This window comes from Macaca fascicularis, chromosome 10, assembly GCF_037993035.2.
Source record: "Macaca fascicularis isolate 582-1 chromosome 10, T2T-MFA8v1.1".
Taxonomy (NCBI): Eukaryota; Metazoa; Chordata; class Mammalia; order Primates; family Cercopithecidae; genus Macaca; species Macaca fascicularis.
Window position 1 is genome coordinate 118,600,414 of NC_088384.1, and position 69,235 is coordinate 118,669,648.

General features: G+C 59.1%; 4 long non-coding RNA genes across 4 annotated transcripts; 3 read left to right on the forward strand and 1 right to left on the reverse strand.

The window, feature by feature from the left end:
- Nucleotides 1–5,189: 5,189 nt before the first annotated feature.
- Nucleotides 5,190–9,275, reverse strand: LOC107126581 (uncharacterized). The gene is made up of 4 exons (XR_001483151.4): nt 9,131–9,275; nt 8,843–9,000; nt 8,284–8,562; nt 5,190–7,385 (listed from the first exon to the last, which is right to left on the reverse strand). It is a non-coding gene; the product is annotated as an uncharacterized lncRNA (long non-coding RNA).
- A 553-nt stretch (nt 9,276–9,828) lies between these two features.
- LOC102130730 (uncharacterized) lies at nt 9,829–30,549 on the forward strand. The gene is made up of 5 exons (XR_006689962.2): nt 9,829–9,849; nt 10,002–10,412; nt 12,965–13,053; nt 24,418–24,529; nt 30,246–30,549. It is a non-coding gene; the product is annotated as an uncharacterized lncRNA (long non-coding RNA).
- Nucleotides 18,428–19,799, forward strand: LOC141407801 (uncharacterized). Its single transcript, XR_012418436.1, has 2 exons — nt 18,428–18,548; nt 18,609–19,799. It is a non-coding gene; the product is annotated as an uncharacterized lncRNA (long non-coding RNA).
- A 6,317-nt stretch (nt 30,550–36,866) lies between the features above and the next one.
- LOC141407802 (uncharacterized) lies at nt 36,867–39,209 on the forward strand. Its single transcript, XR_012418437.1, has 2 exons — nt 36,867–37,002; nt 37,350–39,209. It is a non-coding gene; the product is annotated as an uncharacterized lncRNA (long non-coding RNA).
- The last annotated feature ends 30,026 nt before the right edge of the window (nt 39,210–69,235 follow it).

Sequence of the window (69,235 nt, forward strand, 5' to 3'; positions counted from 1 at the left end):
TCAGAAGCTCTGAGCTCTCCCCCAGCCACCTCCTTCTGTGGAGGCCCTGGGATAGGGATAGGGAATAGGTGCCCAGAGTGGGGAGAGGGGCAGGGTATAGGCACGCAGGGTGGGGAGAGGGGCAGGGAATAGGTGCCCAGGGTGGGGAGAGGGGCAGGGAATAGGTGCCCAGGGTGGGGAGAGGGGCAGGGAATAGGTGCCCAGAGTGGGGCCAGGTGTTGTTTGGTTCTGGAGCTGGAGGCAGCTGTGAGAGACGCTGGTGAAATCTGCAGGGATGAGGTCCCCTCTGAGCCGTGGGGCTTTGCTGACAGCATCGCTGTGGCCCAGGACACAGGGAACAGAAGTGGGTGGCTAGGATCAGGCCCTCCTTTCTCCCTGGAAATGGAAATCTGTCTCAACCCAGAAAAATACCTCTGCAAGAGCCAGTGGACTTCCTGGGGTGAGGGACCCGCCAGCTCCCTTCCCTGCCTGTGGTCCTTGTCCCCTGCAGGACCGGCCCTGAGTGGCTGGGGGCTGGGCACCATTCCTGACTGTCCAGCAGTGCTGGGCTGGGGAGGGTCCCCACCATGGGTATGTCCATGGAGGGGGCTCCTCTCTCAGCCCCAGCACTGCTCCCCAACCCTGACCTTGCTCTTCCACTCACCCCCTGCAAAGATGAACAAAGTTGCAGCTCCAAGGGGCTTGGGTGGGCAGCTCAGAGGAGCCCAGGCTGCCCACTTCTGTTGACTTGAAATGACATTTATTTGCTTCTAGGATGGGTCAGTGTGAATCCTCCACAGAGGAGAAGCAGGCAGACAGAGAGAAACCCTTATCACCCCCACCCAACACCCACGCCCACACTGAGCTGAGGCAGAGAGCAGAGGGATGCCGCAGGAGGAGCCAGCCTTCGGAGTCCTGGCGGGGGTGCCCAGAGAACTCAGAGGTCAGCCTGGGCCCCCAGGGCCCTGTTTTACGTCCTTTGCCCCTTGGGGTCCTCCCCGTATCCCGGGGGTTCTGGGTTGGTTGGACTCATGGATGGTGTAGGTGTACCGGAGGCCACTCAGCGCTGACCCAGAGCCTTTGAGTGACCCGTGCTGGAGGCTCCAAGCAGTGCCACGTGGGCCTCAAGAAGTGTCCTGAGTCCGAGATGGCAAAGCTGTCGCCATTCTGAACGGGATGTCTATGGCTGGAAGCAAATTGCTCTCCCCTAACATCATGACAATGAAATAGAACTTTCTTCATGAGCTGTCAGAGAGGTTTTGCCCACTGCCACTCAGGTAGTGCGTGCACATTTGTTTGGTTCCGTGTGCACCTGTGTACCCTGAGGTTGGGCAGGAGGCGGCCTCCCAGGCACGATGCGGGAGGATGGTGAGGTCCTGTTCCTTTCGCAGTGTTGTGGGACATGCCGGGTGCCCACGGGCACTTCACACACAGCTCTGCTCTGTGGGGCACACAGGTGTGCACAGCCTCCTGGGAGCTCCGCAGGACACCTCATGCTTGTGTGAGCTGCGTGCTGGGGTGTGGGGCAGGCAGAGGGGACGGTGGCAGAGCACTGCAGGCCACGTCTCCTGCTGGGAGCTTGGACGAGTCCACGGGGACCTCTTAAAGGCTCTGAGAAGTCCTGCAGGCTGGACGCACTCTCCATCTGATGGACACAGAAGCCACTGTCGACATCACTCTTAGGAGTGCCCTCGGGCCCCTGATGTGCCTCAGTGAAAGGCCAGGCAGGGAGGAGCTGCCCATCGGTAGGAGCCTGGACACTCCCTGGGCACTTTCCGTCTCCGTGGAGCTGCCCACTCTGTGCATTTCCTGTAAGTGGAATCCTGCAGCCTGCGGTCTCCGTGTCTGCTTCTCTCACTCAGGCCCTTCCGTGTTGCCGCATGTGAGCAGTGCTGAGCAGAGCTCCAGATGCTTTAGTGAGGCCTTGGCAGAGGGGGGTCAGGGCCAGCCTAGGGACCACAGTCTGCAGCCTCACCCTGCGCTCCCTGTCCCTGGACAGGTCCCGCCCGCCCAGCCCTGCCTGACTGTGGATCCAGCCCCGCCTGCCTGTGGATCCAGCCCCCAATGGCCAGACAGGCCAGCAGAGGGGCCGGTCCTTGGGCACAGCCCCTGGAGGCTGGGCAGCGGCATCCTCCAGTTGCCCGGACTCCCCTGAGAGCTGCACTGAGCCCCCTTCCACGTCTGCCCCTTCATTCTGGCCAATGTCTCCCCATAGCAGTCTTCCTTGGCCCGGAGCAGCCCTGCACAGCTCTCGGGGGCACAGTGATGGTGCCTGCTGGACAGGAGCTGGCCAGGAATTGCAGAGCACAGGGAGCAGGGGCCTCCGGAGGCCATGAGGAGGCCCCTCCTCCACGCCAGCGACAGGGAGTCTCCCAGGGGAGCTCTGCTCGCCCCCCGCCCCACCACCGATGCTCGTCTGGGCTGGGAGGGTCTCCCGGAAAGATGTGTGAGGGACAGGCGAGGTCATGAGTCTCCCATGGCTGCTGTAACGAAAGCCACAGTTTATTGTCTTGCAGCTCCGAAAGGGAAAGAAATCTAAAGTCCAGGTGTTGGCAGGGCTGGCTGCTGGAGGCCCTGGGGAGAATTCGGGTACTGCTCCCTCCGGGACCTGGAGGCTCCTGTGCCCCTTCACCCGTGGCCCCTCCTCCACCTTAAATCCAGCTGTGCTGTGCCTTCCAGGCTCCCCCTGACTCTGACCCTCCCACCCCCTCTCCTAAGGACCCTGTGAGGACACTGGGCCCACACACAGCATCCGGCTCCGTCCCTCCTGCAGAGTCCCTGCTGCCACATAAGGTGGTATGGCCACGGATTCTTGGACATCCTTAGGGGTAGTGGGCATTCCTCTGTCCCCACACAGGGAATATGCCAGCAGCAGACGGGCTTGGGCGGTGCTAACGCTGAGGCCTATTACGGCCCTCCCTGGCAAACCTGTGACTGGCCCTGGGACGGTGTCTTTGGCCAGAAGGGCAGCCACCCCCCACCCTTCCTCTCTCCCAAGTGTGGCTGGGGCATCAGGAGAGGCAAGGTCAGACCTCAGCAGTAGCTGCCCCTCCTCGGTGGGCAGCCCGAGGGGGCCCAAGCTCACGGTCTGGGTGGCCCTGTGTCCCAGGGCAGAGGTCACTGAGAGAGGGTTGGGGCTGGACTCTGAACTGGTTTTTTTTTTTTTTTTTTTTTTTTTTTTTTTTTTTTTAAAAGAAAACAGGTGAAATGCACATGACATAAAATGATCACTTTAACGAGTGTGGTTCAGTGGCATTTAGTGCATTTGCCACACTGTGCAGCCACCACCTCTGTCTACTCCCCAGACACTTTTGTCACCCCCTGAGGAGCTCTGGAGCCCATTAGGCAGTCACTCCTATTCCTCTCCCCACCCCCGCACCGCGGAATCTGCTTTCTGTCTCCATGGAGCTGCCGCTCTGTGCATCTCCTATCAGCGGAATTGTGCCACCGGCGGTCTCTGAGTCTGCTTCTCCCACCGAGCAGGGTTTTCAGGCACTTCATGTTACCGCCCGTGTCCCCACATCATCCCTTTTTAGGGCTGAATGCTATTCCCCTGCATGGATATGCCGCACTTCATTTATTTATTCATTTGTTTAGAGACAGAGTCTCACTCTGTTACCCAGGCTGCAGTGCAATGGCATGATCTCAGCTCACTGCAACCTCTGTCTCCCGGGTTCAAGCAATTCTCCTGCCTCAGCCTCCCGAGTAGCTGGTACTACAGGCACTCATCACCACACCTGGCTAAGTTTTATATTTTTAGTGGAGACAGGGTTTCGCCATGTTGGCCAGGCTGGTCTTGAACTCCTGACCTCAGGTGATCCGCCTGCCTCGGCCTCCTAAAATGCTGGGATGACAGGCCATGCTTTCTTTATCTATCATCAGCTGACAGGCCTGTGGCTACTGCCACCTTTTGTCTGCTGTGAATAGTGCCACTGGGAAGACTCCTGTGTGCCTATTTGTTTGAATATTTCTTTTTATTTTGGGGAGCATGTGTTGTAATAGTCAGGTCTTGCATTGCTATAAAGATAAATCTGAAGCTGAGTAATTCATGAGAAGAGGTTTAGTTGGCTTGCAGTTCTGCAGGCTGTATAGGAAGCATGGTGCTGGCATCTGCTGGGCTTCTGGTCAGCCCTCAGGAAGCTTACAGTCATGGCAGAAGGTGAAAGAGGAGCAGGCTTGTTGCATGGCCAGAGCCGGAACAAAAGACAGAGAATTGTGGGGAAGGTACAACACACTTTTCAACAACAAGATCTCGTGAGAACTCACTGTGGTGAGTGGGTGCACGGCACCCAGCCATGAGGGATCCGCCCCCAGGACCCAAACACACCAGGCTCCACCTCCAGCACTGGGGCTCACATCTAAACATGAGCTTTGGAGGGGACGTGCAAGCTCTGTCATAGGCCCAGGAGTGGAATTGCTGGGGTTGATGACTTCATTTTTCGAGGGACTGCCAGACTGTTTCCACAGTGGCTTCCCTGCATAAGGTGGTCAGGGGTGGGTGAAGGGGCCCCATGTGTGGCTGGGCAGCAGTGACAGGGCTTGGTCAGGAGCCAACACCCTGCTCCCTGCAGTGAACAAGAAGTGCACAGCCTGAGAAAGCCCTAAGTGTTCACGGCCACCCTGTACCTACACAGCTGTGGAGTCAGCTCCAGGGAAGTGGCCTGCTCACCCTCAGTCTCTGCGGGAGCCCAGTGTTCGTGGATTTCCAAAAAGAGGGGTGCCAGGTGCACGTTCGACTCACCGAGTGGGCCGCTGGTCCGGGCACAGTGGTGGGCCTCTGCTGGGACGTAAGATACCATGGAAAATACTAGCTTCGAGAAACCCGCCCCACGGAGCACCTTGGCTGCAGGGGGCTTCGTCCGGCCGTGCTGGGTGACTAGGGACAGCTCATGTGTGGGGCAGCTGCGGCTGGAATCGTGTGGACAAAGTGGGAACAGCTCTCATCACAGCCACTGCCGAGTGGGACCATGGCTGCCACCGCCTCTGGGGTTGGGCATCCTGGCAGGTGTCCCCGCCCTCTGGGGCCTGACCCTCCAAAGGCACTGGCCCTGCCGTGCACCTCCCCCACTGAATAAGCCCTCAGCCTCGCCCCACTCACAAAGCTGAACACAAATGAATGCTGCTTCAGCGAGAGTCCCCCATCCTGCCCGCTGCCCAGCTGTCCGACTGTCCAGAGATCCATAGACTGATGGATCAGTTGATTGACTGAGTCATTCATTCATTCACTTGGTCCTCTGCGCTCATGTCCAAAGGCTGAAGGAAGGTGAGGAGGCAGCCCTGCCCAGGGCTCTCCCTGAGCTCCCCCTTCCTCATCACCCCAAGCAGGTGCTGTGGCTCCCCTTCCCAGTTGAGGAAGCTGAGGTCAGAGAGATGAGAAACCTGCCCTCATTCACATCCAGGCCCAGGCTCGGAAGGGCCTCCCCCTCCACCGGGGCACAGTGATGCTGGGCACTGACACCGGCGAGGCGCCCCGGGGCCGCCTCCTCCAGCCCGTCCTGCTGGTGCAGGAATGCCAAGGAGTTGTGGGCGGCGGGGCCCTCCCCTGGACGAGGGTCCATCTCAGGTTGTCTGCCCCGTCGGTTAAGGGTCCCCCTCTCCCTGGCAGCCAGGGCCTGGTCACAGGTGCTCCTGGGACCCTCACCTTGACTGTGTGAATCTCTGCCCACAATAGAGACCCTGAACCCACGGCTGTGGCGGGTGCAGGGGAGGAGGATGTCCCTGCCGGGGCGTGTCTGCCACACTCTGAGCACAGACATCCCAAGGGGGTTGGGACGCCGCCCGGCCCTGGGGGATAAGGGGCCACTTGGGACACTCAGCGGTGACCCAGGGTGAGGCTGGAATCCAGGATCAGGTGGGTCCCTCCCAGCAATGCAGCCCCCTCCACAGACCGGATGGTGTGTCCCTGTAGGAAGCGCTGTGGCGTGGGTCTCCATGACCACCCTTGGCTTCTGGGACACCGCTGCTCTCCTGCGCCCGCCCTCCGCTCAAATTGTGTGGTGAACTCCCCTCGTGTGCAAGGTGCCCTGTGGCCAGAGTCTGCATGTGCCTCCACTTACCCAAATCCCAGGGGCCTCTCGCTGGGAGCTGCCCCCGCCCAGCCAACCCCAGGACCCTCTGGGCTGTGCCGCAGCCTCTGCGTGGGGGAGCCTTTCTCCCGTTCGCTCTGGCACCATCCAGGCCACAGTCTCTGTGCTCCCCACTCTCCAGCCTGGCTCCCCTCTGGATGCACTTAAGAGTCCTGGGGCTGGGGCAGGTTCAGATCTGGGACGGACAGGGATGTAGGGGCAGGAAGATAGGCTCTGGGTCTTTGCATGCTGGGCAACTGGATTTTCCTCCTGAGTCTCAGTTTCATCACCTGCAAAATGGTCTCGGAAGGCGCCCTGGTGACAGGCCGTCCCCCTCCCAGGGGATGCACCCTGTTTCCCCAGGGCCCAGACCATCTGACATCCCCCTTGCTCTTGTGACCACATCTGCTCCAACAGTGGATCTTTCGGGAAAACTTTCAAGGCACAGCCAGGACTGGGCAGCCCTCCCCAGGGCACCGTGGCTGGGCAGGGCCTCCTGATGCTCCAACCTCTGCCCTCCACCCTCACCCTCAGCAGAGCAGCCACAGGGGCCCTGCCACAGACGTGCCAGACTGTCCAGGCCTGTGCCCCTCAGCAGGACACCTGCAGCCCTGGCACTGGTGTACAAGGCCTGGCGTGGTCTGACCCTGTCCGCAGCTCAGCCCCAGGCCACCCATCCACCGCCACTGCCCCGGCAGCAGCCATGCTGGCCTCCTGTTTCCAGCGGCTCTGCCCGCTGGACACACCAGGCCCCCCTTCCTGCCTCCGGGCCTCTGTCTCCCTGTGCACACTCCCCGGGATGCTCTTCCGGGACCCTTCCCCGCTGCCCCTCCAATATCACTGGGGGACCTGTTCATTCACCCCCACTCAGGCCTTCCCTGACCTCTGACCTGCAAGGCCGCCCCAGGCCCTGCTCGCTGCTCCCCAGTTGCTCCTTCCGGCCCCCGTGCCCAGGGCTGGGCCTGTCTCCACATTCCCTGGGCTGTGCATTTTCTCTCCCCCCTGCTGACTGATACAGCCCCAGCTACATGAGCCTTCTGAAGCTGACACAAATCAAAGCTGCACTGAGTAAAACATCCAGGTCTGCAGGGCACCAGCCCCGTTTCTGAGAGCTTGGCAGCCACTCATGGCCAGCGGGAGCCGCGTGGGATGGGGCAGGGCATTCGCTGTCATGGCGCGTTCCACCGGATGGGGCATCATGGTCAGCCTGGCGAGGGGGCGGTAAGCCTACTCGTCCCCTGCTTGGGTCCTTGCTCGGGCGTCTCAGTCGGGTGAGGGCTGTGGTGGCCTTGTTGTCGGGGTTTACTGCTTGCTCCTTCATTCATTCACGCCTTAAACCGCCTGTGGACACCAAGGGGAAAGTCTCAGGGGCCCAGGCCTCTCTCCCCTCTCTTCCCCTTCTGCCCCCTCTACCCCATCTCCCCCTTCTCTCCCCTCTCCCCTCCCTCCTGTCTCTCCCACCCACTGCGGTCTCCCTTTCAAACCATGGTGGAGTGGGCCTCGGGCAGCATGGCCCTGGACCTTGGCAAGGGCAGCTCTGGGACAAGGTGGGGACCAGATTGGCCGTAACACACCCAGCTCCAATCGATGCTGGGTGTGGGACCTTGGGCTAGTGAGCACCCACCCCAAGCCCCAGTTCCTTCTTGGTAAAGTGGGGACAGCAAAATGCCCTCCTCTTATGGGTGCCTTGAGCTCAGCATAGTCCCCGCATAGCCACTGCAGAAGCTTCTGGAACACCAGGCAGCCTAAGTGCTGTGTGCCGGCTGTTACTGTGAGGCTGGTGCTGTGGGTAAACGAAGGAACTGCTCTGTCTTCTGACTCTGTCCTACGGACCCTAAGGACCGTCGGGGTCTGGCCACCAACACCAGCCCTTCTACTGGGAAGAGATGGCCCTGTGCCCATGCCCTGCTCCTTGGGTGTGGGGCTGCTGTGAGGAGGGTGATTTATGGCCACGTCCGCTGCACACCCTCTCTCTCACCACCACGGAGCACCCGAATCCTTTACAGAGCCTCCTGCACAGGCTACAGACTGCTCCCCACCTCCCCCGCTGTGGCTGTCTATAACCCTGACCCCAGCTGCAGGCCTGGCCTGCCCCCCTCAACTCTGCCTGGAGATGGCAGGCCGGAGGAAGTGGGGTGCAGGGGAGGGGCCTTGCAGGGGGAGTTCGGACACCGCCCCTCACACCACGCACTCCGGCTGCCAGTGGGAAGCTATTTAGTTTCCAGAAAAGTGCTTGGACCTGGTAGAAGCTTAAAACCTCCTGGCCTCCTTTATGGTGAGACGTGGGGTCTTTAGTGGGGTGTGCAGGGCCGGGAGCAGGGCCTGTCATCACCCAAGAAGCCTCCGGACTGGGCAGGTGCAGGGAGCGCCGCTCTGTCCCTCGCTGTCGCTGGCCGGAGGACACCAGAGTGGGCGTTGGTGTGTGTGGCGAGTGTGGCTGGGGCTCTGGCTTCTCCCCATAACTCTGCAGAGCTGGCCTTGGGATATGGGGAAGGGGCCATGAGCCCAGGAGGTAAACCTGGAGGAGAGACCCACCTCAGCTCCTGTGGGCCAGCCTGGAGGGTATGTAGGTTCCTCACAGGGTCCCCTGGGATTAGATGCAGCTGAACCTGTTCTAAGCGGCATGGGATCCCCGGCCCTGTGTCCCTGACTGGCTGGAACCGCAAGGGGATGCCTTCCTAAGTCGGGGAGGTATTGGGGACATTAATGAGGTGGCTTCTGAACAGGAGGATCTATGCTCTGGACAGGACTTGCAAATAGCAAAGCTCATTGTCCCCACCACACGGGCCTGCACCTGCCTCCAACAGGCGGGTCCCCCGACCACTGTGGTCCACTGTCCTTCCGTGTCCCGGTCCCTGGTCCTGTGGGGCCCTGGAGAGATGGGACGACCAGCCAGCATCACACAGCCTGTGAGGACAGTCTGCCAGTTCCGGCCTCTGGTCTCTGAGTCCAGGCCCTGCAAGGACAGATCCCCGTCAGGCCCCGTCCCAGGCTCTCGTCTGTTACATAATTCAGGCGTGAAATCCCGGAAGGGGGAGCTCCTGAGCCCGACCAGCACCGGGGAGTGGGGTCTCCCCATCACACACCCTTGGTGGCAGGGCCCGGCTGGGGGCGGCAAGCAGGTTGGCCTCGCCTCTGTCCAAGGTGACTGGCATTTGTCATGACTTGGGTTAGCTTAAGAGTCTCCGGAAAACCAGGTGGCTCCATCACCACCTGATCCTGGCCCCGATTCTAGGCGAAAGGGCAGAGCTGACGGGACTGTGGAGGGGGCCACCCCCTCCTGGATGGCCTGGGTGGTGGGCTCAGCCCACTGGAGGCTCAAAACTGTGAAGGAGGCTGTAGCCTCCTGCCCTCCCAACCCCCGGCCCTGCACCCTGGGAGATGCCCGGGTCTCCCCAGGGCACCCTAGGAGCCGGCTGGCATGGTATGGAGGCTGCTGCCCGGCTACTGAGGAGGCGCCTCTGTACTGGCTGGGCTAAAAATAGCGGGGGGATCTCGGGCAGGGACAGCCGGTGGGAGGCCTGTCAGGGAGGGGCCGGGAGGGGCAGAACAGCAGCCTGGGCCCAGGACCCGCCGTCAATGGCGTGGGTGCTCCCACCCTGTTCCCGGTGGCCGGGCCAGCCGCGGCCCAGCTGACAGGCTATTTTTTCCCGTGCTTGACTAAATATGGTCAGGGAGCGCAGCCCGAGGGGGCCACTTGGCCAGGGCCGCGTGTTTGGGATGCTTGGCCGGGTATATAAGAACTGCAAAGGTGAGGCCGGCTCCTGACCCGACGGGGGCCCCCATGCCCGCTCTGGCCTCTCAGGTCAGGCCCTCCCCTCCCCTCCCCTCCCCCGCCCCTGTGTCTACGCGAGCCGGCTGTGTGCCTGCGAGAGCGTGCACACCCGCGGGACCTTCCCTTTTGTTCCACCCTGACCTCTACCTTCTCTACCTTGTGCTGACCCCGCTGGGGTGCAGGGGCTCCCTGCGGAGGAGGCCAGGACTCAAGGTGTGCAGCTCGGCCGCCTCTCCCTAACTCTGCACCAGCGCCTCCTCTCTCTCTCTCTCTCTCTCTCTCTCTCTCTCTCTCTCTCTCTCTTTCTCTCTCTCAAGATCTCCCTCCCGCTAAGTCTGCTCTGCTGCAGGAGGGCTGGGGGAAGGGCAGGGGTGTGGAGAGGGGGTGCCTGGTGTCTTCTTTCTCTCTCTGCCCCCCCACCCCCAAGTGCGGACGCATCGAGCTCCGGCCCCCACCCCTGCATTCGGGATTGGCTCCCGGAGGAGGTGGCTGGTGCTGCCGCCGCTGCAGCATCTCCTAGGGAGCCGCGACCCTGCGCCGGCCGCCGCTGCCGCTGTCACCAGCCCGGCCCCAGGGGTGCCCTGGGCTCCGCGGTGAGTCCTGCTCAGCCCATCACCACCGCTGGGCCGCCGGGACGGCCCCTGAAAACTTGCCGGGCACCGCGGTGGGGGTGTGCCTGCCGGCGCGGTGGGTGCTGCGGGTGCCGGCGCCGTGTGGGTGCCAGCGCCGTGCGGCTCCGGCGGGGGTGCCGTGGAGTTTTCTCTTGGCTCGCGGCAGCATCCACATTTGGAAAACTGCAGAGCCAGCAGCCGGCAGGGCCGGGAGGGCGCGTCCAGCTGGGAGGCAGGAACTTTGACTTGCGGGCATTTTGCAAGAAAGCAGCCACCCCCCACGCGGGCAGCGGATGGCACGGGGGCTTCGGGGCTGGGTGGGGGGCGCGATTCACCTGCCGCTTTGCAACAAAGCCCCGGCAGCCGGGCATGGGGCTAAACTTACCTTGAACTTGCGGTACCCCCCACTGAGGTGCTGGTGGGGGGCGGGGATTCCCGAGCTGAGCGGCGGGCGAGGCTGCCCCTGGTCGGACTCGGCACTTCTGCAGCTCGCCCAGCCACGTCAGGGTCAGGAGGCGTTTACAGGGGCAGGGCGCGGGGGGAGGGGGGCACACGTGGGCGGAGACTAGGGGGGCTTTGGGGAGAGCAGCCCTGGTGGTCTGCGTCTGTGCGGGTCCCTGCTGAGGAGCTTGACTTCCGCGTGGCCTCCCGCGGGGCTGATGCTGGGGGCCGGGTGGCATTCACCTCTGAAGAGCCCCGGGACGAAGCCCCGGGCACCAGGAGCCAGCTCGGTTCACGGTGGGGTCTGCCTGGAGGTGGCTGGGTGCTCTTTTTCTATCCAGATGGGAAACTTTTTGAAAAGTGACTACAATTCATTTGTGGGTGGGCAGAAGTCCTTGGGCTCTGGCTGGGTCTGGGGTGACTCTCCTGCCCTTTGGGACTCCCAACTTTCCCCTTGACCCCCAGACCCCATCCAAATGAATGCCTCAGCGGTGGGGAGGGCTTGAGCCAGGCTGCAGGAGTGTCCCAGGCTCTGAGGGCTCGTGTGCCAGGGAGCCGGGGACGTTGAGGAGGCCTCTTCCCTGGACTCCGAACCCAGTTATTGCGGAGGCCTTGGGAGGGCACAGATGAGCGGTGGAACCCGGGTGCCCCCGAAGTTGAAGCTCAGGCTGCCCTTTTTGTATCCTTGGCTATGTGAAAATGATAAATCACAGCAGCTACATGGAAATGGGACATCAGCTTCTGCTTCTTTCTGCCATTTGCTCTTTCCTCTGTAGAGGGGATGCCAGAGCCTTAAGCACAACCCCCATCCCCCACCCCCACGTGAAACTCCAACCCAGCCATGCCTGGCTGCAGACCCACAGCCACACAGCCACAGCATGCTCAGTGGCCTCTGCACACTGCAGGCTCTGCGGAGACATTGCCCTGCCCTGGGTGGTAGAAGAGAACCAATTCGCTCAGGGCTGTCCCCTCGCAGGGACGGGCTGCCTGGAGGAGCAACAGTCATGCTGGACCTCTCTTCCTGACGAGGACAATGGGAGGTCCTTTCATGTCCCGGAGCTGCTGTCCCAACCCACGCCAGGGTCAGTGCCAGGACAGGGGCCAGGGCCCAGCTGGGCCCTGCCACTCAGCAAGTCCCCTGTGTCTGTGCCCGGCCTGCACCCCCCACTGGCGCCTCCCTGGCCCCCATCCCCACCAGGCACCTGCAAAGCCTTCTTTCCACCTCTCACCACCTCATGTGCCAGGCTCACCCTGGGACACTGTGAGGCCTGGAAACCCTGCAGGCCTCTTCCTCCTCCTCCTCCTCCTCCTCTTCCTTTTCCTCCTCCTCTCCCTGCTCCCAGCAGGTTAGGGATGGCTTTCCTTCCTGCTGGTGAGGGCCTAACCTTGAGGTCCCATTGGTCTCCTTCAGGTTCTTCCTCCACATTTTTCAGACTCTGGCTTCACAGCTGGTCATAGAAGTTGGCAGGGAAGGAGGGATCCTCTGCTTCCCACTCAGAGACATTTTTAAACGCAATGAAAAACATATCGATACAATTAAGTATTCCAAAGTGCTTAGTTTGCCACTTGCTAAGTTTACTTAAACCCTCTTTAACAGGCTCATTAGGAGCTGGTGAGCACCGGGAAATTCATTAACAGGAAGGCGGCCCCCCGCATTTGACTGTAAATTGGTATTGATCAGGGGCTGGTAGGGGCTGGTGGAGGCTGGGCGGCCGGCCACAAAGAGCCAGGTGTGGGACCAGCCTCCCGGGGGTGCCACAGCAGTGGTGCTGGGCAGGTGACGGTAGCTGCTGACCCCCGGTGCCCGTGTGAGCTGCTGGCTCTGCGCAGCTGCCGCTTCAGGTGGGCCGCACTGCGCGGCGGTTTGGGGTGGTGACGCTGCGAGGCGGGGGCAGGGGAGAGGGTGAAGAAGAGCAAGAGAAGGAGGGAGAGAACCGGGGGAGAGACGCTCCCTCGCCCACTGGGAGCCTGCTGAGGCCAGGCTGAGGCACCTAGGGAGTTGCACCCCTAGTGGACGGCCTCTCAGGAGATCCCAGCCACTCTCTGGGAACCTGGAATCCTCCAAGCATCGTCTTTCTCGCTCACATCTTCAGAGAGAGGTACTGAACCCTCTCTCAGGGACACAGCATCCCGGGAGGCAGCCTTCACCAGGGACCTGCCCAGGAAACCGCCAGCTGCCCAGGTAAGGCCCCAGGGCACCTCTCGGGTCTCTGGTTCGTAGTCCCTCGTCTGGCCTTGGGAGCAAGGAGTTGTCCAGCTCCCAGAGAAAGAGGAGGCTGGTCCTGTGAGTGGGGTGCTGGGCGGGGTGCCCCCTCTCTGGGCCTGGCTGGGACAAGGGGGCAGGAAAGTGCTGGCTCTGAAAGTTCGGGACATGGATGGTGCCTCCCTGCTCTGGGGTGAGGGTGGAGGGGCAGCCGGTTTCTTCCATGGATGCAAAACCGAGCTACTGCTGGGGCCAGGGACAGGCGCTCGAGACTTTCTGGGGCTCACTGTCCACTTCTGCATTTCTGGATCGTGCGAGTGTGTGAGACAGACAGAGAGAGAGGTGGATTCAGGGATGGAGGGGCGCCGAGGTCAGAAGGGAGCAGGAAGCCCCGGGCCCCTGGGGGTGGCTGGACACCAGGCAGCAGTGGCAGGAAGGCTGTCCTGCTCACAGAGAGGGCGCCAGCAGTGGATGCCAGGGAAGAAGTTCCACTGCCTCTGAGCTGCCTTCTCTACATCGCAGTGGGGTCAGCTTCTACCCGGGCGGCGTCCCGAGGTCTTGGAACTACATACTGACTGCCTGCTTGGGAAACATACTTCTTTATATGCCCATATGGACCTGCTAAGCTATGGAATGTAAAGAAGTATGTATCTCAGGCCGGGAACTCTCTCGCCGCACTGAGGGGCACTCCACGCCACGGGGGCCGCTGGGGCCGACAGCCAGCCAGGCGGCTGTGGCGGGGGTGAGCCCGGGGCGGCAGGCTGCCTGGGCGTTGGTGGACGGTCATGTCCCCGCCAGCATTGTTCTGTCACTTTGCCTATGTCAGCAGGTGGAAGTGCTCACCAGACATTAAATATTCAGCTTGCTGACTGCGGCAGAGGGGAGGCGGCCTCCAGCAGGCATGGGGTCCGACGCGGGGCTGGTGAGGGCTGGGGGGTCGGGGCCTTGGCTGGAGAGCACAGAGTGATGGCGGCGGCTCTGGGGGCTCCACTGATGGCCGCCCTGGAAGAGGCCATCGGCCAGCAGAAAGGGCCGCTTGTGGCCAGGGCAGAAACTGCTCAGAGGCACAAGACAAGAGCAAGTTTGAAAAGGGGCAGGTGGCTGGATGCAGGAAGGAGGGAGGGGCTGGGCAGCACGTGGGAGAGGCTGTGGAGGGAAGACATGTCTTGTGCCTGGGTCCAGCCCTCCCGGTCGCAGGGCAAGGCAGAGGAACTCGGAGGCATGTAGCCTCCAAGGAGGGCACAGCCTGCACGAGGAGATGCTGGGGACGCGGGCAGGGTCAGGGCCACCGCTGCCCTTAGGCCCCACTCCTCTGCTGAGGGCACCTGGACAGGGCCAGAGGAGCTGAGTCTGTGTAGCTCTGAACCCACAGCCCATCCCAGGGGCCTGGGAGCCATTCGATTTTGCCAAATGTCTCCGGCTCATGCCGCCCCCACCTTACCCCCGCCAAAGCCCCGGTTCAGCTCTCTGTTCCGCCGAATCCAAGCTGAGGCATGTTTTGCTGTGAATGCAGGTGAGGCTTTGGCAGAAAGCGGTGTGTGGCCCAGGGCACCTCGCACCGCCCGTCGGGGGCCTGAGAGCCACCTGCTCTGCCGCCATCCCAGTCCCGACCCGAGAAAGGACTGGGAGGATGTCCTGGGGCCCAGGGGATGAGGACAGGTCAGGATCCGTCCGTGAAACCCTTTTCCCCCCAGTGCTGGTCCTTCAAGGAGAGGATGGGTAGCGGGTTCCCATCCTCTCCTTGGTAGCGGGGTCGTAGGCAGGGGCTAGGCCACTGTGTGAGGGGCGTTTGCCTGGCTTCGTTTCTGAGTCTCAGATTGGAGGCGTTTGCCACCTGGGATGAGGCCAGGTCCCTGCCTGGGCACCCCCACCCCCCCACAGGCCTCAGGATTAATTTCCGGAGTGTATGTCCTCCTGCCTTGGCACTGCTCCGGCCACAGCAGGTGCCCCTGCGCCCTATCTCCCGCACCCTGGCCTCCAGCAGGAATGGGGCGGGAAGGGACAGGCAGTCAGCCCCCTCCTGCAGCAGCTCAAGGCCTTGGGTCTGGGGGCAGCCAGATCACCTGAGCAGCTGGGGCCAGCACAGGGAGTGCTGAGTAAAGGGATCAGGCCGTTCTGAGCTTTCAGGAGGCTCCCACCCCTCAGAGAGCCTCCAGGTGATTGGAGGGGAGGGCCTGGCAGTCAGGGCTCCTGGCCTTCAAGTCTTCCTTCTGGAAGCTTCGTTCTCCCAGCCTCGGCCCCATCTGGTGTAGCAACAAGGGAGCGGGTGTTGACCTTGGGCACAGCCTCCTCTCAGCCTCTGGACCCAGAGGGTCAGTGCCCAGCATCCGCTGACGTCATCTCTTCCCTGCCTGCTTCCAGCTCCGGCCACAGGGAGGGAAGTAGCCGGGTGTGTGGCCACCGAGGTTGCCGGTGGCCACAGACACACCGTTCTCTTCCCCTAGATGCGGCTGTCGTGCATTAAAGCTTTATTGTAGGATGTGGTGTTTAAATAAAAGCATTAGTGTTTTGGAATTAGGTTTGACTGAGCAGTAAAACTAGAGAGTTCACAGGGAGAGAGCTGCGGCCTGCTCGGCTGTAAATCACCCCCAGTCTCGGATCCGCTGAATTAAAAATGAGCATCGCACGGGCACCGCCCCTGGCAGCCCGAACCCCGCTCCCCGGCACATGTGGCCTGACGGTGCTCCCCAGGGATCCTGCTGCTTTCCTAGAGACACTGGGACCCGGGGCTGGAGTCTCCCACGCATGAATCTCCGAAGCTTGGCTCCTGGGCAGCAGCCAGGAAGGGAGCCCCAAACTGGCATGGAGCATGGACATGCTGGCACTTTCGTCCGTGGGGGTCTTTGTGCATGTCCATTTGAGGGAGGGGAGAGCGGGCAGGGTAGGGGCACGGACCCTCACTGGCATGTCTTGCCCACAGGGACTCTCCTGAGACCACTTAGGTACGCTGCCATGGGGGCCGGGACTCTCAGAGGGAAAGGAGCCTGGACTGGGCTGAGGGGGCTGGACACGGACGCCCACCCCCTTGGGACTTGCCTGCCAGCTTGGGAATCCAGGTGGGAATCCAGGTGGGAATCCAGGGGGCCATGAGGAGGCGGACAGTGCCCGTGTCTCTCACTCCCTGGAGCAGGTAGCACCAGGTGTAGGCTCCCGGGTTTCCCAGAACACTCTGGAAACTGCCCCACGGTGATTAGAGGGTGGGCCAGGCTCCTGCTGGTGGAAACAGTCGCTGCAGAGATTGTGGAGCCCATAAATTCAGCGAACCAAATTAGTTACATTTTTCTATCCTACGGCTCAAAAGCTAGCCACGCTCCAGGTGCTGTTTCCACCCGTGAGTGGGACCAGCTCTGGGTCCTGGAGCTTGTGTGAAGGAGAAGGGTGGCCTTTGGGAAGGGACAGCCCCGCCGCTGCCTGCACGCGTGTGTCGCGATGAGTGGTCTTCCATTTCTGCAGCCAGGTGGCCAAGGACATGGTGGCACCCCCTTCTAAAGAGGGAGTCACCGGTGATTCTGGTACTAGTGCATTCATCAAGTGCGATAAAGCATTTTATTGCACAAGCATTCAAAGCAGGCACAGGGGCTGGTGAGAGCATTTGCGAGAGGTGCGTCGGCACTCTCTGTGAAACTGTCGGGCTCACATGAGAAACATTGCATCGAGGAATAAACTGCTATTAAGCATGATTAGATTGACCCACAGGACAGATATTTTAGCTGCTGCAGCCGGAGTCAATCAAAATGAACATCGCTTGAATTGCAAATTTTACCCCAAAAATGCTCTAAAGTAAAACTGAGGGAACCTGAGTGGCCCGAGCCATCTTCAGGACCAGGGTGTGGCTGAGCAGTGCTGGCCTGGAGGGTTTCCAGGCTGGGATGGCCGGAGGTGGACGGGGCAGTGCGATCGCGTGAGTTGCTGCCACCTTCACATAAAGGGTAACCCGGCAATCTGAGAGGCTTTGTGCTGACTCAGCCCCGCCATGCACGTCCGATTGCAGAGGCCTCCCGCGCTCTCTGCAGTCCTGCTCCCGCTTTTGATGCCTCTGGGCAGGACACTGACCTCGGGGTGACTGGGCTTGGGCCCCGGCAAGGGAGGCTCTTGGACAGGAGCACAGGGCTTTGTGAGGGGCCCTGGCCTTGCCCACTGTCCTTGACCAACCAGCAGCCTCTGTCCCTGTGAACTGGAGGCATCGCACCCAGGAAGAGGTGGGCATGGCTTTTGGGAAGGGAAGGCACCCGTGACAGCATTAGCAGCTCCCAGAGCCTCGTGCTGTCCGCTCCTTCCTGAGGTCCAAGGCCCAGCTGGCCAGAGCTTGGAGCTGGGAGGGCCCTCTCCGGAGGCCCCCGGGTGCCCAGGGAGGACTCTGCCTTTGGGGAGGACTCTGCTTTTAGTGTTCAGAGTCCCCAGCCAGCTCTGACCCTGGAAGCCCGTCCTGCTGATGGGGAGGGGCGGTGACTGCAGCAGAGGAGCAGGGCAAGCTGCTGCAGAGCTGCCGCCCAGGACGCTGCAGAGCACCGCAGGCAGCATGCAGGGCTGCGCGTCTCAAGGGCAGGGATCAGAGGGCCACCTCTGACAGCTCCACCGCCGGTCCCTTAGATAGAGGGACACGGGGCTGAGGTTCCCACACAGTGGTCACCGCAAAGGCGCTGTGAGCTCCACCGATTCACCCGGGTTTCAGAGGCACCACTAAGCCTCAGGCCAGGTCTGCTCCCTGCACCAGGCGGGCTGCCCCTGTGGGGTGCAAGTGTGTGATCTGAGGGACAGAGATGCTGGGGGCACACTGGGCCTCTCAGGCCTCCTGTGTCCACCCCAGGGAGAGAACATGGGGGAGAGAGAGAGCTCTGTTTCAGGAGTGCTGGGTGCAGAGGTCACTGGCTGCTCCCTGGCCAGGAGGGGGTCACCCAGAAGCCCTGGCGGTGGGAGGCTGGGGTCCACTCCTCACAGGGTCGACTCCTTGGCTGGGACTGGAGGCAGGGGTGTGTGTGTGTGTGTGTGTGCGCGCGTGTGTGTGCTCGTGTGTGTGTGTGTGCGTGTGTGTGTGCGTGTGTGTGTGCTCGTGTGTGTGTGTGTGCGCGCGCTTGCATGGGCGTGCATGGAGGGCGATTTCTGGGATGATTGGGACAATGACCCAGAATATTTTTAACAGAGGCAGGAGAGGGGGTAGAAGGCAGCTGTCCCTGGAACCCGTCCCGGGGGGCCCCGTGAGGACGTTTTGAGGTTGAAGGACGCCCAGGACAGTTGCACCGTGTGGCCCTTGTCATCCTGGCAAGCCGATGCCCTCTGTCATGCCCAGATATGGCTCCGGGGCTGCATGTGTCTCCCCAGCTGCCCGCCTGCCCACCACGCCAGTATAAATAGCCCGCGTTCTCAGCTGTCCCGTGGAGAGGCTGAACTCGGATGACTCTGCCCGAGCTGTAGGAGTGCCCCCGACCCCGCCCACCGCCGAAGTGCCCGAGGCCAGCAGCTGTAGCGGGACAGAGGCCGGGTGAGCGGGACAGAGGCCGGGCGAGCGGGACAGAGGCCGGGCGAGCGGGACAGAGGCCGGGTGAGGCTCTGGGCTCTTGGGCTCTGCCTCCGTCTCCCCCTCCTCGCCTGCCCCCTTGGAGGGCGTCAAGTCCAGGAGGGACCCAGCTGCCTTCTGTTGTCCCTTCCCCAGGGCGTGGTGGGGCCTTTGCCCATCAAGAGTGAAGAGGGACAAGCATCCCCACCCTAGGAGTGGGTGCAGGGAGCCGCTTGGTTCCTTGGCCTCGGGCTCAGGCCTGCAGCAGGCGAGGCTATGGCTGGGGTCCCTGCTGCCCCTCCCTCGGGTACCTCCTCACCTCTCCCGGCCCTCCTCCCACATCAGCTGTAGCAACACACTCCAGAGGCCTTGCAGCCCCGAGCACCAGCTTGCCAAGCCCCTTCCCTGGGGAGCCTGCTTTCCCTCCGCCCTTAACTCAAGAAGTGACTCTCTAATGGTGGAATTTCAAACACCTCCAAGGCCTGTGGAGCTGATGCCCTTGAGCGCGAGCAGGAAAGGCCCATCCTGTGTTCCTCAGACATGGGGTGCTGCGCCCCGCCTGAGGACAGATGGGGACACTTTTCACAATGTCTCTGCATGCTGGGTGGCCTCACTGAGCCAGAGGGAGGGCAGAGAACACGTCGGCAGAATTGAGAGCCCGACACGCACTTGTACGTGGAGCTGGGTGTCCCCTGGTGTCCCGAGGCCTGCGGTGGCCGCACGGATGCCATCGTCATTTCATCCGTGGCCATCCCTGAGCTCCTGGCTTAGGGATCTGTTTCTGCAGGTGGGTGGGAGCAGTGGGCAGGTGCCTCCCACCCACAGGAGGGGGCTCCAATCAGACTCTGTGCGCCAAGGGGCTTTTCCTTATCCTGGGACACGTGACTGTTCATTTGTCCCCGGGCTGCCAAGCCCTCTCTCTGGACCTCGGGACTCTCTGATCCTGTTCTCAGCCAACAGCCTTCTTCAAATTAAACCAGCTTTTACCCCGGCCCTATCTTTGAGATCATAAGACACAAAAGTCTATCTTGCCATTTTTGCAAAGAACAGCAAAACAATCACGTGTCCGCTCCCGCCCCCGCCTCCCTCCTGCCTGCCCCCTGCTCTGTGGGTCTATTTGAGGCGAAATTTATCTCTGGGAAGGGCCCCATCAATTTGCCTTGCTCTTTTGTTGACAAGTTTATTAAAAACCCGGGCAACTCTGTATTAAACTTTTATCAGTGTTGAGAAATAGTATATTTCTTTTTTTGAATAGATAGAAAAGTTATGGATTTGGGCTGAGCGGGTCTTGTTCAGCATTTGGCTGAGTCAGCATTGCTGATGATAAGAAACAAGCGCGTTTTGGGGTGCAGGGTTTCCTCTTGCCTTTTAATTAGGGGCTCTCTGGGGACTGCCCTGTGAGAGCCAGTGTCCCCCACAGAACCCCGAAGGCTCCTGCAGAAACCCCAATAGGGGCTGCCCACACACACCCGGCTAACTGTAATTCTTTGCTATCTATTTTAATAATTAACCAAAATCTGGAATTAAAGTTTAATTTAGTGGTGAATCTGAGCGCTAATAGGTAATGGTTTTGCATGGAGAAATATTAGGTTATTGACATTTACATTTTAAAAGCTTCATAGTAAGAAACAAAAAAAAGCACCCAGATGGGAGTTGGCAATGCCCTCCCCTGGTGGGAGGGGACGGGCACCCTGTCCTTCCCCCCGGTGAGTGCCTGGGATTGTGGAGAAGAAGGAGAGGGATTGCTCTTGCCGTCGCCTTGAGTCCCTGAGTCTCTGTAGGGCTTTGGCGGGGGCAGGGCTGGGCTCTGCAGTCTCTGAGGGCAGCGTCTGTGCTGCGGGTGTGACCTGGGGTTGGTTGTCCTTGAGTGGAAGTCGTTTGGTGCCGCATCTTCACCAAGGACGCTGGTTGTAGTGTCCCCTGTCCTGGGGCGGGAGACACCTTCCCCTGGGGGTCCCGTGTGGTTTCTGCCCAAAGTGGCCGCTGTTCCCCGAGGTCCTGGGCGAGGGCTTGTGGGTGCAGCAGGACGGAGTGTTGCTTTCCACCGCCCTTGAGGGGCAAGTGCCCACGGACTGCGTGCCAAGCTCAGACCAGGCCGTGGCGTGACCAAGACCCAAGTTGCACAGGGCTGGTGCTCACACACGGCCATTCACACTCCCACATGGAAGACCTGAGGTGCAGAGGGGCTACGGAAGTCCCCAAGAACCCCTCGCTAGGTGTGTAGTGCTCTGTGCCCGGGGCCCCCTCTGCCCCACCAGAGGTCAACCGGGGGACGGCTGCGGCTGCAGGGGAGGGCCCGGCGGTTCGCTTCAGCTTGCTCCTACTTCCACCTTCCAGGACGGTGGGGCTGCCTCTCTTCTAGGGTCCAACAAAGGGGCTGGGGCCCTACCAAAGGCAGGAGGGGCTTCCAGGATGAGGTGGCAGGCGTGGCTCTGGCCCTCCTGCTCCCCTGTGTCCTCAACCCTCGGGGGTCCCGGGGTGAGGCTGCTGTAGCCGTCGGTTCTCAGTGACACTTCCTACCAGGTCTTTATCTACATCACTATTTGCTCCAATTATAACTAATTGGACACGTACTGCATCTTCATGGCATCTAATTTTCTATTGATTTTAACAGGGCTGCTGGTGTTTTCAGCAGAGATTGCCCGTCGCTGCTTAGAAATGCTGAGTGTACTTCCTTGTGTGGGACAACTCCATCAGCAGATGTTTTAAAACCTGTTTAATTGTTTGGTTCATAAAATGCACTAGCGGTAGGAGCTGCAGCCCTGTTCTCTATAGCACTGGAGTCAAGAGAGAGGCAGAAGGACCCAAAGTGGGTTCTGCAGAGCATCCACGCCCTGGGCTCCATCCCCAGTCCTGCTGTCCCGGCGAACGGTAAAGTCACCAGAAACGCTTGGGCCGCCTCTCTGCCAGGCCTGGGCACCCAGCTAGGGACACAGAGGGGACCAGCCAGGAGCTGCCCCTCCCTTGGCGAGCTTGCCTTTACTCAGGGGACGCAGGGACTCCTCATTCGATGAGGAAACCACAGTGGCAGCTGGCCCCAGAGAAGGCCAGGCAGGGCTAGCCCTCCCCTACCCGGAGGCCCCTGGAGCCCTCGGGGCCCGGGGGTCTGAGGCCCCGGGAGCTAGGGGTGGTCGCTGTGGTGAGGGGCTGCGTGGGTCTTGGCAGGAAGGCAGCCCGTGCCTAGGAGGCTGGAGGCAGCACAGCTCAGTTTGGGGAAGGTCGGAAAACGTGGGGTGCGGGGGTCTGGGAGGGGTGAGCTCTGTGAAGCACCCGACCTTTGAGCCGTGGGGCCCTTGGGGAGGTTTTGGGGCTTGTGGGATGCTGGTTTCTTGGCCTTTTTAGAGAGAAAAGAAAACAATACTTACAAGGAAGTCGAGGGGCCTCGGGGGCCTCTCCCTTGTCAGCCCTCGCCCCACGCTGGTGAGACCCCAGGGCTCAGAGGGAAGGGGCTAGAGAATCTGCCAGTGAGTGGGAGCTGCTGCCCGAGGGAGCAGAGCAGAACAGGGGGGTGCCCGGGTCCGCAGGGGTCCCCGACGTCCTGCCCGAGGGATGGACCCAGCTCCAGCATGTCCCAAGAACACAAACTGTGCGCCCGTTTCCTTCACACTCGCAAGCAAATGTGCTGCTCACTCCCTTGGCAAAGAACGACTGGGAACTTCCCTAAGCCAGGCCATGTTGGGGTGAGTGCACCTGGAGGCTGGCTGCCACCTCACGGGGCAGCATGAAGAGGAGGGGCTGGGCCCTGGGGCAGGGGACGCTGCTGTGAGCCCCCGCATCCTCCTGACGGGCAGTACAGGACTGGTCTTGAGGCGCAGTGGGGTGTATGGGAGAAGACGGTGGCTGTCGGTGCTCAGGGCTGCACCTGGCGCTTGGCTGCTCGGTCGGTGTCTGCTCACAGCTCACGCCCACCACCGTGATGGCTGTAACGCCAAGCTTGACGCCTCATCCAAGGCCGTGGGGCCTCCCCGTGGCAGTTTTGCAGCCTGTCCCGGTGCTCAGCTGCCTTTGGGTGAGATGACCAGTTTGTTTGCTACGTTGATTGGCAAATGCCAGACCTCCCAGCTCCTGATGGGGAAGAATCGTGGCTGGGACTCGAGTCCCCGGCTTGATCTTGTCAAATCTTCCGCTCCATTAGGAATATTGACAGCGGTAAATGGATAAGTGCGTTCCGGCTGCGAGGTCTTCGAGCCGTCCTCACTCCAAGGCCAGGGAGGGGCGGGCCCTGGGAGCCTTGGGGTCTGCCCTGCACCCTCTGTGCCACTGGAGTAAGGAGGAGAGAGGTTTGCAGAGTGTGGCTGATGGCCCGGAAGCCTCTCTTTTTGGGATGCGAGACTGATACCGATTTACAGGGGACTTTGGGGAGGCGGCCTTGCTGCACGGCACAGATCTTTCTGGAGGGCACCATGGCAGGGACAGTCAGGGAAGGCAGCTATGGACGAGTCAGAGCAGGCCTGGCAGAGGCTGGGGTGGGGGATCGTCCAGTTCAGTTGCTCCCAGAGGGGCCTTGGAGGGTGGGCATGGTGCTGTGTGACCGTCCCTGTTGCCTGAGGGGCCTGAGCTTCTGTTCCTGCAACGTCAGGAGGGGGACAGAGCGGCCAGAGGACAGGCAGGTGGGGCAGCCCCACGTGTGCAGAGGGCAGGCAGGTGGCACAGGCCCTGGTGCGCAGCCCACACTCTGCCATCATGGTGGGTGAGGAGCAGGTGCGTCCACCCGTGCTGCCCAGGACGGCCTGTGCTCCCGGAGGGAAGCTCACACACGGGCACCGCATCCCCAGCACTGCCAGAGACACCTTCCCTCACCTGTCACGGCTCCTGATGGACGGGGCTGCAGAGAGACTCATTTTATAAAAGGGAACTTGCTCTCAAGTCACTGAGGGTGATCAGAGTGGGAGATACGGGAGCCAGGCGAAGGTCCTGTCACGTTCGGACCTCCGTCCTGATGCTTCGTCCTCACAGTTCCCTTGGGCATGTGCCCCTCAGCAAGACGCGGGCAAGGCTGCAGGGCTGGGGCATGGGGCCCAGGGTCAGGCCATGAAGGCCCCCTCAGTCTGTCCTCCCACCACCATGCAATGTGGGCGTCCCTGGAATCTTCCCGTCCTGCCCACCCAGAGATATCACATGGTGTCAGAGTCCATCCCATCCCACCTAGGCCATGGCAAGCCAGGCAGGAGAGTGTCCTGGGTGGGCTGTCCTATGGTCAGCCGAGGCCCATGGCCGACTGGGAGGTCTGTCCTGCCTCTGCTCCAGCTATGAGTGTGGTCCGGGAGGAGTTTGCAGGGGAATAAGGGCCTCAAACCCTCAAGGTCACTGTGCCCACAGATGTGAGCCCCTGGGGCAGGGCCCGATGGTCTGGGCTGTATCCCACAGCTGAGGCTAGTGCCGGGGCAGCGGGCACGTGGTGAAGCCAGGGCTGCGGAGGAATCGGGCGGTGGAGGCAGAGGGCACTGAGGGTCAATCCCAGAGCATGGAGGCTGCCTGGCGCCTCCGACCCTCCCCAGACCCCTGTGGGTCCCCGATGGGGAAGCCCGGGCAGAGCGAGAGGGTGGTGAGTTGTGTGTGAGTGGGTGTGTTTGTGCGTATCTGAGTGTGTGTGTGTGTCGGGGCGTGTGGCCCTTTGCACCAGTCCCCGCAGAGCTTGAGGGAAACTCCTCGGGGTGGAGGCCCTCCGGGATGGGGGGTAAGGGCCTGATGCCGGCCGCGAAGCCCCGTCTCCATCGGGACGTCCGCCTGGTGGAGCTGCCTTCCTCACTGACGTCGCTGTTCCTCGGATCCGGGAGCCAAATGCTTTGCTAGAGCTGGTAAAATGGAACCAAATCGACTGTCCAATGGATTTGGTCCCCTTCAACCAGCTGTAGCTGTGCATTGATGGCGCCGTGCGGCCCGGCTGCAGGTCCCGCAGTCACGGAGAGGACCCAGCAGGCGGTGCAGGGACAGCCCGGCTCAGCGTGTGGTCAGCTCCAAGTAAGCGAAGCCCCGAGTGCTGCCCCTGCCCCCCGGGACACGTCAGTGCAGAGCCCGAGAGCCCCAGCTGTGGTGCCCCTGCTTGCTCATCCTCGCCAGGGCACCATGAAACCAGTGTTCATTGCTCACACCAGAGCTTTGCTTGAAAATGTGGGCTGAGGAGCTGGGCCCTGTGGGTTGGGCCTGCCGGCGGCCTGGGCTGGCCCTGCCCTGTCCTCTTCCCAAGGAACTTTCTTTGATTTCTCCTTTAAAATGGCCTGGACACTAAGGCTCCCGAGGGCCCTGCAGAGGTGAGCACGGATGCTGCGCTGGTGACCTTGGGGTTTGTGTCCTCAGTGGGGAGGCCTGGGCCAGTGGCGTCTCTCCAGATGGCCTGAGGGGTGCTGGGCCTGGCAGGGAGACCACAAACGGGAGCCCCTCGGCATGGCCCATGGCTGGGGAGGTGCCTGTGAAGGTTGCTGGGGGCCCCCAGGGCTCCCCATCTCCCTACCCTCTGGGGGGAGGTAGTGACGCCTACGTGCAGGGAAGGCGGGTTACCGATGGGCACAGCTGTAGCGAGTGGAGATCTGCAAGGGGGGCTGCAGGCTGGGCAGTCCCCAGGACCTGCTCGGGGGGGGGTCCCTGACCATGTGCCCTTCTCTGGGCAGGGGCTGGCATGAAGGGGCTCAGGCTGCTGGGCGCTGGCAGATCTGAGGCCTGGGCAGGCATGGGGGCTCCTGCTGGGCATCTCTAGGCCTGGGGTTCCAGGGCCTGTCAGGAGTGACTCCTGACTTCTACCCAGAGTAGCAGAGGCGGGGCCTCCCCTCAGGGGCCACCAGCTGCCAGTCCCAGGGCCGGTGAGACCGAGGGTCAGGACCCTGGGAGGGATGAGCAGAGGGAAGGGGTGTGGTGAGCAGAGGGAAGGGGTGTGGTGGGCAGAGGGGCAGATACCCCATGGACTGATGGACAGGCGGAAGACCGGGTCTGAGGACAGTGGCTCCCCTGGCCCTGGCTCAGGAAGTCACGGCTCCCTCCTCACACCCTGCCCAGCCTCAGTGCCTCTAATTCCCAGGGTCAGCTTAACCCTAACCCTGGCACAGTATTACCACCCTTCTTCACACAGAGTCACTATGTCCCCAGACAGTGGGAGAGGCCGAGAGGCTGGGCTAGTGGACGGCAGCCCTGTCTTCAGCACAGGGTTGGGGCTGGAGTTTGAAAACCAGAGTGTATGGGATCCACGGGCTCTGCTCCTGAAGGGCTGTGGCCTTGGCCTTTATTTGAGCCTCTCTGAGTGGAGGGCAGAGTGGTCAGCCCCTGCTGGGGCTCCTATCCAGGAGCTGCCTCCTGGGAGCCTCCAGGGGCTTCCACTGCTGAGCCCTTTACAGGGGGCAGCCGGGTGGCCTGGGTATGGCTGTGCCTTTCAGGGTGGCCTGACCCCAACCCCACCAACCCCAAGCTGTGTGATGCCGGGCACTGTCCTCCGCTGGGGTCTCCTGCCAGGGACATCTGTCCATCCGGTGAGGCCTGGTCCTGTCCTGGAGGGGAGACTTTGGACATCCACCCAGCCGAGGACCTAGTCAGCCTGCCCCCAACCTTCCCTCCTACCTGAAGGGTGGGGAGGAGGCTGGGGAGGTGGCCGGGGTGTAACAGCTTGAGGTCCTGTGTCAAATACATCACCCGGGTGAGGACTCAGGGAACCACCCCGGCCTGCGGGAGGGTTTTGTGCAAACATCACGCCAAGAACAGTGTCTGCTGTTGACCCAGCACCTGCCAGGGAAGGCTGGAGCCATTGGAGTCCCTTCCAGTGCAGCCTGGGGTTCCTGTCGGTCACCATGCCAGCCGTGAACAGGGACGCCTGCTCCCTGTTGCCCGCCTGGCCCTTCCTCGCCACCCGTGGCCCCGCCAGCCTGACCCTCTGTCACTGACGCCTGCTGAGGGCAGTGGCACAGCTGCAGAAAGCCCACAGCTGCGCGGGAGCTGCCCTGCCAGGCAGGGCCTCGGGGTACTGGGGAGGGCGGCAGGAACGGAGGGGCACGCAGGCTCCATCCCAGCCAGCTGAGAACCCGGGCTCCCTGCTCCGGGCCTCCCGTCTCTCCGGTAAATTAAAGGATGAGATGAGGCTGAGACCATCCCCGGTTCTCCACCGCGGTCAGGACGTCAGCTCCAGATGACTGTAGGACACTGTGGCTGTTACCTGGCCTACCCTCCGGGGCATCTTTGTGGAGTCCCCAGTAAAAACCACCGCACCTGCCTTGCCATCCCCAGGATGGGGCCTTGTCCGGTGAAATCACAGTGCGGCCCCGCACCAGGCCACACACAGTGTGGACAGACAGGGCATGTGGGTGGACACGAGGGCACACTTGGAAGCAGCTCCCATGCCTCGCGGACCGTGCACGAGGGGCCGTATGGGCTCTGACCCTCAGCAGCCCCAGGCAACGCATGACCGCGGCTGGGTGTCCCAGTGAAACTTCATTGGCAGACGCTGGAATTTGAATACCGAATCATGTTCGGGGGGCACTAAATGGGTCTTTTGATTTTTTCCTCCCAGTCATTAAAAAGGTGAATGCTGGCTGGGCGCCGTGGCTCACGCCTGTAATCCCAGTACTTCCGGAGGCCGAGGCGGGCGGATCACGAGGTCAGGAGATCGAGACCATCCTGGCTAACATGGTGAAACCCCGTCTCTACTAAAAATACAAAAAAAAATTAGCTGGGCGTGGTGGCGGGCGTCTGTAGTCCCAGCTGCTGGGGAGGCTGAGGCAGGAGAATGGCGTGAACCTGGGAGGTGGAGCTTGCAGTGAGCCCAGATCGCGCCACTGCACTCCAGCCTGGGCCACAAAGCGAGACTCCGTCTCAAAAAAAAAAAAAAAAAAAAAAAATGGTGAATGCTGTCCTGAGCTCTCAGGGGCTGTCTGAAAGCAGGTGGCAGGGGGATTTGGCCCTGGTTGCAGCTGCCACCTCCAGCTAGATTAAGAGGATAAATGAGCAGCAGGCACTGTGCGCACAGGACCGGGACACGGGGCACCGAGGGCGGCCACTGCTCTTCCCAGCTGCTTGCTGCATGTTTAGTCAGTGCACAGGTGGAGGCCCCAACGCAGCCCTAGTGTTCACAGCGGTGGGACCAGTGTGAACAGCCCCGGCCTGCCCAGCAGGAGAGAAAAACCAGGAGAAGGTAGCTGGGGCAGGGCAGAGCCTGGAGCCTCCAGGTTTGGGGTGGGGCTATCTCATGTCTCATCCTGCACCCCCTGCAGCCTTGTGGCTTTGGGCTGAACTTGCCCCCAGCAGGTGCCCATCTCTGGAGCAGGTGTCCACTGGGAACAGGGCCCAGCCAAGCCAAGGCTACTCCCCAGGGTCAAGGAAGTGGGGTCAGGGACAGGGACACAGCCCACTGGAGGACCGCAGTTTCGGATCCCAGGATCCTAGCAACCCCGGGTTGGGGTGCACAGGAGCCATCTCTGCCAGGCTGGGCATGCTACGGAGTGCCTGGGCATCAGAGAGGGCGAGGAGCTCACCACAGTCACACAGCCAGCCCTGGGCGAGCCTGGAGCAGGATGGGAGCACATCCCTGTCTGCCCCAGGGCTGTGTCTTCCACTCAGGAATGAGCAGCCCTTGGCTGGACTTGGCCAGGCTGAGTTTGGGACCCTGAGTTTGGAGGGCTGCTGCCTGCAGCCCCTGCACCTGGTCTCCATGCTTTGCTGTGTGTTAGCCGCGTGGGGGTCCGTGCAGCATCTTGCCTTAGGGGGCTCAAGGGGAGAGGGGGCAGCGGAAGGGGGGCCAATGCTGGGGAAGGGGCTTTATGTCTCCTGGGGCTCTGCCATCTGTCTTTTCATCTCCCTGGGAGGGGTGAGAATGTGGATCTGAGTGAGCAGTGGACATTGCCAGCTCGGTGAGCGAGAGGTTGGGTCTGAGGGTCCAGTGCTGTGGGAAAGCCTCTCCCTGCCAGGTGCAAAGGTGACAGGAGTTGGCCCATCCCAACCTCAGCCGAGGATCTGCAGGTCCTGGGTCCTGTATCACTGTAAGAAAAGTCCAAGAGCTCATTAGAAATGCAGATTCCAGGCCCCGTATCCCACCCCTACCCCAGTCAGAGCCTCCAGAGCAAGGGCCTGGGAACCTGAATTTTTACCGAGTGCATTTGGTGAGTCTTATGAACAAGCCACACCAACCTGGTCCCCTTGATGCCTGCCGGCTCCGCACCTGCCCTGTGTACACCTTGCTCAGGTCCCCTCCCTCTGCTCCCTACCCCTCAGGGGACCAGCTCCTTCCGGGAAGCCCCTGGGCCTCTCAGCAGTAGGTCTCTCTCCTCTATACTCTAGCAGCCGCCATCACACTCGGGACCCTGTTGGCTGCAGTGGGTCCTTGTGGAATCTCCCCTCTCCCTGCAGCCTTGGGTGGAGGGTGAGAGGTGTGTGCAGTTTCCCAGATGTCATGGGATGAAGTGATGTAGTTTCTGTGTGTGCATCTCCTTATTCTGGGAGAAAGTGGTGTTGACCACAAACAAGCAGAAAGAAAGTTAAATTCTACCACCCCCGGCAGCCCCGGTGAGATGCCAGGCACTTCCTTCCAGTCTTTTTATTCCGTATGTAGCTCAGTTTATCCCCTTCCCACCTCCCACCACACACACTAAGGCAGCGGCCACTGGGCTGATAAACAGCCGTTTCTGCAGAGCAGTGCCTGGGGCCCCCTCCTGTATCATCAGTGGCTCTGTCCACCTTTCTGCCCGAGGTCCTGGGGTCAATGCAGTGCCAACGCGCCATCCATGACCAGCGTGAGCAACTTTCACTGCTGTCCACAAACGCTCCTGTGCTGAGCCCTGGGCACGACGTTCTCCAAATTCTGCTGGCTCTGACATGCGTGCGGTCCCGTGGCATCACCAAAAACGTCCTGACTTCCTTCCTCCTGAGCATGGGATGGAGGCGAAGCCCTGAGCAGCCTCCTGTGGGTCACACACCGCACCTGCTGCACCCACCGCACCCCCTGCGCCCACCACACCTGCTGCACCCACCGCACCCCCTGCGCCCACCACACCTGCTGCCCCCGCCATGCCCACCACACCTGCCGCTCCTGCCGTGGCTCCCGTCCCTCTGCAGGTCCCTGCTTCTCTCTTTTCAGTAGCTTGCTCAGGCGCTGACCGTCTCCCACCCCATCGCCCTGTCCCTCCTCAGGTCCTGCTGACCGGGCAGCCTCTGGTCTGCAGCAGGGCACACGGGCCTCCGAGCGCTGGGCTGCGGTGTTGCTTGTTGTGGTTGTCCCTCCCAGCCTCTTGCTCCCGTGTGCCTGGCCTGGGACTTCCTCCAGGTGTATTTGTGGAGGAAGCCAGAGAACGGGTGCAGGGTGCAGACAAGCCTCTGAGGGGGCCTGCACAGGAGGTGGGGTCCCAGGCAGAAGGGCCAGTGCAGCCTCCTAAGTTTCAGGAATAAGCTGTGATCTGGAAGCTTTGGAAACTCTTGAAGACAAGGAGCAATGATCTGTGTTGCACCAAGGATTCCAGATCCCTGCTCTGCTGCCTCCGGTGGGAACACCCACACACCCTCCCCAGGACCCCTGGGCCGATAGCCTGGGTTTGTGTGTTTCAGTCCTGGATCTTGAGCCCTTAGAAAAGATACCCTTCTCCCACCCTGGCCACTCCGTCTCCTGCTTCCCCACGTCGTGTCCACTCGTCCCAGCGTGCGGGGGGTGGGGCTGGTGCTCTAGGACTGAAGTCTGGTCCTGGCTCCCACCCTGGGTGTTTCTTTCCTATAGGTCAGCCCTGAAATGTCCATTACTCACAAAGAAAAGGAAAATGCTCATTTGAAAGACAATTCTTCTCTTTGACAATGCTGAGACATTCTCCCAGCCCCAGCCCCACAGTGCCCCAGTGTGTGAAGGACAACAGCTGTTGGGGAAGTTCAGTGCATCTGTCCTAACCAGGGCTGGAGGTGGTGCCAGTCTGTGCAGCTGGGAACACCTCCTCTGCTGTGGCTGAAGGGGCTCCACCTGGCACCTGTGCCACCAGTGGCCCCTGAATGGGCATCCAGGCCCATCCTTAATAAAGATGCATCGTTCATTCTGTTGCAGACCTTGTTTATCCTCCCCAGCTCCCCAGTGAGTTCTGGAGGAGATCCCTCCATTGTCAGACAAAGACTTCAGAATGACAGCGGTCATCCCACCGAGAGTCAGCAGCGTCGGCATGTGCTTCTCCTTCTCGTCAGTGCCCCTCTGGCTCAGTCCAATGCCCAGCGCTTACAGCCGGGGAAACACACACAAGCACATACACATCCCATACACGGGCACAGGCTCACATGCACGCACACCCACACTTGTGCAAACACAGAGGCACATGCACATTCTCACACAGGCACACATACACAATGCACACATGCACAATGCACACACAGGCACACACGTGCACACCCGCACACATGCTTACACATGCACTTACCTGTACATTCCCACACACGGACATGCAGGCACACACCTGCACACACACATATATGCACATGTATGTACACTTTCTCACAGATACACAAAGCAATGCAGACACTCATGTATGTGTACATGAGCACACATGCATACACACAGGCACACACTGTGCACACACATATGCATGCACACACCCACACATGCACAACACACACACATAGGCACACATGAGCACACACTCACATGCACACACGTTCCCATCCCCCCACCACACAATCGCGCAGACGCCTAATGCCTTGCGGCAAGTGAGACCGCCCGTCAGTAGGATTAGGGGCCAACAGAGGGTTCTGGCAGCGGATGCAGGCAGTTTGGAGAAGGGGCTGGGTACGAGCTGAGGCAGACAAGGGAGGCTGAGTGAGGGAGAGGGTTGGGTCCCTGAGGTGGGGCAGGGGGAAGGGTGGGAGGTGGCTGAGGGAGCTTCCCCGAGAAGCTCAGAATGAGGCAGTCACATGGGGGCTTGTTTGGGCTTTCCCAGGTGAACCCTGTACTTCCCCCTTCCTCTCCCCCTCCCTCTATATTCCCCTCCCCAAAGCCATGGCCTCTCACCACCCCTCTGCCCTGGCACCTCAGTGAGACCCTGTGGAAGTTCCTGTAGACAGGAGGTGGGGTGGGGCCTGCCGGGAGATGGGGTCTGTGGGGAGGTGGGGTCTGTGGGGGAGGCGGGGCCTGTGAGGTGAGGCCTGTGGGGAGGCGGGGCTTGTGGGGAGGGGGGGCTTGTGAGTTGAGGCCTGTGGGGAGGCGGGGCTTGTGAGGTGAGGCCTGTGGGGAGGCGGGGCTTGTGAGGTGAGGCCTGTAGGGAGGCGGGGCTTGTGGGGAGGCGGGGCCTGTGAGGAGGTGAGGCCTGTGGGGAGGTGGGGCCTGTGAGAAGGTGAGGCCTGTGGGGAGGCGGGGCCTGTGAGAAGGTGAGGCCTGTGGGGAGGCGGGGCCTGTGAGGTGAGGCCTGTGGGGAGGCGGGGCTTGTGGGGAGGCGGGGCCTGTGAGAAGGCGGGGCCTTGGGGAGGCGGGGCCTGTGAGGAGGTGAGGCCTGTGGGGAGGCGGGGCCTGTGAGGAGGTGAGGCCTGTGGGGAGGCGGGGCCTGTGAGGAGGTGAGGCCTGTGGGGAGGCGGGGCCTGTGAGAAGGTGAGGCCTGTGGGGAGGCGGGAGGTGGGGCTTGTGGGGAGGCGGGGCCTGTGAGAAGGCAGGGCCTGTGGGGAGGTGGGGCCTGTGAGAACGTGAGGCCTGTGGGGCGGTGGGAGGTGGGGCTTGTGGGGAGGCGGGGCCTGTGAGAAGGCAGGGCCTGTGGGGAGGTGGGGCCTGTGAGAAGGTGAGGCCTGTGGGGAGGCGGGGCCTGTGAGAAGGTGAGGCCTGTGGGGAGGCGGGGCCTGTGAGAAGGTGAGGCCTGTGGGGAGGCGGGGCCTGTGAGGTGAGGCCTGTGGGGAGGCGGGGCCTGTGAGGTGAGGCCTGTGGGGAGGCGGGGCTTGTGGGGAGGCGGGGCCTGTGAGGAGGTGAGGCCTGTGGGGAGGCGGGGCCTGTGAGAAGGCAGGGCCTGTGGGGAGGCGGGGCCTGTGAGAAGGTGAGGCCTGTGGGGAGGCGGGGCCTGTGAGGAGGTGAGGCCTGTGGGGAGGCGGGGCCTGTGAGAAGGTGAGGCTTGTGGGGAGGTGGGGCCTGTGGGAAGACAGCTCTTCTTATGAGAAGGCGGGGCCTATGAGAAGGCGGGGCCTATGAGAAGGCAGGGCCCATGAGAAGGCAGGGACTGTGGGAATTTGGGGTCTCCCTAAAGTGAAGAAGAGCCCTCCTGGGGGGTGCAGGGAGCATCTTCCTTTGTCTTTTGAGCTCATTTTGATTGTCATTTGTTTACAACAATGTGGAGACCGGGCTGCACTCAGCATGCTGGCAGGGCCGAGTTGAGTGACGTCCATACTACTGATGCCCGCTGGGTGTCTGCGCCCAGCCACACTGTGCTGGGAGCTGGGGGTGTGGGGACAGGTCAGACCCAAACCTGCCCCATTTGTTCCACGAACCAGCAGCAATGCGAGCCAGCCATGGCTCCAAGTTCACCTGAAGTCTGCCCTTCCCTGAGCAGCCAGAGGGGCAGGTCCTGCTGTTTTCTCCACTCTGCAGATGGGGAGACTGAGGCACAGGTGGCCACACGCAAGTCACCCCGCCAGTGAGGAGAAGAGGCCGTATCCCAGCCAGGGTGTGGAAATGCTGTGCCTGGCTGGTAACCCCTGCCCCAGAGGCCCCTGTGCTGAGCGTCCCGGCTCTGAGGCAGGAGCCACACTCTGGATGATTTTATAAAAACCGTTTTATTTTAAAATAATATGCAAGTATGGAGGGTGCCCCTCAAAGCAGACACACGGCTTCATCACTTACCCTGTGGAACAGCTCCATGCCAAAACCTGGACTTGCACCGTCTCCTCCAGGTGCCTCTACGGCCTCGCCCCCGCCCAAAAGGAACCAGTGCCCTTCGTTTGTAGAAATCACTTCCTTGTGTTTTTTTTCCCCTCTAAATACTATGATGTAGCTTTGCCTAATTTTTTTTTTTTTTTGAGATAGACTGTCAGTCCATCACCCAGGCTGGAGTGCAGTGGCATAATCCCAGCTTACTGGAACCTCCACCTCCCAGGTTCAAGTGATCCTCATGCCTCAGCCTCCCGAGTAGCTGGGATTACAGGCGTGGGCCAGCACACCTGGCTAATTTGTGTATTTTTAGTAGAGACAGGGTTCACCATGTTGGCCAGGCTGGTCTCGAACTCCCAGCCTCAGGTGATCCACCCACCTTGGCTTCCCAAAGTGCTGGGATTCCAGGTGTGAGCCACGACACCCTGCTGGCTTTGCCTAATTTTTTATAACAGCTTGATTTTAAAAATGTTTCAAGTCTGTTTCAGTCTTTAGGTCCCTCCTGTCACTCTTTTTTTTTTTTTTTATAATGTGTCTGCTGAAGGACCAGGTCGTTTGGCCTGAGGTGTGTCCTGCATCAGGATTGCTGGTGGCGCCCTCTTGGTGCAGTTCTGCCTGTTCCTCTGTCCTCTGAGATTCTTGTGTGCTGGTGGCTGGACCCAGAGACTCCTCCCACTCAGGCTGCATCCCTTCCCCAGGACCCCAGGTTCTGTTGTGTCCCCCCATTAGGAGGACACAGGTCAGGGCTGTGCGCTCCTGGAATGATTTTATAAAAACTGTTTTATTTTAAAATAATACACAAGTATGGAGGGTGCCATGGAGGGTGGCCAGGCTTGCTCTGTGCCTCAAGTCATTAATCCATTGAGGTTGCAAGATGGTGATGTCCTGAGCCTGGAAGTTCTTTTTCACTTATTTATTGGGATACTTTTATGGAAACTCTTCTCCTCCAAGCAGTCTTACTCCCAGTGCCACTGTCCAGAGGAAGCAGGATAAGGGCACAAATCTTCTCCCACAGTCGCTGCCTTCAGGAAAATGCACCGGGTCCCCAAAGCCCTCCTGAGAGTTGGCTTGGTCACTACCACTGTGCGCGCATGCCCCTTTCCAGCGGGAACTGTGGATGGCATCGAAGGGAAGAGAAGGTTCTTGCTGCACCAGAAGCCCCTTATGGAGCGGTGAAGGATTTCACAGAACTGAAGATCAGGTGCCTGAGACAGGAGTTTTTACCAAAAAGATGCTTTGAAACCCAAGGGGGAAGCTGAGTTATGAGAAAGCTTTGCACGACCACAAGGAATACAGAGCCCAGAGCTGGGATCCGAGTCGCTGGGGCACTAGGACAGAGGCAACTTGTACATACCTGGGAGCCCAGACTGGCCTGGCCATCGGGAGCAGAGGGGTCCCCGGTGTGGGCCTGCAGTTTGTTCACCTTTACTGCGTCTTCAAGGGCACTACTGTTCATCTCAGCAAGGCTTCAGTGAACGTGCGGGGGACGGTGGAAGCAGACACCGCACTGTGTGGAGGGCCTAAACACGAAGTCGGTAGAGGAGCAGGTCTCCGGGCACGGCTCCAGCAACACCGAAAGGAAGCGGGCCGCCTTGAAGAGCGCTCGTCCACTGCTGGAGCTCCCGGTCAATACGGCATCGTCTGCGTGGAGGGTCTGATTCACCAGATCTACGCTGCTGGAAAACGCTTCAAAGAAGCAAACTACCTCCTGTGGGCTGAAGTTCTCCTCACCAGGTGAAATGAAGAAAACGCCCACTCGTTTTGTAGAAGGTGGGGGTACTGGCAGCTGGGAAGACGAGACCAGCAGACTTTCTAGCACAGTGAACTCAGGTCTACACGCTTATTTTTGTAATCAGGTCAGTTAATAAATGGTGACTGCCTTTGAATTTAAAAGAAATATGTATCATTATGCATTCATGAACCGAAACGTGTTTGGTAGGTCTCAATCCACCGCAATTATTATCGTATTTGCAGCTCAGATCATCCTGTCTCAGGCCAGGGGTGTCTCATCAGGTGAACTCCACGTCCTGCATGCTCTCTCAGGGTCAGCTTGGTTGTTGTATAATTTACATACCAAAAAAATGCACAGATTTTAAGTGTAAAGTTTGTAGAGTTTTAACAAATGTTGAGTTTTACACTCATGTAACCACTATCACAATCAAGATCTGGAACATTCCATCAGTTCAAAAACTTCCCTCATACACCTTGGCAGTCATCCTCCTCCTCTGGCCCAGCAATCATGGACTGGCCAGCATGGATCAGATCTGCTTCAGCTGGAACTTTCTAAATGGAATCATGCAATGTGTGGGCTGTGTGCCTGGTGTTTTTCAACGTCATTTTAAGACTCATCTGCACTGTTGTGTGTTTCTGTAGGTTTTGTTCCTTTTCATTGCAGAGAAGGACTCCATTCTGTGATGACACCATTGTCCTGCTGATGGGCATTCGAGAGTCTCAGCATCTGCAGGGTGCAGTGGGCAGAGGCCGGGCTGCAGGAGCCACATGGGGCTGGTTGCTGTCACTCCTGCCATGCTGGGTTGGCTGGGGATAGAAAGTCAACTCAGAAGACGAATCAACTTGCTTATGTGGCCAAGAGGTCTGAAAATAGGGCTGGATCCAGAACCCAAACCATGTCATCAGAAATCTTTCTCCGTAGCTCAGCTCCACCTTCCCTGGGGCTGGCTTCACTCCTGGCAGGCTGTCTGCAGGCGGAGCACAGGTGGACGCTGAGATTTCAGGCTTATGTATCTAATTGGGTGGGACAGAGAGGGAGAGAGGGAGAGAGAGAGAGACAGGGAGGGGGAGACGAAGATACAGAGAGAGACAGAGACACAGAGGGTGAGAGACACACAGAGAGAAAGATACAGAGTGAGAAAAAGAGAGAGACAGACAGGAGGGAAAGAGACAGAGAGAGAGAGAGACAGAGGGAACAAGACACCAAGAGAGCAAGCGTGAGAGAGATTCATTTCAAGAAACCCAGCAAAGGTCCCAAGATGGACACTCGCTGGCCAGGCTTGGGTCACTTGACCACTTGGGGTGGGAGGAAGCCATCCCCTAGAACTACCCAGGCTCCCCAAATTGATATGAGGGACCTGATAATGAAAGGAGGAGGGATGCTGGGCAGGCAGAATGAGGCCACTCTGCACGGTTGCCACTGCAGTGTGCTGATGCCAGGCCCTGCATGAGCATCCAGCACCCACCGTGCACTGCCCTCCCACCTGGTGGGCCGACTCCCACAGCCCCACCATCTCGATACAGTGGTGAGTGGGTGGTGAGCTGCTTTCCTGTGCTCTAACCTTACTTTACTTCTAAAAGTGAAAACAGAAACACGGGAGTGCCGACACCGGCGACAGAAAGCAGGCGCTGTGAACGCCTTGGAGGTGAGGCTGGTGCTGCCCGAGCTGCCCAGAGGACAGGCATGTGAGGCAGTCATGATGCCGTGGACCACGGGCTGAGACATTTGGGGACACTTTCCCAAAGAGGGCGGATCTTTATAGCAGCCGTAATACACGTTTCCTCATTGGAGGAGAAACCAAGCTGGGTGAGCATCTGGGATTTGACTTCTGCACAGTCAATTTTGCACATTTTCCAGGATTGTGTTGTGGACACAGCGAGAGAGACCTCTGGGAGAAAGGCTGCATTCAGTGGAGACTGAACCCAGGTGCGGGGCCGGGGGGTGTGCCTGCTGTGACTCATGGGCAGGGGCATGGGGGAGGGGCCCTCCAGGGCCTCCGTACCTGAGTGAAGCTTCCTCAGTAAGCTTCTTGGGAGACGGCCAGGGACAATGAGAGAGACAAAGGGAGCTCCAACTCAAAATCTCAGAGAAAAGCAAATGGCAAATGTGATTTCATAAAAATGTTGTTTCACTGACAAATCCAAGGCTTTTCCCGCCATGGGAACCCCGTTCCTCAGCTCTCCCTGCTGGAAAAGCACTTGGTGGGGTGGGGCGGGGAGACCCAGTCCCACATGGAATTTCCGGGTGGAGCATTTCCGTGCCTTTCACACCAGCAGGTGGATGCAGCGGTGAGGAAACTGTCTGCATCCTTTGGACGCGAGGCTGCACGTGGCGCTCTGTGGATAAGGCACCTCTGCTCATGGCTTCTTTTTTGCGAAGTGCGCCTGTCACGCATCAATCCATCACATCCACGGCCAAAGCCTCATTCAGAACGAGCCGAATTGCAGTTTCAGGTCTGGCGTCTTCTCTCACTCTCTTGTGCACGCAGGGGCATCCTGACGGGGCCCGGGGTGGTGCCTTCTGGATGTGTGGGGTCTTTCAGGAGAGCAAAGCTGTGACTTGAGGACACACCGCACAGCAGTAGCAGCAAAGCCCATCAGCACCTCAGAGAGTTCTTTTCATTCCCGGAACCAAGAGCGGGAGGAAATGGCTCCTAGAAGTGTCTTATTTTCTCATTTGTCAGACACTGCTGTCAGCCTGGGAGAGCAGGCATTCTCTGTTGTGAATTAGCCCAGCTGGATGAGCTCATGCTGTGGGCGCTGCAGCCCGCCGCCCCCGCACCCACTCCATTAGCCGCAGGGAGGTGAGCTCCGTGAGAGGTGGGCCGGGGGTGCCACATCAGATCACACCCCTTCACAGAACCCAGTCTAAATGTGGGGCAGCCCTTTCATGGTGCGCACCAGATAAAACTGAGTCCAGGACAGCGCTGTGAGCCCCCACCACACCCTTAGCTGGAGGCCACAGGCGGCGGGTCTCAGGTCTGAAGCCCTTCAGCAAAGTCCTGGCGTGGGGCCTTGGAGAAGCCACCAATGTCTCAAACCTGCTGTCACTGCCTCATGGGAGGGTCAGGTGGAGCCATGCAGTTGAAAGACATCAACATTCGCCACCTGCACATGCGGCCTGGGCAGAGGCTGGCTGCAGTCCCCTAGTCCCCACCTCTGCTCTTCCCCCAGCCTGGCGTGGGTAGTTGTGGGGTGGGGAGTCTGGGGCAGGGGGTGCCAGAGGAGTGCCTGCCCTTGAGATGCTGGAGGAGTGCCGATCCCGACATGTGGCAGAGGCCTCCTGAGTGCGCCCGGGTCAGCCTCTGTGATGCTTCAAGCACCACAGCTGCCTCTCCTTCCTGGCTGTTCCCTACATAGAAAGTCCTTCTCATCCTGTGCAAAGAGCTCTCGGTTTGGGAAGACACTGGACAGGACCCCCAAAGACGGTTCAGGCCGGGAAGGCAGCCGGTCTGTCTCAGGCCTGGGTACTGGTTTATGTGGGACCCTGGGCACAACATTTACCTTCTGCACCTGTGGGAAACCTGCCCAGGAAGCATGGCCCACACCAGGTAGAGTGCACACGCCATTTTTACGAAGCAGAGTAGCAAGAATACAGTGGCCATGAGGTCCTTCCAGGACCCTGCTTGTGGACAGCTCCCTGCAGCCGCAGCTCACTCCCAGCCCCAGCTGACTCCTGGCCCCTCAGTGAGCCCTGGGCTGGATCAAAGTATGGGGACGATCCTGTGGGTGCACCCCAGCATGGCAAGCTTCCAGGAGACCCTAGACCCCGGCTGGGGGTCAGGAAGGCTCTCCCCTCTGTGTTTCTGAGTCCATAGGAACTGAGTCTCTGGCCATACGAGGACAGAATCAGTTACATCTGAAGAGCCTGGAGCTAGAAGATGAGGGCAGTTAAGTCATGCGCCTCAGCAAGTTCATTAAACTGTTGAGTCGCTAATGGTCCCGGGTGCAATTTGGAATGAGGGTGTTAACATAGGGACTCCGTGTATTCGGGAACTCCCTGGTCTGAAAACAGGGCTGCCAGGCTTCTAATATGCCCTCCACAGACTAGAGCTCCCACACATGAATTATTAATGCAGCATCATATTAATTGTATTGATATGTTAATAATTAATAACAACATGCTAATGATCACCCTGTGGCTACATCATTGCTGCTCACACACGTCCTCCCGGGAGCTGGCATTGTCCTGCCTTCGAGGAGCAAGGGACAGCAACTCGCCCAAGGGCAGCTGGGGGGCAGCAGGGCTGGGGCTGGTGCCCGGTCCCTGGGGACCCGGGTGACATGCAACTCGCCAAGGAATATACCTCCGGCCTGCAGGCCCTGAGCACCCCATGGCACCTGATGTAGGCCCCGCCTCCACCCCGCGTGTGTCCAGGAGGGAGTCTGAGAGCTCGGCCCAGCCAGGCATCTACCTGAGCAGACAGGCAGCTGCAGGCTGTGCACAGAGGTGTCCCCACGGAGACAGAGCACAGGAAAGCTCTGGGCCGCTGGCAGTGGCAGCCCAAGAAAGGGGCTGCAGCTCAGGCTGGTCCTCTTCTCCCAGCAACAGGCCCTGAGCTGTTCTTTTGGTGCTCTGAGCTCTGCCTTGGTTTTGTCATCTGCAGAATGGATGCGGCAGCCCTGTCACCTTGCAGGGAAGCTGGGACAGGCAGGCACACAGCACTTGGCAAAAGCAGGCACCCAGAGTAGCTGCTATTATTACTGCCCCCTAAGGATTTTGCTTAATTTCTTTCCTTGGAAAGTGCTGGAATAAATTCTAGACACCGCTGCGTTCCTGAGCATCGCTCCCGGCCCCAACACCACAGCCTGAGGGCTGCGTCGAGCCAGGTGGATTCAGCACCCCTAGGAAGCCTGGCACTGCACCCCTGGCTGCAGTCATCCAAGGGGGTGTCAGCACGGTCTCCTGCTGCAGAGCTCACAAGGGAGCTTGGCAGAATTAATTTTTTCTGGGAAACCCAGAAGAATCTCCACCCAACCTGCCCTGAAAAGGCTCTCCAGCACCTCCCCCGGTGTCTGGTGCCCGTCAGCACCGAGGGCCTCCCGGGGGACAGGAGAGTGGGGCAGGTCCACGAGGCGGGGTTCGGGCAGCTCAGGCAAGCCCGCTGCTCCACAGCCTGACCTGTGGCCTCCTGCCGGGGCGGGCCGTGGGCTTGCTGCACACGTGAAGGTCTGCAGGGGTGTCCTTCAGAGTGCACGGCGACGGCCCAGTGGAAGAGGGCCCAGGGGAGTGGCAGCGTCACGGCCTGTGGCCCGGAGCCCAGTGTGTGAGACTCCGCCTCCATGGGGATCCTTCCGTGCAGGTCACTGTTACTAGCCCATTGTACACGGTAGGATATTGAGGCTCCGGCAACTTTCGTGACTTCCGAGGTCACATAGCCATGAAATGGCTAAGCTGGGCTTCAAACTCAGGCAGAAGATTCCAGAACCAGCACACAGCCACCAGGCAGCCAGCCTCCACCTGACAGTTGGAGAGGCTGGACCTGGGCCTCCAAGTGCCCTCAGACCTCTGACCCCCCGCTGTGCTCTCTTCCCTTCCTTCCTCTTCCTATCACTTCTTCCTGAAGTCTCTGCTTCCCTCTGTCTCTGTCTCCCTGTCTCTGTCTCTCCCTGTCTCTGTCTCTCCCTGTCTCTGTCTCCCTGTTTCCCTGTTTCTGTCTCCCCGTGCCTCTGTCCCTGTCTCTCTGTCTCTGTCCATCTCTGTCTCCCTCTGTCTCTGTCTCCCTCTCCCTCTGTCTCTGTCTCCCTCTGTCTCTGTCTCTGTCTCCCTCTCCCTCTGTCTCTGTCTCCCTCTGTCTCTGTCTCTCTGTCTCTGTCCATCTCTGTCTCCCTCTCCCTCTGTCTCTGTCTCTCTGTCTCTGTCTCCCTCTGTCTCTGTCTCCCTCTGTCTCCCTCTGTCTCTGTCTCCCTCTGTCTCTGTCTCCCTCTGTCTCTGTCTCCCTCTGTCTCCCTCTGTCTCTGTCTCCCTCTGTCTGGGTGTTTATTGGGAGGCCCCTGAGCACATGGCCTCGGTCCCTTTCCGGGACATCTGCAGGGTCCCGTCCCCCATGCACACACGCTGGGACACCCTCGGAGCCCCCTGCTTACTGCATACCCTCATGTCCTCAACCTTCAGGGGCTCCCCTGGGTGGTGTGATTTGGCCTCGAGCTGAGTTGGAGAAGAAAAGTCTTTGGAGCTGCTTTTATTCCATTTTGGCAGCTTCCATGAACTGGGCCTCTTGCCTCTGAGCGCGTCTCCCAGGCATCTCGACAAGACCCCGCGGTGGTGTGGGCCCTGCCAACCTTTGTCTCATGACTGAGGTTTGCGGGGGGAAGAAGGGACCGTGGAGGACTTGGGCTCATTTAGAGAGGAGAGGCTTCTCCTGTCTCTGTCTATCTCTTCTAACCTCACTTTTATCCACAGCCCTTGGCAGAGATTTCCACGAAATGAAGCCTCAGGCTAATGCCATCAACATGGGGAGGGGGCTGCTTCTGCCAAGCCCATCCTCACGGGGGGCTTCCGCACAGAGCCAGGTTCACGCCAGTCCTGCCACAGGGGGAGGGCCCTTGGGGCAGCGTCAGCTCATCCCAGTGCCAGCGGAGCCCCTGCCCGGCAACCCTGTGCCTCACTCAGGCTGTGTGGGCACCGTGGGGTGGTGTGCGGCATGGCTCTGTGTCCCTGAGGCAGCACCTGTCCTCGAGGTTCCACACCTTGTGGGGGTGGGAACGTGACAGGCAGGTTTGCTGTGGAGCAGGGAGGTGGGGGGGCTCAGGGAGAAGAGAGCCATCTGGGGACCCCAATGACGGTGGGATCTGGGAGTGGGGAAGCTCTCCAGGAATGGGATAGTAGCAGGGGTGAGAGCCGAGGTGGTACTACCAGGGTTGAGGACGGCGCCCCTGCAGCCTGGGTCTGGCTGGGCCCTGGCACCCCTGCTGAGCAGGTGACCTCTAGAGCATGGCGGGAAAGGCGTCCTCGCCGGCTGTCCACAGGGGAGGGACGATGGAGCTCAGCTCCCTGCAGCAGGGAGAGATGGGCCGGTCAACCTCGGGAGCTCTGCATGGGGCTGGTGGGGAAGCCTAGTCCCTCCTCAACCCCGACCCTGAGGCCTGTGGATGCCCAGGCCCAGCCGCCTCCTCCTCCCGGGCAAGCCCTCCCTGCCTGGACGCACCCCTAGGAGGGAGCTCCTGGGCTGAAGAGGCTCCCCCGGCTGGTGTCTGCAATGACAGTGGGGACTCGGCGAGTAAATCTCGGCACAGCCACACCAGAGACAGCAGCAGCTGCAGCACTTGCAGAGGGTCTGCGTGCACCCCCTAACCCAGCCTGTGTGCACCCCCTGGGCGTGCGTGTCCCCCACCCCATGCTGGGCCTTCATGCACCACCCGCCACCCAGCCTGCGTGCACCCCCTAGGCTAGCATGCTCTCTCACCCCACGCCAGGTACCCCCACCCCACACCGGGCCTTCATGCATTCATGCACCCCCCCACCCAGCCTGCGTGTACCCCTGGGCTTGCATGCCCTCTCACCCCACGCCAGGTACCTCCACCCCACACCAAGCCTGCGTGCACCCCCCCACCACCGTCCACCACCCAGCCTGCGTTCACCCCCCGGGCTTGCATGCCCCCCACCCCACACCAGGCCTGCATGCGTCCCCTGGGCCTGCGCGCACCCCCCCCACCACCCAGCCTGCGTTCACCCCCCGGGCTTGCATGCCCCCCACCCCACACCAGGCCTGCGAGCGTCCCCTGGGCCTGAGTGCACCCAGAGGCTGTGTGGTATGTGCTGTGGGCAATTCCCTTTAAAGCATCAACAATTACATGCGAGTTTGAATGAAAACTGCTCTGAAGGCTTCGGAGAAACCTGCTGAGTGAGGCTGTTTGGGAGCGGGGGCAGGAGGAGTCAGTAGGTTTGGTTTTATTCCGCACTTTTCTTGATGGTGGGAATGTTAAACTAGCTGTGAGGGCTGCTCTTATTTAGAAATTTTGGAAAGCAAATCTCAGGAGAGGAGGTACAGATCCCAGGTCGGGAGAAATCCAGCTGCCCCTCCACGCCCCCTTCCAAGTCACCCTGGGTTTGCCAGAGCCTCCCCCAGGCTGGCCAGCAGGTAGGCAGGCGTGGCCAGGAACCCAGCCCGCGCGGGTGGTAAATGCCCCTTCTCCGGGAGGACGTCACAAGGGCACTGCGGATCCCTCACTCAACTCTTATTTGCTGCACATGTCAAAGCTGTTTAAAAAGAAAGCGCTCGGGACTTTCCCCCGAGTCTGCAGTCAGGGTTGGCCTCCAGCCTAGGTGTGATCTGAAGTTCTGTGACGCAGACCCACAAACCCAGGCTGCCCAGAACGCATTCACCCAGGAACTTGGGCATGGAGTGAGAGGCGAGCCCCCGTCCCCGCACTCTGGGGCGCACGCCAGTCACTGCCCAGCCCCCAGGCCTCTTAGAGGAACTCAGCACACACAGTCACATGGAGCCCCCCACGCGGGCCTGGGCCCCGCCCCCACCTGTGCCTTTGTAGCTGCCAGGCTGGGAGGATCCATCCCATCTCCCGCTGAGGGAGGGACAGAGAGGAAGGAGCCCGACGGGAGAGACTGTGGGGTGAAAGGCGGTGGAAAGGTGGAGAAATCCAGCACTCTGAAGGGCAGCTGGGGAGCCTGGAGAAGGACATGTGTGAATTTTAGAACTGCTCATTGTTCCAAGCCGTGACCTTGAAGAAGGCAGGGGCCTCTCTGACCTCTGTGTCCCCGTCGCTGAGGACAGGGTGGGACACGAGAGGCTGGGGGGGTGGCCTCTGCCTCTGAGCCAGTTCTCAGCTCTTTTCTTCCCTCTGAATTCATGTGTTTTCTCAGCCATGAGGGACCCACGGAAACCAGGGCTCGGGAAGCCAGGGATGGCTTTGAGTTTGAGAGAAGCAACTAGCCCGGGTCACATACTGGAGACGGTCAGGCCCAGCCCCACGCCCTGTGCATGTCTGGCTGAGCTTCCTAAGGAGCAGTGGCCACATCCACACTGCACCAGACCCTGCCACAGCCAATCCTGACTGAACAGCCAGTCTGCTTGTCAGTGTAGGTGACCAGCTAGGTCAGTCTGGGTTCCCCAGAGAAACAGAACCAGTAGGATCCATGTCCACCTCTCTCTGTCTTTATGAATCAATCTATTGATTCTATCTATTCATCCATCCATCTATGTATATCCATCTATATATCTATCCATCTATCTATCTATCTATCTATCTATCTATCTATCTATCTATCTATCTATCTATCCATCCATCCATCTATCCAGCTAGCTAGCTATCCATCCATTTTCTTCCTTTCTTTCTTTTTCTTCCTTTCTTTTCCTTCCTTCCTTCCTTCCTTCCTTCCTTCCTTCCTTCCTTCCTTCCTTCCTTCCTTCCTTCCTTCTTTCCTCCCTCCCTCCCCCTCTCTCTCTATTCTTTCTTTCTCTCTCTCTTTCTTTTTCTTTCCTTCTTTCTTTCTTTCTTCCTTTCTTCCTTTCTTTCTTCTTTCTTTTTCTTTCTTTCCTCTCTCTCTCTCTCTCTCTCTCTCTCTTCCTTTCTATCTATCTATCAAGAATAAGAGAGACTGGTTATAATGAATTGGCTCACATGATTGTGGAGACTGGCAATTGCAGGGCAGGCCACCTGGCTGGAAGTCCAGGGAAGCTGATGCTGCCATCTGAGTCCGAATTCCACAGGGCAGCAGGCTGGAAATTCAGCACGGCTTCCACGTTGCCATCTTGAGGAGGAGAATCCCCTTTTCTTCCAGAAACCTCAGTCTTTGCTCTCAACGCCTCAGTTGCTGGAACGAGGCTCACCCCCATGGTGGAGGGTCACTTGCCTAACTCAAAATCTGCTAAGTGTTCATCCTGCCAGAAACCACCTGCACGGCAGCATTGAGGCAGGTGTGTGGCCAATAGCTGGCCACCGTGGTGCAGCCGAGTGGACACATAAGTGACCATCACCCTCGTGGCAATGGGGGAGGGGGTCTCTCAAGTTCCACAGCAAAGAGATTCCAAGGGCCTTATTATTCCCAAGAATTAGGACAGATTTTCTGTCCAATTTGGCAAGGAGGCCCAAGATCCAGCATCGTTAGCTTCAGACAGGGTGGGAACCCAAAGCAGACGCAGCACCTGCCCTGGTGCACACAGTTCAGCAGAGGTCAGCTCACCCCCGGACTGTCCGCACGAGTGTTGGGGCACGATGGGGGCACATCTCATGTTGTGCTTCTTGGCCATGATGGACCCAAGGAAACTGGGGCTTAGAAAGCCAAAGATGGCTTTGAGTTTGAGGGGAGAAGCAACTCGCTGCTTACCTGGTTTGGTGGGTGGTCAGGGAGGACTTCCTGGAGGAAGGAACACATAAAATGAGGCCCAAATGATGGAAAGGAGCTTTGAGCAGGGGAATTCCTACCAGGCTGTCCCCAGACCTGCTGGCTGCCTGGGACTCAGGTGCCGTCTGGGGTACAGTGTGTTCAGGACAAGCCAGCGGTGGAGCTGATTCTGGGGGTGACCATGGCTTTGCCCTGGGCTAACCCAACAGGGGTGTGAACTGGAGCCCCACACTCAAAACCCAACTCACAAGGTGGACATTTACATTTCACTCATTCAGAGACCCGGGTCAGTCCATTCTTACCAAGCCCCCACTGCGTGCTGGGTCCAGCGTGAGACAGCTGTGGGGTGCGTGGACAGAGAGGCCTTGCCCTCGAGGGGCTCCCCTTCTCGTGAGAGGAAGTCACTGTCTCCAGGTGACAAATGCCGCCAGTGAAGATGTGTGCTCAGGGCGGTCAGAGGGAAGTGGTCCCTGGGGATTGGGGACGGCCCTGGGAGAGGCAGCTCCTCAGCTGGACCTGGACAGATGGAGGCGCTTAAACCCCAAGATGGGAGGGGACAGAGGAGTGCCAGCTGGGGCCATGGGACCGGACCCACCTTCCTGGAGCACAGGGCTGAGTGAGGTGAGGCATGTCTGGGCCACGGAACAGGGATGACATCCTTCATGCACACACACCCACACACATCCTCATGTGACACACCCACACCCACAAATGTCCCTCATAAGACACACACACATCCCTCATAAGACACACACACATCCCTCATAAGACACACACACATCCCTCATAAGACACACACACATCCCTCATAAGACACACACACATCCCTCATAAGACACACATACACACACACATCCCTCACATCACACACACACACACATGCCTCACGTGATACACACACACCCACACATGTCCCTCACGTGACACACACACACGTCCCTCACATGACACACACATCCCTCCCGTGACACACACACACACATCCACACACGTCCCCCATGTGACACACACCCCTCACCTGACACACACATCCACACACGTCCCTCATGTGACACACACACACCCCTCACCTGACACACACATCCCTCACGTGACACACACACACATATCCACACACGTCCCTCACGTGGCACACACACTCTGCGGGTGGCTGCTCACCCGCCCTGACATGGTGACTGTCTGTCCAGTGAGAACCGGCTGCAGGAGGGTTTGGTGCAGTGTGGATGTGGACACTGCTCCTCAGGAAGCTCAGCCGGACACGTTCAGGGGCTGGGGCTGGGCCCGGCTTTGTTTCCAGCATGTGACCTGGGCAAGCTGCCGCTCCTCTCGGGGCCTCGTTTTTCTCCTCTGTGGAACAGGGACGTCAGAGCCAGCGTGGCGCACTGAGCCCCAGAGCACTGCTCCACAAAGGCACACTCCAGTGATACCCGCTTGGTCAAGCTCAGACCCAGGCAGAGAGGTGGCTGAGCCTGGCAGGGCCGCAGGTCCCACCCGCCCCTGGGTCTGGCAGCTCTGCAGAAGGGCCTCTTTCAGGAAAGCAATCCACACACAATTCACGGTTGCAGCCTGCACGTCCTGGGCTGCTGTGGGCTCTGGAACGATGAATGAGGACACCTTGAATTCCCCCTGCTTCCAGGATGTCACGTCTGTGTTCCTGAGATGAAGTGTGGAAACTGACTTCGGTAACTTCATGCTTAGATTCATGGCGGAATCAGCTGCTGAGAGCGAGTTTGCCTCTTAGGTGAGCTCAGGGCTGCTAGGAAGCTTTTCGCACCATGGGCCTCAGGGGCACAGGTTCCAGGCCACGAGCTCACAGGCGTTAGCAGAAATAAGGGTTCCTGGCTGGGCGCAGTGGCTCGCGCCTGTGATCCTAGCACTTTGAGAGGCCAACACAGGAGGATTGCGTGAACCCAGGAGTTAGAGACCAGCCTGGGGAACATAGCGAGACCCAGTATCTAATTTTTTTTTGAGATGAGATCTCACTCTGTTGCCCAAGCTAGAGTGCAGTGGTGCGATCTCGGCTCACCGCAACCTCCACCTCCTGGGCTCAAGCGATCCTCCCACCTCAGCCTCCCAAGTAGCTGGTACTACAGGCACACCACCATACCTGGCCAATTTTTGTATATTTTGTAGAGACTGGGTTTTGCCATGTTGCCTAAGCTGGTCTTGAACTCCTGGGCTCAGGAGATCTGCCCGCCTCAGCCTCCCAAAGTGTTGGGATTACAGGCGTGCGCCACTGCATCTAGCTCCAGTATCTAATTATAAAAAAAGAAAAAGAAAGAAAATAAATAAGGGTTTCTGGTAAATTCTTCCCGGAGACATCTGGTGCCAGTCACACAGCCTCCGTGCTGGTCACTCAGGCTGTGCACAGCCCAGCCCTCAGGGCGGCCAGGGAGGCAGTACATACCCCAGCCCTCAGGGCGGCCAGGGAGGCAGTACATACCCCAGCCTGCAGGGGAGCCAGAGAGGCAGCGTGCACGGCTCTGCCCAGACAGCTCTTGGAGCATCTGGTGGGGGCAAGTGTTCTGGGGACACATGCTCCGGAAAGATCTGCTTCAGTCAGACTTTCCCACAGGAGAGCTGGGGTTGACCCCGGCCGGCACAGCCAGCAACACCTGAGGACTGTGAGGCCAGAGGGCAGAGGCAGGGATTCTCCCAACAGAAAATCAGGCGTGACATCCATCTCCAAAGCTGTTCCTGAGTCTGGGCCCCAAGCCTGCTGTAAGTGGGGAACGCTGGTGTCTTCCTTCAAGGTCCTCAGAGCAGACCCTGGGACAGGGTTTGGGGCACAGGGTTTATACGGGAGGTGATTCCAGCAAGCAGGGTGCATGGTGGGGAGGTGAGACCGGAGGAAGGAGAGGGGTAGCATGAGTGAGTGGCAGGTGGCCGGTCCTTGGAGGCCCGGCTGTTCCCTCCTTTCTTGCTTGTGGTTCTCAAGAATAACTGGAATATGCTGGATGTGCAAGCCCCTGAGATAAAAAGGAGCATGTGGAGCAGCTGGGGCTCTGCTCCAGCCCCTCCTAGAGCAGAGTGTCCTAGAACACTGCAGCCCAGTAAGTCACGTTTCCTGGGTGTAAGATCAGAGTGGGCCGCTTTGGGGCTTCTCAGCTGTGGTGCAGCGTGGGCACAGGCAGACAAGGCCCGGGGGAGGGAAGGTGACAGAGAGCGAGTTAGGGAGCCAGTGACCACTTGGGGAACCAGAGCTCAGATCCAGAGGGACCCCCTGGGTGTTGAGAACCCTGGGAATCAGTGTGCCAACTCCTGCCTCTCTTGGTGGGAGTCTCTCCGGGGCGAGTGAACTCCTAATACTTAGCCAGCCCCGCACACCACAAACTCACAACCAGAGATGTCCTTGGGTGGGGGGCGCGGGCACCGAGAAGGCCTGTGGGGTGCTTGGGTGGGGACCCCGTCTCTGCTGCGGGTGTCTGCAGTTCTGCTGCCAGGCTCTCTTTCAGCACCAAGGAGAGCAGCTGAGGGGCTGCTGTGGCCCTGGGGGCCCATGTGCTCTCTGGACCTGCAGCCGGCCCTATTCTGGGGTCTGTGCCTATTCCCCGAAGCACGGATCCCAGGCAGGCAGTGGGCTGGCCTGGCCTGGGTCTGTAAATCACTCTGAAGGCAATGTTTTACGCCACTTGCCTGCCAAGGCAGAGAGTGCTGCGGCCACGGAGGCGACAGCTTCCCGGACGGTGACTGACGTGGGGAGGCTTTACTGATTCATTCTGGGCGCGAATAACCAATTTCCTACAAAGCTACCAGGGTTTGTGAATCAGGGTTCCCAATAAGAATGAACACATAAAATCCATCTTCTGGGGCCTTTCATGGGACTCTCTCAGATCCGTGGTGTGTCATGGGGTTTATCGCGTGGCAGGCACTGGAGTGAGCTTGCTTAGAGACCGGCGCCCGGCTCTCTGGAGCTGGGAAGCAGAACCTGCTGCAGTGCTCACACCTGTGAGGCCACCACGCGGCCACCGGGCTGTCTCCAGACCCCAGCCCAGGCAGCTCCAACACCCGCCAAACCCTTCAAACTCCAGCCCTCTCCTGGCATATCTTGGTGGGTGCTGGACAAGCCCCATTTTGGGTGGCGTATCTTGGTGGGTGCTGGACAAGCTGAATCCCTGTGACTCTGAGTCCCTGTGACCACTAATAGGAGAGAAACATGTGGATGGCCGCTGCCAGCCATAAAATCCCCGTGAGAATTACTCAGCCTGTGGGAAAATGGCCAGTAGTGGGGGACATCTGAGGGCAGGACAAGGCTCCAAATCGGGAATATTTGCCACATAATTGAGTGCTGGTGAGGTGCGAACAGGGCTAGGAGCTGAGCCCCCACCACAGTACCTGCCCACCCCTGGCCTGTGCAGGAGCTATGGCTGGTGGTCCCAGATCTCTGTCTAGGCATCAGGCACAGGACCCACCCTGGCCCTAAGCTCCTCCCCCTGCAGCCCCTGGAGCTGCCTCCCAGGAGAGGCCCAGTGCCAGGGCAGCCTGGAGGCTGCAGCGTCCCCTGTCCACCTGGCTTCCCTCTTAACCGCTCTGTTTCAGGAAACCCTCGCTCATAGGAAGACCTCCCTGCAGAGCTCTCAGCTCCCCAGGGCTTCCAAATGAGGTTTCTTTTAATAAAACCTTGGTGACCAGACAGGAGGCCGAGAGGTATCCGTGTGAGGTGGAGAGGGTCAGAGTCTATGGTGGAAGTGAGGGCTCAGGCGGCCAGCCCTGAAGCTGCAGCTCTGCCTCTGGGAGTGCAGTGGTCCCGACCTCACAGGCTCAGCCTTAGCCTCAGGGGGGTTGTTCCAAGTCGGCCTGGAGTCCCCTCCCCAGCACTTCACCAGTGAGCTCCTGCCACCCGTGCACTGGGGAGAGGCCAGCTCCTCCCACAAGCTGCCCAGCACCCACAGCCAATGTCTGCCCAGCGGGGCAAGGGCACGAGGGGGCAGGCACACCATCTGCCCCGAGGCCTGGAACCGCGAGCCCAGAGGTGAGCCCTGGGTGGGCAGCCCTTCCCCTTTGCTCGCTTTCTTTTCCAGCCAGCCTGAACTGAACGGGGCGTGCGCTGCCGGCTGAAATTTGAGGGCCTGGGCTGGGGGGGTCTGGGGAGACATCCTCTGCTTTGCCAGGAGGAACTGGGTCAGGACAGGGCTGGCACAGACCCTGGAGATGTGTGGACCCTTCTCTCGACAGGAACTGGCACCAAAGATTTAGGGGGGACCCTAATACAGGGGAGAGGGTCCCTGGCTGAACAAGCCAGGAAGCGGCAAGTGAAGACAAGCCAAAAACCGTGTTTCGGAACAAGGCGGACCCAGGCCTGCGGCACTGCGAGTCCCGATGTTTTGGGCCTGCACCCACATTTGGGTATGTGGGAGTGTGGCCATGCACAAGAGAGTCAGAAGGCAGTGGAAGCTGTGTTGGGTGTAAAATACTGCACATGTGACACACATGTACACAGATGCACACAGACACGTGCACACAAGCACATGCATACACAAACAGAAACGTGTGTATACACATTCTCACACCCATATGCATATGCCTGTGAACACATGCACAGACAGGCGTGCACGCTTGCAGGTCCAGTGCAAACCCCCTTGCACAAACACACACACGTACACACAAACCCCAAAACAAAGCTGGCCCCTGGGAAGCACTTTTTGGGAAAACAAAGCAAAGGTATCAGCAGCTGCAGCCTGGTGAGTCTTGGAGCACACCGCACCTCCCCCAGTTTCATGCCACTGACGATGGGGTTTGGGTATCAGCACGGTGACTGGTTGGGGTCTGTGTTTGCAAACACTGTGCCAAGCACTGCTGGACACAGCGCATGTGCCACAGAACTCTGGCCCCAGAGCCAGCAGGCAGCAGGCGTGAGGACTCCAATCAGAGAGAGGGGCTGCGGGAGAGGGAGGATCCGGGCTGGCTGTGGCAGCCGTGGGAGAGGCGGCCACATGGCTCCATTAGCAGCCATCTCCGAGCTGGAGCCAGAGATGACTAAGGGAGTGTGGAGGGATGGGATGCGGCCCAGGAGAGCCTCACCCAGCCTCCTCTGGCAGGGCCTGCCCTAGTAATGCCCGGTGAATAATTTAGCAGAGGCCAACCCAGACAGGAAGTGAGTAGGGTGGGCTTCAGGCCAGGCAAAGGGCAGGCAGGACATAGGTAGGTGGAGGGGCTGCCTCTGTTTGATGGATCTCGGGAGACCCATGGAAACCGGGACCTGGGGGCCCAGGGACTTGCTGAGGGTCCCCCATTGAAAGGAGGGGCCTGCTGGCCCCCGTGCCCTCACGTTTCCCTGCATGCACTGACCCTGCCTCCTGACCCTGCGGGTGCCCTGCCTGGCACTCCCAGGCCCCCGTGGGGCTGAATGTGGTGGCCGCACGTGCAGGGGTGACATCTCCCCACCCAGAAGCTCAGGGCAGGACCCTCATTCTGCTTCCCTGAGCAGCAGCCCGGGGTGTCAGCAAAGTGTGGGGCATGGACCCCGTCCCCTCTTCCCCTGCATGCTGGGGTTCCCATGTCCCCAAGTGCATTGCACACTGGCAGCCAGACCCACGTGGCTGTCTTTCCTGCACTGCGTGCATCAGAGCTCTGGGCTGTGACCACTCTGAAGGTGGCTGTCCTTCGATACTGAAGACTCCTGAAGAGGCTGCCCTACCCACTTCTGACCTGCTGTCCCATCCTTTACCCCCCAAGGGCATTTCTCAAACTCAAGTGCACACAGAACCCCGAGGCACGCGTGTTCGAGGCCCCCGCTGGGATCTAGGTTCTTCTGCAGGACTGGTGGCATTCAGCATCTGAAGCAAGGTCCGGTGCAGGAGGGCAGCCCACAGCCCTGCCGCTCAGAAAAGCTGGGGAAGCTCCCTGTGGGTGTTGGGAAGCTGGGCAGAGAGGCCATACGGGGGCTGGGGGGAAGCGCTGGGGGAGGTGAGCGGGAACTACAGGGAAAGCCCAACCCCGCTTTGGCCCCCACTGTCACTGTCGGAAGGGGCTCGGGCAGACACGAGGAGGGCTCTGTGTTATGACCTTGGTGCATCCTGGGGCCCTCAGAGGAAGCCCACGGAGGCACCTGCACCAGCCCCAGGCCCCCACCAGAGCTGAGCCCCAGTGAAAGTGGCTCCATCACAGGGGCCATGCACATGGCGGAGTGAGACACACCCCAGGAGGAACAGCACCCAGCATGGGCACAATGTGTGTGCGTGTGTTCACATGTGTGCGTGTGTGCTTGTGTGTCTGCCTGCATGTGCATGCATGTGCATGTATGTGCTTTTGCATACACATCTGTGTATGTGTGCATGTCTGCATGTGCGTGTGTGGTGTGTGTGTCGTGTTGCAGGAGTGGTGTGCATGTGTGTGTGCGTTCGTGGTTGTGTGTGTGTGTTGTGTTGGAGGAGTGGTGTGCATGCATGTGTGTTCACAGTTGTGTGCCTGTGTGTTTGTGGTTGTGTGTGTTGTTGGAGGAGTGGTGTGCATGTGTGTATGTGTGCGTGTGTGTTCCCACGTGTGTGTGCACGTGTTGTGTGTGTACGCTGTGTTGGAGGAGCGGTGTGCATGTGTGCGTGTGTGTTTGTGGTTGTGTGTGTTGTTGGAGGAGTGGTGTGCATGTGTGCGTGTGTGTTCGCATGTGTGTGCGTGTGTGTGTGTGTTGGAGGAGTGGTGTGCATGTGTGTGTGTGTGTTCACACGTGTGTTGTGTGTGTGTGTTGTGTTGGAGGAGTGGTGTGCATGCGTGTGTGTTCACAGTTGTGTGCATGTGTGTTTGTGGTTGTGTGTGTTGTTGGAGGAGTGGTGTGCATGTGTGCGTGTGTGTTCGCGTGTGTGTGTGTGTGTTGGAGGAGTGGTGTGCATGTGTGTGTATGTGTGTGTGTGTTCACACGTGTGTTGTGTGTGTGCACGCTGTGTTGGAGGAGTGGTGTGCATTTGTGTGTGTGCTCATGGTTGTGTGCATGTGTGTGCGTGTGAGTGCTGTGTTGCAGGAGTGGTGTGCATGTGTACATGTGTTTTCATGGTTGTGTGCATGTGTGTGTGTCATATTGGAGGACTGGTGTGCATGTATGTGTTCACGGTTGTGTGTGCGTGTGTGTGTCGTGTTGGAGGGGTGATGTGGGTGTATGTGTGTGTTGGAGGACTGGTGTGCATATGTGCGTGTGTGTTCATGGTTGTGTGCGTGTATGTGTGTGTGTTCGCGGTTGTGTGTGTGTGTTGGAGAACTGGTGTGCGTGTGTGTGTGTTCGCGGTTGTGTGTGTGTGTGCTGTGTTGGAGAAATGGTGTTTGTTTCTAAACAGAGCTCTGCCATGGCAGTAAAGACTGGGAATGCCTGGGGGGTTACTTCATTCTTCCCTGGCCACAGCTTCTCTATCTGCCTCCAAGGTCTGGCCCCAGCTTATTGAGGAGATGCGCTCAGGGCTCCTACAAGATCAGCAACACCCCCACCTCTGGAGCCAGGGACCACCACGTCCCCAGGCACTCTTCATATGCGGGCCTCCAACTCTGCCCACTGTGGCCCTGCAGAGAGCGAGCTGGGAGGGCTGACTTCAGGGCTGGGTGGCAGCGAGGCACGTTCCGGTGCAGTCCTCAGGCCAGTTGGCAGCTGGGCAGCCCAGCTGCTGCAGACAGCCCCCATGCCTGCCCAGGGCCGGGCATGGACCCCATGGCAGTGGCCTCCCCCATGTGAGCAGTCCACAGGCAGCCTGGAGCACAGCCCCTCTCTCTGCTGAGGCTGGGTTCGGACACCCCCAATCGCTCTCAGCTGTGTGCTTGGGACTCACCTTGGCCTCCTGGTGTCCCAGTTCCCTCACTAGGATACGGGAGCCCTGGCCTCCAGGAGGGCTCAGAGAATAGACAGACGGGGCCACTGCCCCCCGGTGGCCCACATTCTAGCGGGAGGCGCCCAGGAGGAGCAGGTGGAAGTGATGTCTGGGTTTCATCAGAGAGGATGGGAATGATGGAAGAGGGCCACTGGGCACCTGCACAGTGAGGAGCAGCTATGGACACACAGGGCTCGAGGCAGATGGGACGGTGGTGCTCCCCAGGGGGAAGGGACACTGGTCCTCGCCACGAGGAAGGGGCATGGATCCTCCTCAGGGGGCAGGGGATGTGGTCATCCATTGGGGCTGGGAAGAGTGAGCCTTCAGGGTGCACATGGCGGTGAGTGTGTGCATGAGTGTATGAGTGTGTGCATGAGTGTATGAGTGTGTGCCCGCACTTCAGCCGTGTTCTCAAAACTGTGGATTTGCTCAACCCCGAGAGAAGGCTGGGCCACACCCTAAAATCGAGCTTCCCTCTTGAGGTGCCCCTGTGATCCACTCAGCCTCCTGGGCTCAGGGTGCCTTCTCCACCCTTAACCAGAACCAGGCCTATCCAATGCACTCCCTTTCAGGTCACGGGGCCCACACAGCCTAGAATCCATCCTTCAGATGCCTGTGGTCCTGGGGACTAAGCGGCAGCCTTGCTCTCCAACCCCTTCCATGGTGGCGTTATCCGGGACAGCTGTGTTAATCGTCCTCCGGTCCCACAGGTCCTAGTAGGAGTTTCATGGGCAGAAAATGGCCCCGTTCCTGGTGGGATTGGCTATCAGGGCCCCAGGGTACCCAAAACCCCCCAACAGCAGTGGAGACGGGATGGGGGGATCCAGAAAGAAGCAAGACCTCCGCTTCCTAAGCTCCCTCCCCTCCCCTCCCCTCAGCTGGTCCAGGCTGGACATCTGTGAGACAGGCAGTGGCTGCCATATTACTCTCACCCCATGGGTGGCATGTAGGGCACCTTTGGGGTTGGGGTAAGGCATGACTTCACCTCCAAGATCAGGGGGTCCTGCAGGATCCAGGGTCAGAATGATTCTGCCCTGTCCCCCGACCTGGGGATTCCTTCCGGTGGGAGCCGTCCACCTGGTCTCCTGCCCAGCCTCCCCGTAGTTGCACCAGCTGGGAGCCAGAGGTCCTGGGGGTCCCTACAGTTCCGTATCCAGGTACAAACTGGGAGGGGGCTTTGGGGTGGAAGACTTCAGCGTAGGGGTCAAAAGGAGAACAGTCACAACTTGGACTTCTGATGCGTTGCCAAACTGCTCTGCAGGTGAGCCATGCTTACCCCGCCCCCGTCCCCAGCGACGTGAGTGCACCCTTACAGTGCAAACCCTAGTTTGCAGTCTAATGTTTTCAAACGCCGTCACTGAGCGCCTTGGCATTTCTCTCATCACTGATGCCAGCGAGCTGTTTCTCTCGTGCTCTGTGCCGTTCTTTCCCAGCACCTCGCGGCCCATGTGCTCTCCACAGGACATTCATCTTCTCGTTGATTTTAAAGAGTCCTTTATATACTGCAAGTATTAACTTTTTTAAAAGATCATTTTTAACTTTTCATTTTGAAGTAATTACAGGATTTTAACAAGTTGCAAGAACAGTAGAAAAGTTCCTGTGTACTCTTCATCCAACATCCCCAAAAGTTAGGTTTGAGGCCGAGTGCGGTGGCTCACGCACACTCATCCCAGCACTTTGGGAGGCCGAGGTGGGTGGATCACCAGAGGTCAGGAGTTCGAGACCAGCCTGGTCAACATGGTGAAACCCCGTTTCTATGAAAAACACAAAAATTTCCCCAAATGTGGTGGCAGGCGCCTGTAGTCCCAGCTACTTGGGAGGCTGAGGCAGGAGAATCACTTGAACCTAAAAGGCGGAGGCTGCAGTGAGCCGAGATGGCGCCACTGCACTCCAGCCTGGGTGGCAGAGCGAAACTCCGTCTCAAAAAAAAAAAAGTTAGCTTTGAGGATAGTGATCAATTGTAGAATGATCAGAATCAGGGAATGGCACTGATACAACAGGATCACCCAGCAGACCTCTCATGCACACCCTGCTGACCGTCCCACTCACACCTGCTGACCATCACACTCACCCCTGCTGACCGTCCCACTCACCCCTGCTGACCGTCACACTCACCCCTGCTGACCATCCCACTCACCACTGCTGACCGTCCCACTCACCCCTGCTGACTGTCACACTCACCCCTGCTGACCGTCCCACTCACCCCTGCTGACTGTCACACTCACCCCTGCTGACCATCCCACTCACCACCCTTTCCTAGTCCAGGGTCCCATGTTGTGTTTAGTCCTTGTGGCCCCTTAGTCTCTCAATCTGGGACAAATTCTCAGTCTTTGTTTTTTCATGACATTGACAGTTTTAAAGAATATTGTCAGTTATTTTGTGGACTATCCCTTAATTTGGATTCACTCTAGATTTCCTCATAATTAAATTCCACTTATACAGCGGGGCACAGTGGCTCACATCTGTAATCCCAACACTCTGGGAGGCTAAGGTGGGAGGATCACTTGAGGCCAGAAGTTAAGACTGGGCAATATGGCTAGACCCCATCTCTACAAAATAAACAGTAAAACAACAAGAACAACAACAACAAAAAAACAAGCCAGATGTAGTGGTGCGTGCCTGTAGTCCCAGCCACGGAAGCTGTAGTGAGCTGTGATCGCACCACTGTACTCTAGCCTGGGCAACACAGTGAGACCCTATCTCTTAAAAAAAAGAAAGAAAAAGAAAAGAAAAAGAAAAAAAATCAAGCTGTACAATTTTGGCAAGAATATCCCAAAAGCAATGCTGATGGAGGTTCCTGGTGTCCATCTGCCTGTTGCTGGTGATGCTGACTTTAGCCCGGGGTTTGGTGGTGTCTGCTCCCTGTTGACTTTGATGACGGTTCCCACCAGGACTCTGTGGCTGAGTTGGAATTCTATGGTAAGGAAAAGCTGTCTCTCCCCAAAGCCTATTTTATATTTACGTCAGTACGGACTTGTGGATTATTCTCTGGGTTATATTTAACACCTCATCAATATCTTCCCTTACATTGTTCAGATTTGCCCACTGGACTCCTCACCATGGAATCCGATGTCATGCGGGTGTGTCCGGCCGGTGTTGGCTGCGAGTGTTTTCTCCTGACTCACACCCAGGAGAGCTGCAGCCTCCACCGGGTGAGGCAGCCTTGGAAAAGGAGGTGGGTGCTGTCCTGCTGTGGAGGGGCTGGTGGGAGGTGGGTTCTGCAGGATTAGTCCAGGGAGATGCAGCTTTGGAGGAGCTGCTCACCCCGGGATCCCTGAGGCCGCCCGCACCTGAGAGGCCGCCCCACACACCAGCCTCAGCGTCGGGAGAGGCCGCCCCACACGCCAGCCTCAGCGTCGGGAGAGGCCGCCCCACACGCCAGCCTCAGCGTCGGGAGAGGCCGCCCCACACGCCAGCCTCTGCGTCGGGAGAGGCCGCCCCACACGCCAGCCTCAGTGTCAGGCTATGAGCCCCACACTCCAGCCTCAGTGTCGGAAGAGGCCGCCCCAGATGCCGGTCTCAGCCTCAGGCTATGAGCCCCGTTTCTGCCACTGGGCTCCTCCTACGTGTGTGTCAGCATCAGATGCAAAGAAAGGAGACGTATCCTGGTGGGGGGACCCAGAGTCTCCGTTGCCCCCACAGGTCAGTCTCTGGGTGCCTCCCTTGGTGCTGAGAGCAGGGAGGCCTGGGAGCCATCCCAAGCCTGTCTCAGTTCACCCATCCCTGCCTGGCAGGACCCAGAGAGAGCTGGGTGGGTGGGGCAGCCACTCCCAGCAGTTCCAAGAGGATCTGGAGGAAACATGACTTACTGCAAGGAGACGGCCGGCTAGCGGTGGAGCCTCGGGCGCCCTCAGGGGAGAGGCTTCCGGGGGCAGCTGCCACCCTTCTGTGATGCCGGCCTCCTTCCCGCCATGCAGCATGCCCACGGCTCCCAGATGGTGGAGCCGCCGCTGGTTCACACTCTAGGGAGTTTTCCCGGCAAGGGATCCCTCCAGCCAGGGCACGCAGCAGAGTGCCCTTATGACGTGCTCGGGGATAGAGCCACCGCTCCCAAGCGTCTTTGCCCAGAAAGGCAAGTGCGATGTTGGCCGTAGACACAACAACCAACGCTTGCTGTCGTGGGGCCTGTTGGACGGAGGGACAATGGAGGCCAGAGAGGCAAAGGCGACTTGTCCAAAATCACCCAGCCAGGGCCACTGGCCACCTGCTCAGCACTGCAGCTCGTAGTGCCAGGGACCTGCAGACACTCACTCACACTCATGGAGCCAGGAGGGCCAGTCCATGAGCACAGGGCACCTCAGAGTCCCGGGTGGGCATTCTCCGGCGTCCTTCTCCTGAAGCCCCTGAAAAGTTGCCGAGAAAGACAGAGGGTGACAAGAAGAGGACAGGTGTGAAACGCTGCACAGCTGGATTCCAGGTGCCAGCAGGACCCAGAGACCACGGCGCTCCCTTCTCCCTACTAACTGGACACTCCGAGAGGAGTTCTAGACGTGGCAAGAAAAAACAAGTCCGGGTCACTTCTTTCCCAGAATTGAGAAAAATGACCGCATTTGTCAGCAAAGCATGCACCAGGCGAGCCCTGCCTTGCTGTTTAATTCATCCCAATGCTCCTTCCGGCAGGGCCCTTAGAGGATGCTGCTCAGGAGGCAAAGCTCAGGACCCTGTACCAGGAGGCCCCGCCCCAGACCCGACAGAGGCAGAGCTCAGAACCCCGCACCAGGAGACCCCGCCCCGGAGCCCGGATCACTCCAGGAATCGCAGCTTTCCGGAGGAGCACCTTGCTACTGAGCCTTTGGGGTCCTGCGTGGGCCAGTTCTTCTGCTCAGGGACCTGCAGTGACCTTGTGCTGGGTCATGTTCTTCTTGGCACAATGGGCACTCTCTGGGCAGGTGGTCCTGGCCCCTGGGAGCTCAGGGATAGAAACACAGAAGAGATGTGGCCGGTGTATCTCTTGGATGACTCCACTTAGCGTAGTGTCCCCTGCGTCCAGCTTCCACCAGAGCATGCCTTGGTGAGATAGTTGCCAGCATGGAGGCGGCACGATCAGCCTGGGCCACTGCCAGCCTTGGCTCAGCTGACAGCTGCTGCATGACTTTTGGCGTGGCCTGTGGTTCCCCTCGGCCTCCCCATCTGTTGAGCAAGAAGTGGATCTGGGCCAGAGACAAGCTGGCAGCCGTGGCTGGGCAGCACCCACAGGCGTGTGCATCTTAGGGCCGTGTGGTGCTGTTGCAAGTTCGCCGTACGCTGCTGAGGGGGATGGAAGATGGTTCGGCCGCTCTGGAAAACCGTCCTGCAGGTTGTTAAGCTAGACACGCTCCTACCAGAGACTCAGCCATTCCACTCCCAGGAATTCTTTCCAGAGGGATGAAAACGTGTTCACACAAGGACTTACGCATGAATGTCCACAGCAGTTTTATTTGCGATAGCAAAAACCTGGGGGAGAAAACCAAAATGTCTACCAACAAGTGATTGGATGAAGAAATTGTGGTGCATCCATACAACTCAGAAATAAAAAGGAGTGGAATTTTGAAACACATGACAACATGGAACGTGAAAATAATTATGCTGCATGAAAGAAGGAGTGTATACATGTGACTTCATTCATGCAGAATTCTGCAAAAGGCAGTTGCCTATAGTGACGTCGGTGGTTCCTGGGGACGGGGTGGGAGGACGCAGGGCAGGAGGACATGCTCTGGGTGACGAGGTTCACCCTGGACCATGGGGAGGGTTTCGAGGGTGTGCACATAGGTCGAAGCTTTCCAGATTGCCACTTTCACACGTGTAGTTGATTGTGTCAAATAACCCTGAGTAGAGCTGGTCAAGATGTTTGAAAGTATATTCAAAACTGGGAAATTGAACATGATGACCCCAATTGCACATTTCTGTTGGAAAATGAGAAGCTCTGGTAACACTAGGCCTGTATTCAGGTGTGGTTTGGGAGTGGGGTGTGGCTTTTGTGGGCTGGGCATGGCAGAGTTGGGCTGGGCATGGATGGGCGTGGCGTGGCTGGGCTGGGTTGGGTGTGGTTGGTCGTGGCTGTGTTGGGCTGGGTGTGGCTTTTGTGGGCTGGGCATGGCTAGGCTGGGCTGGGTTGGGTGTTGTTGGTCATGGCTGTGCTGGGCTGGGTGTGGCTGGGCTGGGCTGGGTTGGGTGTGGTTGGTCGTGGCTGTGTTGGGCTGGGCGTGGCTGGGCTGGGCTGGGTTGGGTGTGGTTGGTCGTGGCTGTGTTGGGCTGGGTGTGGCTGGGCTGGGCTGGGCATGGCTAGGCTGGGTTGGGTTGGGTGTGGTTGGTCGTGGCTGTGTTGGGCTGGGTGTGGCTGGGCTGGGCTGGGCATGGCTAGGCTGGGTTGGGTTGGGTGTGGTTGGTCATGGCTGTGCTGGGCTGGGTGTGGCTGGGCTGGACGTGGCTGCACTCAGCTGTGCTGTGCTCGGCTCCTGCTCTCTGCACAGGCCTCAGCGCTCCTCACCGTCCACTCACTCTGCGGTCCAGCATCATTGCTGGTTTTGTCACCTCTGCAGATTGTGTCCCTTACGCCTGGCCAGCTGCTGCCATCGGGGGTGGCTGCCTGGTGCCTGCACAAGTTTGAGTTTGATGGACTTAAATTAATTTCACACTTTTAGTAACGGAAACTTTGGCCAATCTCTGTTTTCCTACAGAAGCTTCAGGCATGAAAAGCATATGGTGTCTACGGTGCTATCAGCCCTCCCAGCCCTGCACACTCCCTCCCTCCTCCCTGAGTGGCCAAGAGGCAGCTCAAGGGTTTGCACATCAGGGTGGCGCTGGGTGTCCTTCCCCTCCCTCGCCCTGGCAGTTCCAGGCCCTATGCCAGGACCACACGCCTCCCCCACAGGTCCTCTCACGGCACTGGTGCCCCCAAGCACACAATCCCTTCTCCCCAATCCCAGGCTCCTCTGTCATGGGATGGGCACGAATTCTTGGAGGCCGAGGGTGTGGCCTGCCCAGGGCCACTGGGAAAATGCAGGGTGAACTGCGGCCCTGGGTGACTCTCGTGAGCCCCTCCTCCACCCCCACAGCCCCTGAAGAGTGGGACGGGCTCAGGATCGCGTCCTGGAGTGAATCGTGCTCCTGAAATGGGGACCGTGGTGCAGTCACATCATCCCTTCGCACGGCGGCCACCAGGACACCTTCAGGGCACTTCTGGGAAACATCCTCAGGCCTGACCACGCCTGGACAGTGATGCTGTGCACCAGGAGCGCTTCCCAGAGCGGGAGCAGGCGCTTGCTGGCTGGAGCTCCCCCTCTGTGTCTGACGCCTCGTGCCCCGAATGTTCAGGGTTCCGGTGCTCAGCAAGAACCTGTCCAGACGCGCTGGGGAGAGGCACTCCCACAGATCATCGGGGGCCAGCTGGACCATGGCATGTGCCAGACACTGCAGCCCAGCAGTGGTGCACGCTCCTCCAGGGCACGCAGAGCAGTGACCAAGGCCGACCACACTGGGTCCCAGCACAGGTCTCAGTAGATCTTGAAAGACTCAAGTCGTGCAGAGAACAAAGTGAAAATAAATCTCAAGATTTGTTGAGACTTGTGTTCCTTGACTATCCTAGAATTAGAGTGAAAGGAGAACCCAATACAGAAAGATAATAGAACATCCTGATACATTAAGCAACTCACTTCTAAATAACTCGTGAGTGGCTGGGCATGGTGGCTCATGCCTGTAATCCCAGCAATTTGGGAGGCCGAGGCAGGTAGATCACTTGAGGCCAGGAGCTTGAGACCAGCCTGGCCAACATGGTGAAATCCTGTCTCTACTGAAAATACAAAAATTCGCTGGTCATGGTGGCCCACACCTATAATCCCAGCTACTCAGGAGGCTGAGGCACAAGAATCATTTGAACCCAGGAGGTGGAGGTTACAGTGAGCCAAGATCACAACACTGCACTCCAGCTGGGGTGACAGAGCGAGACTCCATCTCAAAAAAACGAACAGAGCTCATGAGTTATTTAGAAGTTGTTAATTAAACAACATATCAACAGAGGAGGTGACCTGGTGTTTTTAAAATGTAACTTTCGTTGTCATTCAGGTAGGGTGAGGCCCACAGATCAGGAGACAACCACCATCGAAAAGACGATTTGTCACCTGTCCCAAGAGGACAGAGCTGGCAGCACTGCCATGGTGAAGGGGCACAGGGAAGCACCAGGGTGGGCCAGGAGGCAGAGGGAGCGAGGAACGTGGTGTGGGAAGGACCAGGCCAGGGGGTGGACAGGTGGAGAACTGGCCGGTTGCATTAATGCCAGCTGGTCTGGGTGTAGCTCCTGGCCCTGGGGTGATTAGGGTAGAGGGACATTGGCCCAGAGTGTGGCCCAGTTAGGGAGCGGTTGGAGGGTGGGCTCTGGATTCCTTGATTTGCTTATGCAAGGAGCTCTTGCTGGGGAGCCCTAGGAAGGGGAGCCCCTCCTGGGTCACCCAGATGTCAAAGCATGGAAACATAGGGTTAATGCAGAGGTAATTAGACAGTATTTTGAATTCAATGGAAATTAAAACAACATATCAACGTTCGTGAGATGCAAATTGAGTAGTGTTTAGGATACATTTTACAGCAGTAATTGCTGAAATGATAAAAAAGGAAGAGATCACAGAGCACTCTAAGCCAAGAGCCAGCAAGCTGCAGCCCACCGGCCACATCTGGCCCCTTCCTGCGGCCCACCGGCCACGTCTGGCCCCTTCCTGCGGCCCACCGGCCACGTCTGGCCCCTTCCTGCGGCCCACCGGCCACGTCTGGCCCCTTCCTGCGGCCCACCGGCCACGTCTGGCCCCTTCCTGCGGCCCACCGGCCACGTCTGGCCCCTTCCTGCGGCCCACCGGCCACGTCTGGCCCCTGCCCACTGTTGAAAATAAAATTATGCTGGAGAACGACTTGGTACTTACGTGTTTTCTGTCGCTGCTTTCATGCTACAACAGCAGTTGAGTGGTTGTGACACACACCACATGACTCACAAAACCAAACATATTTACTCTCCAGCCCTTTACAGAAAACGCGTGCCAACTATGATAGGAGCTTTCACCTGGAGAAACTAGTAAGGGAAAAATACATACACAACGCAGGCAGAAAGCAGAAGGTGATAAAGATCAGGGTGGAAATCAACTGAACAAAAAACAAAAACAGAAAATAGAGGAAATAAATGAAACCAAAGCTGATTCTTTGAAAAGATCAATACAATTGATAAGTTTCTGGATGGACTGACCCCAAAACAAAGAGGAGACACTCATTACAAACTTGGAAGCTAAAAAGGACATCACCACAGACCCTACAGATGGGAAAAATGAGTCGGGGAGTATTGTGTCCAATCTTCCGCCCATATATTCCACAACTTGGAAGAAATGAACAGCACCTTGCAAGGAGAAACCTTTTCTTTCATGCACTGAAGACATTGTTCTGCTGTCTCTTGGCTGCCATGGTTTCTGGCAAGAATTTGGTAGTCACTTGAGTCATTGCTTTTGTGTACAAAATGTGTTGTTTTTCTCTAGCTGCTTTCCAGATGTTTCCTTTGGTTTTTAGCAATTTGATGATGACATGTCTGGGTCTAGTTTCCTTTCCATTTATCTTATTTGGGGTTCACTGAGCTTCTTGAATGCTTACATTTGTGTATTTCACCAAATTTGGAATGTTTCAGCCAATATTCCTTCAAATAACTTTCTGCCCCAACCTCCTCCTTGCTTTCTGGAACCAGGTATGTGCTGGGCCTTTCCATACAACCCCAGCTGGCCCGTGATGCTTCGTTCTTGTTTTTTCTCTTTATCTTTGTTCTTCAGAGTGGATATTTTCTATTTATCTGTCTTCATGTTCACTGGCTTTCCTCTGTCTCCATTCTGCTACTGAGTCCATCAGTACAATTTTAACTGCAGATACTCTATTATTTTAGTTTGAAAATGCTCATTCGTTTATTTTTTTCCTGCTTCTCTGTGAGGTTTATTATTCATTTCATTTAATGTTCCTTTCTGAGGTGTGTATGTGTGTGCTGTGTGTGTATGCGTGCATCTCACAAAGTAGTTACTGTGGCTGCTGTAGGCATCTGTGTCAGTCAGGGCTGGTGTTTGAGCATTGTCTGTTCTCTTGAGGATGATCACACCTTCCTAGTTTTGTGCCTATTGAGTAATTTTGTTTTACATCTGAGCACAACATGTGGACTCTGGGTGCTGTCCTAGCCCTCAGGGAACGTTGCTGTTTCCACTGTAGCAGCCAGGTTCGTCCTAAACCCCACCTCTCTCTGTGGGCTCAGATGTCAGTGTGGTTCTCAAGACCTTTGCTGGGCTGGGTCTGTGGCACTGCGAGACTTGTCCGGATCCATGCACAGATTTAGGCAATTGCTATGTCTGGCTCTCCCCCTTCCAGAGTTCCACCCTCTGCCTTCCCTGGCTCTCCCCATTCCGGGGCTCTGCCCCCTCTCTTCCCCGGCTCTCCCCCTTCTGGGGTTCCGCCCCCTCTCTTCTCCCACTCTCCCCCTTCCGAGGTTCTGCCCCCTCTCTTCCCCCACTCTCCCCCTTCCAGGGTTCCGCCCCCTCTCTTCCCCCACTCTCCCCCTTCCGAGGTTCTGCCCCCTCTCTTCCCCCACTCTCCCCCTTCCAGGGTTCCGCCCCCTCTCTTCCCCCACTCTCCCCCTTCCAGGGTTCTGCCCCTCTCTTCCCCCACTCTCCCCCTTCTGAGGTTCTGCCCCCTCTCTTCCCCCACTCTCCCCCTTCCGGGGTTCCACCCCTCTCTTCCCCGGCTCTCCCCTTTCCGGGGTCCCCCCTCCTCCCTTCCCCGGCTCTCCCCTTTCTGGGGCTCCCCCTCCTCTCTTCCCTTTCCGGGGTCCCCCCTCCCTTCCCCGGCTCTCCCCCTTCTGGGGCTCTGCCCCCTTCTTACCTGTAGGACTCCTTTTCCCAGGTTGGGGTTTCTATCTGCGTTTTAGCTGCTTGTGTTGCCATGTGGATGTGAGAGTGGGGCTTGCCCTCCAGAAAAAGCCACGAGGAGGAAACCAGAAACCCCACGGCAGGTCACTCCTCCAAGTTCCGCCTCCGCCCTGCAGTCTCCTTACTTTGCAGGTCCTCAGTAGTTTGCGTCTCTTCCGGAGCTTGGTCACAGTTAGTGGAGGGCTAGGCTAAGCCATAGCAGGCTCGTGGATAAAACGCCACCTCCCTGGCTCTTTCCCAGGATTTTCTGGCAGAGACCACATTTATAAGCCATGCAGTGTAGTCACCTGCTGTGTGCCAGGCAGCAAGCGCCATTAGCCTGGGAGATGGTGAACAGCTCCTGGGGGCACCAGCCAGCACCGTCACCATTTGGCAGGGGAGGCTGCAGCCATCTCCTTGTCAGGTGAATGAGCCCATGTTGATGCAACACCTTCCTCTTCTGTGCCAATCCTGGGCTGATGTCCTCAGACACAGGCAGCAGTGGAAGTGGCCACCAGCCCACCACGGCCTAGGGAGAAGGGGGAAGGGTCTGACCGGGGGAGCCTCAAGACTGTGTCACTTGCCCTCATCCCACAAGAGGCACCTGCTATGGCACCTCCAGCTGGGGCAGAAGGCCTGGAGCCCATGCCTGGACCCCGCCCAGGACTCTCGAGCTAGTCCAGTGGCCTTGACCACAAGTCCTGCTCAGGCCCACGTTTCCCCAGTGCCTTGCCCAGCTCCGGAGGGAAGTGATTGATGGCAGAGCCGATGAGCTCAGAGCCGGTGGTGGGCAGTCTGGCTGGATGGCGGTGACTCAGGGGGGTGGAGGGGCTCACCACACCCCGCAGCTGCTGGCCCCCCGCCCCCCGCTCCCCACCCCGGCCTGCAGTAACTGGCAGGAAGGGGCAGGAGGCGGATGGGCCGTGACAGCTTAATGGCTTTGGTTAAAGCATCCTCTGATCGTGCCGGCGCTGGGAGAGGTTCTGAGCTCGGGCCGCACTGCAGGCCCTCTGGATGCTGCCTCCAGGCTGCCGCCGAGCTGGGAGGGAGGTGCGTGGGCTCCTTTCCAGCAGGCCATGCGGTCAGGGGCACCTCCTGCCGCAGCACCTGCCCAGCCCTCTGGGGACCAGAGTGAGCAAATGCTGGTGCTGGACCCCCAACCACCACCAAAGGCAACAACAGTTGGCCAGACCCAGGCCCCACCTTGCCTGTTCATGAGACGCCCCATCCCTTGGAGCCTCCAGGATCCAGGGCAAGTGTGGAGGCAGGTGAGACCCAACGCCAGCATTTGCTTCAACCAAAAAACTGCGGCAGAGCCACTGGGGAGAGCTTTTTCAGGTGGTGCACAGTCAGCACTCAGGACTGTGGCTGGTGCCCCTGGCGGACTCAGCCCTGTGGGGATCGGCCCCCAGATGTGCCAGGGCTTGGCCACCCTGCCCTGAGGAGTTGTTTGGGCCCAGCACGCGTTCCAGCTTCTGGGATGCACAGTAAGTGCCCAGGCCTAGGCTGTGGGACGACCATGCTCGCTGCTCACAGCACCTGTGGGTCAGAGACTCCGACAGGCCACTTGGGATGGCCCAGGCCTCCTCCCCAAGGTCTGCGGCCTCCTCGGGAAAGCCTCGGGGCTGGAACCCGGATCCTCTGGAGTCTCCTACAGACGATGCCGCCGTCCGCAGGACTTGCAGCTGGGACCTGGGGCTGGGCCTCTCCTTCAGCCCCACATGTGACATGGGTGGGCTTCCTGAGGCCAGCACTCGAGAGAGAGGGTGGAAGTCAAGGCACGGAGCCACCTGGCATCCCTTCCGACAGTCACAAGGCCCTCAGATTCCAGAAGAGGGGACAGAGATCTCTTCATGGGAGCACCTCGGTCATGTTGGAGAAGAGCCTGGGGCTGGCAGACCCATGGGACATCTCCAGTCACTCGTGTGGCCACCCAGCAAGGCCCAGAGTCATGCACAGCCCACCCATGCATCCCACCTGCCAGGACCTGCCCCATGGCGTTGGAGCCCTCTCTGCTGCAGGGGAGGGAGCCAAGCCCCAGAACAGCCCGTGTTCTGCTGCAGTCCGGTCAGTCGGGGCGGCCCCGTCCCATTCAGTGTCCCAGGTCTGCATTCAGCAAGGGTTGGATGTTCCACCAACCCTGACCCCCAGGAGCAGACACCTGTGGGAGCAGGTGCACCCCACCTCCACGCACACACAGACACCTGCAAGGTTTGCCTGAGAGACAAGATTTGGCTCAGGAATCACTGCTCAGAACCTGAAGGCGCAGAAAGTACACGCACTCCTAGCAGAGCCGACCTACTGCTACGCCCTCCCAGCCAGTGCCCCAGGTCAGAGCCTGCCCCTTCCCCCAACCCTTCTGCCTCACCCACACCCCTGTAGCTTTGGGGGCCCACAGAAACCACTCCAGTGACCTCTCCGTGCAGGCAGGCCTGTGGTGTGCTGCTGGGCTCAACCCTCTGTGAACTTGGCTGGCCCTTGCCAGGCGCAGCTCAGCCCTGCATCTGCTGGCCCTGCCTACCACCTGCCCACCGGGACCGGGAATCTTCCAGTAGCCTCTCTAGGGAAGGTGCACTTTCCTCTAGCATCCTCTCTCTGACTGATGGAGAGGGAGCTGGGTGAAAGGCAGGGCCTTGGCCAGAGCGGGCCTGATGGGTGGGATGGGGCTGGGGGTGGAGGAAGTTGGGGGAGGAAGTGTCTCTGGAGGTCCAAGGCCTCAGCTGGCCCTGCCCCCTGTAAACAGCCCTGTTTTTTAAAAGGCCTCCTTACCCAGCTTCAGGGATTTAAAGGGCACCCCATTCCCCTGGCCATTCCTGGGGACTCCCTGACCATCCACAATATTGTACTAGTATCTAAAGCAGCCAGCAAGTCCTATCTGTCTGGGGAAGGTGAGAGTTTTAGGGGGCTCAGGACCTGCTGAGCCGGGGGTGGGGGGGCAGGGGGCGTGGTATGAGACCTCACAGCGGCTTCCTGAAGCTCAGTGGTGCACGGGGCAGAGCCCACAGGGGAGCCCTCGTTACTCAAGGCCTCCAGGCCATACCAAATGCCCAGGAGCTGCTGGTGGAGACCACAGGGGCATGTGAGCAACGCATTTGTCACGACCAGCTGCTCCCCGTGTCACTCTAAGACCACAGAAACAACAGGGCCGGGCAACCCAGAGAAATGCAAACTCTTCCTCATTCAGAAATTGCAAAGACAGTTCTCCTTCCGGAAGGACCCTCCCCACACCTGTATCTGCAATTTAAAAAACACAAACAGAGGCTCCTGCCTCATGCCAAGGTTCATTAGTAACGAAGAGAGCACTTTCAGGCAACGCCTTTATTTAAATATGATGATTAACCTGTTTGGTTTTAATGCAAATGGAAGACATCATCTGAAATTCCGGAAGGAGGAAAAGATGCTGCTGGAGGCGGGAGGAAGGGAGAGGGAGGCAGGAAGGGAGGGAGGAAGAACCGAAGCTGGTGAAATTCCTGCCATCGAGAAACCCGCTGGATGGAGAAAAAGCATGAAAATAGCAAATGGCCGTGAGGCCGAATGGACCACTTTCCAGGCGAGGCGGGGGCAGTGTTCAGCTCTGTCTGCTCTCCGGGGACCCACACCCTGACCCCGGGCTGGGGAGCGCTGGGCTGGGGGCCAGCGAAGCACTCTGGCTGGACGGCGGGCCCAGTTTTAACGATGCTATTTCATTAGCAGTTTTACTCAGCTGCTGGCAGGGCCCCAGCACGGCTGCCTCTGTGGCTAGAGGGGTGCAGGGGGTGCTGGGCTGCAGGCCAGGCAGTGCCCATTTCCACAGAGCCAGTGCCCCCGCACAGCCACATGCAGCAGCTTCCTTGCTACCCCACAGGACCTCCCTGGGGACTCCGCACCCGCAGGGCACACACTGTCCCCCTCCTGGCCCCGCCCACGGGGCTGCTGCAGAGGCTGGCTGCCCGCTCTGCTCCCTGAGGAACTCGGAATCCCAAACTGGGAGATGGGGCCGGGAGCGGGGGTATAACATCCGCACCAGCTGCGAAGATCGAAGCTCCTGTGCATGAATGGCTGACCCAGAGCGTGGCCCTCACACACGTGAGCCACGCCCCGTGAAGGCTGCCCGGAAACCTCTTTGCCACGTCGCTGTCCTGGGCGAGTCTGGAGCTGCACCCCAGCCAGAATCCTGTGTGTTTGCACACTGAGGACAGCGAGGGT